The sequence below is a fragment of the Sus scrofa genome, chromosome 14 (assembly GCF_054392235.1).
Source record: "Sus scrofa isolate SSC_HxYL_T2T_F1_AM1 chromosome 14, Sscrofa_HxYL_maternal_Yorkshire_Landrace_v2.0, whole genome shotgun sequence".
In the NCBI taxonomy this organism is placed as follows: domain Eukaryota; kingdom Metazoa; phylum Chordata; class Mammalia; order Artiodactyla; family Suidae; genus Sus; species Sus scrofa.
In genome coordinates this window covers 164038210-164109173 of record NC_139396.1, presented here as the reverse complement: position 1 = coordinate 164109173, position 70964 = coordinate 164038210, and the positions used below count along the sequence as shown (strand labels likewise).

Below are 70964 nucleotides of genomic sequence, written 5' to 3'. Positions count from 1 at the left end.
TCATTCATTCTGGTTTTTACTGCCCTTAGCTCCATTTGTATCTCTGCAAATGAATTTTCTAGTTTTTCTTGGCTCCTCCTTCTATTTTCTAGTTCCTTTCTGAGGGGGTCTGTGTTACTGTTCATGTCTTCTCTTAATTCCTTCAGTATCATCACTATCTCCCTTTTGAACTCCAAGTCTGTCACACTGCAGAAGTCTGTTTCATTGTTGACAGCTTTAGGTGTGCGCTCCTGTTGCTTTAACTGGGGGTGGTCCCTGAGCTTCTTCATCCTGCTAGTGTTTTTCTTTTTTGTGTTGGAGGCACATTCCCTGTGGTCAGGCAGGGTTTGCCCTGGCACTGCTATGTGGGCGAATGAAGAACTCCTAATTCCTAAATAAATAAAAAAACAAACAAAAACAAAATACATAGAAAAAGAGATCAGGTTTGAAGTCACCAGAGGCAGGAATTGGGTTGAAAGAAGGGAATGAAGGAGACAAAGAGTTGCAAATTCCAGTCATAAGGTGAACAAGTAGTGGGGACGTAACATACAACATGGTGACTGTACTTAACAGTGTGTGTTTAAAGTTTGAGGAGAAAAGCACTTAAAAGCTCTTTTTTTAAAGACCACACCCATAGAATATGGAAGTTCCTGGGCCAGGGATTGAACCTGAATGTCCACAGTGACCTGAGCGACTGCAATCTGACTTTTAACCCACTGCACCAGAGATGGAACTCCAGATCTTAAAACTTCTGATCACAAGGACAAAAAACATTTTTTTTCTTTTTTTATTCATTTTTTCCTGTATCTTTATGAAATGCTAGATATTAACTAAACTCACTGTGGCAATTATTTCACAATAGGCGTAAGTCAACCCATGATGCTGCACACACACTTACAGAGACCTATGTGTCAATTATAACGCAATAAAGCTGAAAGAATGAATAAATACACTCTTAAACACAGCTGTGGCTCTTCCGCCTGGATGCGGTTGAGGGATGAATATGTGGCATATGCCTGTGGAGTGAGGTCCCAATGGGCCTCCAGGTGTGTGAGGGATGTCACTGTCGGCTAAGGGTCAGCTAAGCAGTTACGGCAATGCTCTGGGTTTCAGAGGTGAGGCTCTGACTGTAGCTCTATATTTGGAGACCACTGGCAAATACTAAGAAGAAATGCAGCTTTTATTATGGGCTTAAAGGAAAGGAGGGGCTTGCATGAAGCCATGAAGCACACCAAATCTCAGGGGCCAGCACAGAGGGTGGGACAAATAACAACGAGGAGACTGAGGAGGAAAGGGGCCCCTAACATAATAAGCCGCAGTGCTCTGTGCGAAGAAGCAAAAACAACCCTTTCCTGCCCTGGCACTGTCTCCTGGTAAAAGGATGAATGTGCCCTTTTCTGAAAGGAGAAAAGTAAGTAGAAGCGCCCATCTTGCTGCAGGTCCTTAGGTGGAAGGCTGGATGCCACCACGTGTCACAGTCTCTGTGGTGCCAGAACCAGGACCCCCCACCAACAGGAGTCTAGTGGGAGAATCAGGCTCTGGGTGATGTGGCCCAGAGCAGGATACAGGGACCTGCCCACGCCAGAATGTGCCAGGCAGTGTGCACACTGGGCCAGCCAGACTCTGGGCACTCCCTCACCGCTGGAGCCCAGCTCTGGAATGGGAAGGGGCCAGCAGCACCCCTCAGGCAAGGTTCCAGGTGCCAGGTGCTGAGAAAACCAGGCTGCAAGGTGCTGGAGGGGGTCCACCCGGCCCAGCGTCCTGCTCTTCCTCCTGCCCCTGCTGGGTCTCCCCTGCCTCCTTCCTCCTGCAGCCCTGACAGCATCCACATTTAGGGCCTTGGAACGCTTAGTTCAGAGCCACGTGGAAAACGGGCAATTCCTGCCGGACAGCGCATATCACCTAAGTGTATCACATTAACTTCCTTCTTGCTCTTTGATTCTCATTTCAGACTCTCCGCGTCTTACTATCAAATCAGCCCGTGAGCCTGCAAGGTCCATGCCGGCCACGGATGCAGGAAAACACCTTCCCGAGGGCCACTTTGACATCCTTGTTCCGCAGCGAGTAGATGAGGGGGTTCAGGGTGGGGCTGACTGCCGTGTACAGCACGGCAACCACTTTGCCGTTTTCCAGGGAGGAGCCAGAGCCCGGGAGGATGTAGGTGTAGATGACCGTGGAGTAGTACAAGGTGACCACCAAGAGGTGGGAGGAGCAAGTAGAGAAGGCCCGCTGCCTGCCCGTGGCGGAGCGCATGCGCACGATGCTGGCGATGATGTAGGCGTAGGACGCCAGGGTGAGCAGAAAGTTGACCACTCCAAAGTACACGTCCGCCAGGACGATCATGACGTTGTTCAGGGTGGTCGGGCTGCAGGAGAGCAGCAGCAGCGTGGGGATTTCACAGAGAAAATGCTGTATCTGATTGTGGCTGCAGAACGTCAGCCTTGTCATTAGCCCTGTGTGCACAGAAGTGTTGAGCACAGTGATTGCCCACACGCTGCCTGCCAGCAGAGCACAGACCGGCCGGCCCATCAGCCTGCTGTAGTGCAGCGGGCGGCAGATGGCCACGTAGCGGTCATAGGCCATGACCGTCAGCAGCAGGAGCTCAGCCGCTAAACACCAGGTCAGGAAGAAGAGTTGGGTCATGCAGCCCTGGTAGGTGATGGTGCCACCCTTGAGTGCCAGGTTCTCCAGCAATTTGGGGACAACCGTAGAGGTGCAGACGATGTCTAAAATGGCCAGGTTAGTGAGAAAGAAGTACATTGGGGTATGGAGGCCTGGGTGCAAGCTGATGGCGGTGACAATGAGGGCGTTCCCTGCAAGAGCCCCCAGGTAAAGGAGGAGGAACACGGCCAGGAAGAGAATGCGTGGCCCAGGCTCCTCCGAGAAGCTCTGCAGGACAAACTCCTCCACGGTGGTGCCGTTGTTTGCAGTCCTCTGGGGGTTGAGCCCCTGCAGCCTCTGGGAAACAGCCAGCCCGGCCCAGGGAGGCATGGGGCGGTGGGGCGGCGCTGAGAGAGTGTGTGGTGTTGGCAGCTCTGTTGCAGAAAGCACATAATTAAGACATCAGGCAAGGTCCCTGTGCCCAGGGAGACATGCAGAGAACTAACTCCACTCTGGAGCCCCTGGTGGCCCCTACCACCCCACAAACCCCCCAGCTCCACGAGAGCCTGCATCGCTCCCTGAGCCACACAGGAGGGGCACCGTGAGCCTTCCTACCTTGATGTGGGGCATGTCCAACAGGATCCACACACCTGGAAGCTCTCCGTTACAAGTGAGCTGAGCCTGCCACCATTTGGGCTTGTCCCTGTCCACAAGCCAGCACAGGACTCCTGATTCCCAAAGGAAAACCCATCAGCCGGAGTCAGGCCTCCAGGCCAGGAGGGAATTCTCACTCTTGGTGGCAGCAAAATGGGTGCTCAGGTGGGGAGTACAGAGTCGGGGTGAGGTGCGAGTGTTTGGGGGCTCAGCCTGGGTTTGGCCCAGGTACCAAGTGAAGGTCTCCATCAGTTGTCAGAGTCGGCTGTGGATTGACCTGGCCACAGCCCTTTCTTTGAAACCACAGCTGCCCAGCTCTGCCTGGACCACTCCAAGCTGCTTCCCCAGGGAGGGAGGCCCTGTGAGCCAGAGGAGTGTGGGTCAGCTGGGTCCTGGTTATAATTCCATCCCTTGCTCCTGAGCTGGCCAAGAAACTCCCCACACTGAGTGTTGGGCCAGGCCAGGAGCTGAGATACAGCAAAGGCAGGCACACACTCTGCTCAGCATATCCCGGGACCCCAGCGTATATGTTATAAGGGCTTCGGCTACCAAGCCCCCTCACCCACCCCTGCACACCTGTTTCCCAACCCTTCTGGGACACCTGGGCCTCCCTGGGCGGGACAGGCTGCACCTACTAGAGGAGACCGTCTTCCTTGTGCCCCTGGAGCAACTAGATCAATGCACCGGAGTTGGGCGGGAGGCTGGTCCCAACTCCCTCTGTATTGCTGGCTCCAGGGAGCCCAGGGGGATGTCAGGTCAGAAGGATCACACCCTGCCCTGGGGGTTCATGAAGGCTGTGGGCTACCTGGAAACAAGTGTCAACAACTCCGGAAGGCTTGTCCTTTCCTGGTAGAATGTGAGCAAAGACATGTGTTTACAGAACTCTGTCCTCAGACATATCTGCGGGGGAGCTCCTGGTCGGAAGGCTCTGGGCTCCTGACAGCCCCAACTGCCACCTGTCTAATCCTCTCACCTGCTTTGCTCCACCTCCACAGCATCGAAATATCCATGGGTCAGCAGGGTGGGCTTCCTGCCTGCTGGTCACTGCTGGCCCTGGTAATTGCCACACAGCACACACCCCTTGTCAGCACTTGCCCAAGACCTGTTCCATGTGGGCAGGAATTGCCACAACCCCCTCCTGCTGCACATCTGAGCCCCCTGAGTCCCCTCCAGTAGCCTGGGCACCTGACCCCCTGTGTTGGCTGGCTGCTCTCCAAGCCTCACACCTGATCCACAGGAACCCGGCTACTACCAGATCCCTGCTGAGTCAGGGCCTCGGGCTCTGGTTTCTCTTAAAGATTCTGATCAGTTTAGAAAGCGAACCACTTCTGAGTTCCTTCCTCCTACTGATCTGGGGCACAGGCAGGTCACGGACTTGCTGGACGTTCCTGGGGACTTCACAGTTTCAGACTGAGGTGGCAGAAGACACAAGCAAAGCAATTTGGGTATCTTGTTCTCCACGATAAAATAGGTCAGGGCAGAACAAATCTGGCTTTTGCAGAAACATCAAAAGGAAAAGTAGGGAAGACAGTCGCAGGGCAAGGAGAGCTCAGGACGGAAGGCAACTCACTGTGTGCAGAAGGGACATGCCCCTGCTTGTCTCCTGTCTGAGTAGATGAGATTTACATCCTCCTGGAAAGACTTGGGAAATTCTCGCTCTGCTGGAACGTGAGATGTAGCGTGAGGCTAAAGCGTTGGCTCCAGGTCAGTGTCTCCTTTGTCTGCTGTTGACCTTTAAGAGGAGTCTGTCTCCTCAGGTGACACTGAGGCTCTGGGGAGCTCAGAGCACCACCAGGCCTGGCTCTCAGGAGGCAGTCGTGCCCTCCTGGAACTAAACAAGGTCCCTGTGGGCACAAGCCCCAGAGCAAGCAGGAAAAGAACCCCGACAGGTACCGAGAAGGGCCAGGGTGCCAGGTGCCACATGGGCTGGGGCTCCAGGTGGGAGGGGTCAGTGTGAACACAGCACGAGGGGGCAGCTCTCTGCTGAGGTTCCACAATCTTTGCAACCCAACATCAGCTGCAAATTACCTGGAAAACCCCTGGGACCTCCTTCTGCCACCTGGGGCCCAGGACAACCCTGGTCCTCTCAGGGGCTGGGGCACCGTCCCCCCTTCCTGGTGTGGGCCCAGGCTCCAGGCCGTGTTGGCTCTCACCAGGCCCCTGCCAGTAAAAGGAGGAAGGCAGTCTCCGTGAACATTAGGAACTGGGAACACCAACAATAAATAACTCGGCTCCTGATAGGAGGAGATTCCCAGTGGTGGCACCAAGGCCCTGCCTTTGGCATTATTGTCTCCACTGAATATAACCTGTGCTTAAAACGGGCATTCATTTCTTTGTTGCCACTGATGGCAAAGGGGGCCGATTTCAGAGGGGGAGAAAAGAATGTTTACAGCTGCTCTAAGTTTGCCTGTACCTTTGGTGAATCTGCCTCTGGGATATTAAAAGATAGTTAAATATGATTCAGCATCACCTGCTGTGTGAATCACTTAGGTCAGTGGCTCTTGCAAAGATGACAAGCAAACGGCATTTCAAGGAGCCGCTCGACAAAGGCTGGGACCCTCACCTGGAGCAGCAGCATGTGTAGGAAGCAGGTGTTTCCTGGGCCTGGTAACAAATGGGGTCAAGGGGGAAGCAGAGGAAGAAAGTGTGACTTCCACCCCCACCTTCCCGCTCACCACCCAGGTCCTCCCTCAGCTGCTGGCAGATTCTGGCCGGGGGGGTGGGGGCTTCCCTCCTCCCTGGGCCAAAGCCCCTCATTACCCCTTCATCAGTGCCCCCTTCCCACCTCCCCACAGAGAACAGTTAGACCTGAAATTCTCCTATCCGCCCCCGGGAGCCCTGACCCCAACATTACCCCGACGGCCAACCCTCGCTGGCCTGGAGCTCTGACGACCACCAACCACAAAGGTCGTGACTAGAGGGGGTTTCCTTTGCGACCTTACTGAGGTTTCCCTGTGGCCCCACCGCTTGCGGGGTCTGTTCTCAGCCAGATGCTGCTCCACACACTTTGCAAGTATCTTCTCACAATCACTTTTGGTTAAACATCATTAGTTTGGGCATGGTCAGGTTTTTTCAAATATGCTATGGAAATTTAAAAAGAACATTAACTCCCAGGTACATAAAGATGTGAGGGACTATTACGTATGTTTTATCAAACTCCCACGTGCCCCATTTCCTTACATGGAAACTGGAGGCAATAATAAACTCCTTATAGTTTGGGGGAGAATTACATCTTATAAAATATCTAAGGTTCTTAGATCAGTTCCTGACCCAGTATCACACTCAAACTTTATGGGGTTTTTGTTTTATTTATTTAATTATTTATTTTTTCAACTGTACAGCATGGGGACCAAGTTACACATACATGTATACATGCTTTTTCCTCCCATTGTTGTGTTGCGATGTATGTATCTAGAACTACTCCATGCTTCACAGCAGGATCTCATTGCAAATCCATTCCAAGAGCAAGAGTTTCCATCCAATAACCCCACCATCCCGATGTTCCAATCCCTCCCACTCCCTCTGTCTCCCCCCACACCCCGGGCAGCCACAGGTCTATTCTCCAAGTCCATTATTTTCTTTTCTTTGGAAAGATTCATTTATGCTGTATATTAGATTCCAGGTATAAGTGATGTCATATGGTATTTGTCTTTGTCTTTCTGATTTATTTTACTCAGTATGAGAGTCTCTAGTTCCATCCATGTTGCTGCAAATGGCATTATGTCGTTCTTTTTTATGGCTGAGTAGTACTCCATTGTGTGTATATTACCACATCTTCCTAATCCAATCGTCTGTCGATGGACATTTGGGTTGTTTCCATGTCTTGGCTATTGTGAATACTGCTGCAGTGAACATGCGGGTGCATGTGTCTTTTTTAAGGAAATTTTTGTCCGGATATATGCCCAAGAGTGGGATTGTGGGGTTATATGGTAGTTCTATGTATAGATTTCTAAGGTACCTCCATGCTGTTCTCCACAGTGGCTGCACCAGCTTATATTCCCACCAAGAGTGGAGGCGGGTTCCCTTTTCTCCACACCCCATCCAGCACTTATTATTTGTGGACTTATTAATGATGGCCATTCTTACTGGTGTGAGGCAGTATCTCATGGTAGTTTTGATTTGCATTTCTCTAATGATCAGGGATGTTGAGCATTTTTTTTTTAAGTTCTTGTTGGCCATCTGTACATCTTCCTTGGAGAGCAGTCTATTCAGGTCTTTTGCCCATTTTTCCATTGGGTTGTTGGTTCTTTTGCTGTTGAGTTGTATAAGTTTCTTGCATATTCTAGAGATTAAGCCCTTGTCCATTGCATCATTTGAAACTATTTTCTCCCATTTTTTTAGTTGTCTTTTTGTTTTCTTTTTGGTTTCCTTTGCTGGGCAAAAGCTTGTCAATTTGATTAGGTCCCATTGGTTTATTTTTGCTCTTATTTCTGTTGCCTTGGGAGAATGACCTGAGAAAATATTCCTGAGGTTGATGTCAACTATATGCCAACAAATTTGACAATCTGGAAGAAATGGACAACTTTCCAGAATCTTACAGACCAACAAAACTGAATCAAGAAGAAATAGACTGTCCTGAGACATGTTTTTATAATATTTTCTTAGCCTCTTTGCTGAAAACTCCATCTTGTCCTTCCTTACTTTGTCCCATCTTCCTGCTTGAGAAACATTCACGGTGATGGTAAATAACTTAAGCTTAAGAACAAAGACCTAAAGGCATGAGTTATTCGTGGGCTCAGCTGAATGAGGAGATAATACGTTGGTCTAGGCACGCTGGACCTGTGCAGATTGGCATGCCATTTGCACAAGCATGATATGTCCTCTAAAGAATAAGAGAAAGAGGAACCTCATGGCCAATGGTTTATGAGTGGTTGTTAGCAGAATATGCATTAGCAAAGAGAACCAAGGTGCAAACCTAGGCACAAAGGGTTGCCTGCAAACAGGCATGCCATTTGCAGAAGCACAGTGAGGATTCTCTGAAATGCAATGCATAGATAACTAACTCAAATGCTAATGATTCTTAAATGCCTAAAGTTTAGGGTAAAAGTTTAACCATCTACCAGCTAAGAGACTTTAAAATAACAAAAGAACTTATAAAATAATTTAAAAAACCTATATCCTGCACCTACAACCCCCTGTTAACTTGAGTAATCCTCAAGAGCACAATAAAAGCAGTGTGGTTTCTTGAGGCAGGGCTCTTGGCCCCTGAGACCTTGAGTCCCTTGGTTCCCACCTTTGCTTAAGACAAACGTCTCAGTATCTTGTTTTATGTTAACTTTTTTTCCTTAAGTTCCACAGCACCCATTCTTCAGCCCATCCTGCTGAGCTGGTCTCGGCAATAGACCAACTGAACAGACCAAACACTAGACATGAAATTGAATATGTCATAAAAACACTCCCTACAAATAAAGGCCCAGGACCAGATGGCTTCACAGGAAAATTCTACAAAACATACAAAGAGGATATGGTGCCCATCCTCCTTAAATTTTTTCAAAAGGTTGAAGGGGAAGGAATATTCCCAAAGACATTCTATGATGCTAACATCACCCTCATTCCAAAACCAGACAGAGATACCACCAAAAAAAAAAAAACAAAAAAAAAAAAAACAAAGCAACTATAGGCCAGTAACTTTGAGGACTAAACACTCAAAAATTCTCAACAAAATTTTAGCCAACCACATTCAACAACATATCAAAAGGATCATACACCATGACCAGGTGGAATTCATCCCAGATTCACAAGGATGGTTCAACATATGCAAATCAATCACCACCAGACACCACATTAACAAAAGAAAAGTCAAAAACCATATGATCACCTCAATAGACGCAGAGAAAGCATTTGAAAAAGTACAGCATCCATTCATGATCAAAACTCTCCCCAAAGTGGGTATAGAGGGAACATTCCTTAACAGAATCAACGCCACTTATGACAAACCCACAGCAAATGTAATACTCAAGGGAGAAAAACTGAAAGCCTTCTCACTCAAATCTGGAACAAGACAGGGATGCCCACTCTCACCACTGCTCTTCAACATAGTACTGGAAGTCCCAGCCACAGCAATCAGACAAACAAAAGAAATAAAAAGCATTCAAATAGGAAGAGAAGAGATAAAGCTGTCACCATATGCAGGCGACATGATACTATACATAGAAAATCCTGAGGGAGGACAAGATGGCGGAGGAGTAGGGGGACACGCTCACCCTCTCCCATAGTCACAACAAAAAAAGCACATCTGCAGGATAAATGACTCACACAGAACAGCAACCAATCGCTGGCAGAAGAACCTAAACTCCAGTAACGGCAAGAAGTTCATGACATTACTGGGCAGAACGGGAGAAAAGAGGAGAGTGAGAGAAGGTGAATCCGAGCTGGACGGGTGCTCCCAAAAGGGAACGGAGGAGGAGAAAGGGATCCCGCACCCTGGAAAGTCACCTACTCGGGGGAAAGCTCAAACAAACCGGAGGAATCTCCAGATGCAGAGAAGAGTGTAGCAGTAAGGTGGAGTACTGAAAAGCCAATCAAGAACCAAACGGACCATCTGAACTACGGGCAGAGTCACCAAAAATTGAGACGCCTGGGTGGGGGCTGGGCACGGAGTCCTCGGCTCCAGAGATTAGTCCCTGGGAAAGGGCCGGGGGACGCCTGGGTGGGGGCTGGGCACCGAGACCTAGGCTCCAGAGGTTAGTCCCCGAGAATGGGCTGGGGGGGTGGGGCGGAGTGGAGACTGCTTGGGAGGTCTAGAAACCGGTCTGTCAAGTTTGACGGGACAGAGACTGCCTGGGACACTAGAAAACAAAGGTGTCGCAGAGGAAGGGAGCAATACTCCAGGGGCGGGGAAGTGGAAAGCCGCATCAGAGGGAACCTGGGAGAAGAGCCTGGTCTGCGCCTGTGCTGGGGAGGGGAGAGAAGAAGGGGGGGTCCCCATAGAATACTCCCTGCAGCACAGCAAGCTTACAGGCCCACTAGCTAGCAGAAAGCTGTGCTTCCCAGTGCATCCCCTCCCCCCACCCCCACCACTTCCTACGCTCTCGCCAGACCTGGGGCTGCCTGCCATCCAGGAGGGCTGGCCTCAACAATTGCCTGAAGCCTACCATCACAGGGGCTGTCTCTGCACAGGCCTGCTTGCCCTTTGGAGGGGCTACACCCCCGCAGAGCAGCACCAAACACCACCAGCCCCCGAGAAAAGGCCTGCAGCCCAGAAAAGCTAGAACAAGCCTAGCCAGGCCGTGAAAAGATCTGCCTAATTCTCAGACGGTCTTTCTGAGTCAGGCTGCCCTGGGGAGGAGCCTCTTGGGTTTCCAGCAGCCCTGCTACCCGCCCAAGCCCCCAGGGGGTGCCAAGACCTAGCAGATCAGCTGCATAGGACTGCCAGCTCCAGGCAGGAGCCCCTGCAGCCCAGAAAAACTGCAACAAGCCTGGCCGGGCTGTGAAAAGTTCTCAGACGGTCTTTCTGAATCGGGCTGCCCTGGGGAGGAGCCTCTTGGGATGGCAGCGGCCCAGCTAGCCACCAAAGCCCTCAGGGGGTGCCACACTCTTGCAGAACAGCTGCAAAGGACTGCCAGCTCTCTGCAGGACCCCCTGCAGCCCAAAAAAGCTGCAACAAGCTTGGCCAAACTGTGAAAAGATCTGCCTACATTCTCAGGCCGTCCTTCTGAGTTGGGCTGCCCTAGGGAAGAGCCTCTTAGGCTCTCAGTGACCCAGGTAGCTGCTCCAGCACCCAGGGGATGCTGCTCTCCTGAGGAACAGCTGCCCAACACCGCCAACCTGCTGCAAGAACCCCACAGCCTAAAAACACCAGAGCAAGCTCTGCATGACCGAGTGAAATCTGCTACCATCGTGGTGTGGACCTCCCAGTCCTGTCTGCCCTCAGGAAGTCCTCCTTTGCTTCAAAGAAACCCTGTTAGCCCCATCAACACTCCAGAAAAGCCACACTGCCTCAAAAAAGACTGACCAACAACGCCAGCCCTCAGGAAATATTCCACAGCAGTGACAAGGCAAACACTGCCCGGTCATGGAGAGTACAACTCCCTCAGGAAAAAGAAAACAACAAGCAAGATGAAGAAGCTGAGAAACCACCCCCAGTCAAACCAACAGGAGAACTCACCCCAAACAGTCAACAATGAAACAGATCTCTGCAGTCCAACAGACCTGGAGTTCAAAAGAGAAATAGTGAAAATACTGAAGGAATTAAGAGAAGATATGAACAGTAATGCAAATACCCTCAGAAAGGAACTAGAAAATATAAGGAGGAGCCAAGAAAAACTAGAACATTCATTTGCAGAGATGCAAACTGAACTAAGGGCAGTAAAAACCAGAATGAATCATGCAGAAGAACGAATCACTGATATGGAAGATAGAGTAATGGAAATCACCCAATCCGGTCAGCAGACAGAAAACCAAATAAAAAAACTGGAAAGCAATATAAGAGACCTATGGGATAATATAAAGCGGGCCAATCTATGCATAATAGGAATTCCAGAAGGAGTAGAAAAAGATAAGGGAATGGAAAATATATTTGAAGAAATTATTGCTGGAAACTTCCCAAATCTAAAGGATACTGGGTTCAAGATACAGGAAGCACAGAGGGCCCCAAACAAACTGAACCCAAATAGACCCACACCAAGACACAGCATAATAAAAATGGCAAAAGTTAGTGACAAAGAGAGGCCTCTAATGGCAGCAAGAGAAAAGCAGAATGTTACCTACAAGGGAACCCCCATAAGATTATCAGCTGATTTCTCTACAGAAACACTACAGGCCATGAGGGAATGGCAAGAGATATTTAAAGTGCTAAAATGAAGAAATATTCAACCTAGAATACTCTATCCAGCAAGAATATCATTTAAAATAGAAGGGGAAATAACAAATTTCTTCCAACAAACAAAAGCTTAAAGAATACAGCAACACAAAACCCAGGTTAAAGGAAATACTGAAAGGGCTTCTCTAAACCAAAAAGAAAGGAAGGAAAGGGAAGGAAAAAAAAGAAGAAGAAGAGGAAGAACTAGGACTGAGGAAACCGCAATCAGAGAGGAGTCACTCAAATAAGCCAGCATACAGATTTAATCATGAACATGCGTCAAACAAAATAAAATTAAAAAGAAAAAAATAAAAAAGAGTCATCAAAACCATAAAATGTGGGCAAGGGATGTTAGGAAATAAATAACCCTTTTTGTTTGTTTGTTTGTATGTTTCTCTTCTTAATTTTAATATAGTAATGAAGTGTTTGAACCTACAGGACAATCAGGCTAAAACACACAATCATAGGAAGGGGTTAGCATACTTAAAAAACAGGGCAACCACAAGCCAAAACCAAATATTGCATTCCCAAAAAAATGAAAAAAAAAAAAAAACAAAACACTCAAGCAGATAATAACAGGAGACCATCCAACCAAAAAAATAAAAAAAGAAAATAAAAAAAGAAAGGAAGAATGGAGAACCATAGAATCAACTGGAACACGAGGTTCAAAATGGCAATAAATAATCATCTATCAATTATCACCTTAAATGTCAATGGATCGAATGCCCCAATCAAAAGACACAGAGTGGCTGAGTGGATAAAAAGGCAAAAACCTTCAATATGCTGCCTACAAGAAATTCACCTTAGGACAAAGGATACATATAGATTGAAAGTGAAAGGGTGGGGAAAAATATTTCACGCCAATAGACATGACAGAAAAGCAGGAGTCGCAACACTCATATCAGACAAAATAGACTTTAAAACAAAAGACATAAAGAAAGACAAAGAAGGACGCTACTTAATGATTAAGGGATCCATCCAAGGAGAGGATGTTACTATCGTCAACATATATGCCCCAAACATAGGAGCACCCAGATACACACAACAAATATTAACAGACATAAAGGGAGATATTGATGAGACTACAATCATAGTAGGAGACCTTAATACCCCCCTCACATCAATGGGCAGATCCTCTAGACAGAAAACCAACAAAGCAACAGAGATCCTAAAGGAATCGATAGAAAAGTTAGACTTAATTGATATCTTCAGGACACTACATCCAAAAAAAATCAGAATACACATTCTTCTCAAATGCTCATGGAACATTCTCAAGAATCAACCACATATTGGGACACAAAGCTAACCTCAATAAATTTAGGAGCATAGAAATTATCTCAAGTATCTTCTCTGACCACAATGCCATGAAATTAGAAATCAACCATGGGAAAAGGAAAGAGAAAAAACCTACTACATGGAGACTAAACAACATGCTACTAACAGACCAATGGGTCAATGAGGAAATCAAGAAGGAAATTAAAAACTACCTTGAAACAAATGATATTGAAGACACAACCTCTCAAAATCTATGGGATGCTGCGAAAGCAGTGCTCAGAGGGAAAATTTATAGCAATACAGGCCTTTCTCAAAAAAGAAGAAAGATCCCAAATTGACAACTTAACCCTCCACCTAAACGAATTAGAAAAAGAACAAGAAAGTCCTAAAGTCAGCAGAAGGAAGGAAATTATAAAGATCAAAGAAGAAATCAATAAAATAGAGACTCAAAAAACAATAGAGAAAATTAATAAAACCAAGAGCTGGTTCTTTGAAAAGGTGAACAAAATTGACAAACCCCTGGCCAGACTCACTAAAAAGAGGAGAGAAACAACCCAAATAACCAAAATTAGAAATGAAAAAGGAGAAATCACAACGGATACAGCAGAAATACAAAAAACCATAAGAGAATACTATGAACAACTACACGGCAACAAGTTTGACAATCTGGAAGAAATGGACAATTTTCTAGAATCTTACAGCCTGCCAAAACTGAATCAAGTAGAAACAGACCAACTGAACAGACCGATCACTAGAAATGAAATTGAAGAGGCCATAAAATCACTCCCTACAAATAAAAGTCCAGGACCAGATGGCTTCACAGGTGAATTCTATCAAACATATAAAGAGGAATTGGTGCCCATCCTCCTTAAACTCTTTCAAAAGGTTGAAGAAGAAGGAATACTCCCAAAGACATTCTATGATGCCACCATCACCCTCATTCCAAAACCAGACAGAGATACCACCAAAAAAGAAAACTATCGCCCAATATCATTGATGAATATAGGTGCAAAAATTCTCAACAAAATCTTAGCCAACCGAATCCAACAACATATCAAAGAAATTATACACCATGACCAGGTTGGGTTCATCCCAGGTTCACAAGGAGGGTTCAACATACGCAAATCAATCAGCATCAGACACCACATTAACAAAAGAAAAGCCAAAAACCACATGATCATCTCAATAGATGCAGAGAAAGCATTTGACAAAGTCCAACATCCATTCATGGTCAAAACTCTCACCAAAGTGGGTATAGAGGGAACATTCCTGAATATAATCAAAGCCATTTATGATAAACCCACAGCAAATATAATACTCAATGGGGAAAAACTGAGAGCCTTCTCACTCAAATCTGGAACAAGACAGGGATGCCCACTCTCACCACTGCTCTTCAACATAGTACTGGAAGTCCCAGCCACAGCAATCAGACAAACAAAAGAAATAAAAGGCATCCATATAGGAAGAGAAGAGATAAAACTGTCACTGTATGCAGATGACATGATACTATACATAGAAATCCCTAAGGACTCAACCCCAAAACTACTTGAACTGATTCATAAATTCAGCAAAGTAGCAGGATATAAGATTAACATTCAGACGTCAGTTGCATTTCCGTATACCAGCAACGAAATATTAGAAAAGGAATACAAAAACACGATACCTTTTAAAATTGCACCTCACAAAATCAAATACCTCGGAATACACCTGACCAAGGAGGTAAAGGACCTATATGCCGAGAACTATAATACTCTAATCAAAGAAATCAAAGAAGATGAAAAGAAATGGAAAGATATTCCATGCTCCTGGGTTGGAAAAATTCATATTTTTGTAAAAATGGCCATACTACCCAAAGCAATCTACAGATTCAATGCGATCCCTCTCAAATTACCCATGACAGTTTTCATAGAACTAGAACAAACAATCCAAACATTTATATGGAACCACAAAAGACCCAGAATCGCCAAAGCAATCCTGAGAAACAAAAACCAAGGAGGAGGCATAACTCTCCCAGGCTTCAAGAAATACTACAAAGCCACAGTCATCAAAACAGTGTGGTACTGGTATCAAAACAGACAGACAGACAGACCAATGGAGCAGAATAGAGAGCCCAGAAATAAACCCTGACACCTAGGGTCAATTAATCTTTGACAAGGGAGGCAAGAACATAAAATGGGAAAAAGACAGTCTTTTCAGCAAGCATTGCTGGGAAACCTGGACAGCTGCATGCAAAGCAAAGAAACTAGAACACACCCTCACACCATGCACAAAAACAAACTCAAAATGGCTGAAAGACTTAAATATACGACAGGACACCATCAAACTCCTAGAAGAAAACATAGGCAAAACACTCTCTGACATCAACATCATGAATATTTTCTCAGGTCAGTCTCCTAAAGCAATAGAAATTAGAGCAAAAATAAACCCATGGGACCTCATCAAACTGAAAACCTTTTGCACAGCAAAGGAAACCAAAAAGAAAACAAAAAGACAACTTACAGAATGGGAGAACATAGTTTCAAATGATGCAACCGATAAGGGCTTAATCTCTAGAATATATAAACAACTTATACAACTCAACAGCAAAAAAACCAATCAATCAATGGAAAAAATGGTCAAAAGACCTGAATAGACATTTCTCCAAAGAAGATGTACAGATGGCCAGCAAACACATGAAAAAATGCTCAACATCGCTGATTATAAGAGAAATGCAAATCAAAACTACCATGAGATACCACCTCACTCCAGTCAGAATGGCCATCATTACTAAATCCACAAATAACAAGTGCTGGAGGGGCTGTGGAGAAAAGGGAACCCTCCTGCACTGCTGGTGGGAATGTAAACTGGTACAGCCACTATGGAGAACAGTTTGGAGATACCTTAGAAATCGATACATAGAACTTCCATATGACCCCGCAATCCCACTCTTGGGCATCTATCCGGACAAAACTCTACTTAAAAGAGACACGTGCACCTGCATGTTCATTGCAGCACTATTCACAATAGCCAGGACATGGAAACAACCCAAATGTCCATCGACAGATGATGGGATTCGGAAGATGTGGTATATATACACAATGGAATACTACTCAGCCATAAAAAAGAATGACATAATGCCATTTGCAGCAACATGGATGGAACTAGAGAATCTCATCCTGAGTGAAATGAGCCAGAAAGACAAAGACAAATACCATATGATATCACTTATAGCTGGAATCTAATATCCAGCACAAATGAACATCTCCTCAGAAAAGAAAATCATGGACTTTGAGAAGAGACTTGTGGCTGTCTGATGGGAGGGGGAGGGAGTGGGAGGGATCGGGAGCTTGGGCTTATCAGACACAGCTTAGAATAGATTTACAAGGAGATCCTGCTGAATAGCATTGAGAACTATGTCTAGATACTCATGTTGCAACAGAAGAAAGGGTGGGGGAAAAAACTGTAATTGCAATGTATACATCTAAGGATAACCTGACCCCCTTGGTGTACAGTGGGAAAAAAAAAAAAACAAAAAACAAAAACAAGACCCATGTATATGCTGTCTTCAAGAGACCCACTTCACTTCTAGGGACACATACAAATGGAGAGTGAGAGGATGGAAGAAAATATTTCACACAAACAGGGATCAAAAGAAAGCTGGAGTAGCAATACTCATATCAGACAAAGCAGACTCTAAAATGAAGACTATTTTAAGGGACAATGAAGGACATTAAATAATGATCAAACGATCAATCCAAGAAGATGATATAACAATTTTAAATATCTACGCACCCAACACAGGGTCACCACAATATATAAGGCAACTGCCAACAACCTTAAAAGGAGGAATCAACAATAACACAATCATAGTGGGGAATTTTAACACCCCACTTACAGCAATGGACAGATCAACCAGACAGAAAATCAATAAGGAAACACAGGCCCTGAATGATGCATTAAACCAGATGGACTTAATAGATATTTATAGGACATTCCATCCAAAAGCAACAGAATACACATTCTTCTCAAGTGCACATGGAACATTCTCTACGACGGATCATATCCTGGGCTGCAAATCCAACATCACTCACTTTAAGAAAATTGAAATCATTTCAAGTATCTTTTCCGACCACAATGCTATACGACCAGAAATCAACAACAAGAAAAAAACTGCAAAAAACACAAACAGGTGGAGACTAAACAACATGCTACGAAACAACCAATGGCTCACTGACGAAATCAAAGAGGAAATTAAAAAATATGCGGCAGCAAATGACAGCGAAGATACGACACCCCAACACCTATGGGATGCAGCAAAAGCCGTTCTAAGAGGAAAGTTTATAGCGATACAAGCCCACCTCCGGAAACAAGAAAATGCTCAAATAAACAAGCTAACTTTACATCTAAAGCAGCTCGAGAGAGAAGAACAGACAAGACCTAAAGTTAGTAGAAGGAAAGAAATCAGAAAGATCAGAGCAGAAATCCATGAAATAGAAACAAAGAAAACCATAGAAAAGATCAGTGAAATGAAAAGCTGGTTCTTCGAAAAGATCAACAAAATCGATAAGCCCCTAGACAGACTTATCAAGCAAAAAAGAGAGAGGACTCAAATCAATAAAGTTAGAAATGAAAAAGGAGAGGTAACAACGGACATCACAGAAATACAAAGGATCATAAGAGACTACTGTATGCAACTATACACCAATAAAACAGAAAACCTAGAAGAAATGGACAAATTCTTAGAAAAGTACAATCTTCCAAGACTAAACCAAGATGAAATAGAAAAGATGAATGGACCCATCACAAGAACTGAAATTGAAACTGTGATTAAAAAACTTCCAACAAACAAAAGTCCAGGACCAGATGGCTTCACAGGCGAATTCTATCAAACATTTAGAGAAGAGCTAACACCTCTCCTTCTGAAACGATTTCAAAAAATTGCAGAGGAAGGGACACTCCCAAACTCATTCTATGAGGCCACCATCACCCTGATACCAAAACCAGACAAAGATACCACAAACAAAGAAAACCACAGGCCGATTTCACTGATGAACATTGATGCAAAAATCCTCAACAAAATACTAGCAAACCGCATCCAACAATACACTAAGAGGATTGTACATCATGATCAAGTGGGATTTATCCCAGGGATGCAAGGGTTCTTCAATATCCGCAAATCCATCAGTGTGATACACCATATTAACAAACTGAAGAATAGAAACCATATGATCCTCTCAATAGATGTGGAAAAAGCCTTTGACAAAATCCAACACCCATTTCTGATAAAAACCCTTCAGAAAGTGGGCATAACGGGAACCTACCTCAGCATGATAAAGGCCATATATGACAAACCCACAGCAAACATCATTCTCAATGGTGAAAAGCTGAAAGAATTCCTGCTGAGAGCACAAACAAGACAAGGATGTCCGCTCTCGACACTACTCTTCAACACAGTGTTGGAAGTCCTAGCCACAGCAATCAGAGAAGTAAAAGAAATAAAAGGAATCCAAATTGGAAAGGAAGAAGTAAATCTATCCCTATTTGCAGATGACATGATACCATACCTAGAGAATCCTAAAGACACTACCAGAAAACTGTTAGATCTCACCCACAAATTTGGCAAAGTCACAGGATACAAAATTAACACACAGAAATTGACGGCATTTCTATACACTAACAATGAAAGAGCAGAAAAGGAAATTAGGGAAGCAATCCCATTTACCATCACATCCAAAAGATTAAAATACCTAGGAGTAAACCTACCTGAAGAGACAAAAGACCTGTACTCTGAAAACTACAAGATGCTGATGAAAGAAATCAAAGATGACACAAACAGATGGAAAGATATACCATGCTGGTGGATTGGAAGAATTAATATTATCAAAATGACTATACTACCCAAGGCAATCTACAGATTCAATGCAATCCCTAGCAAATTACCAAGGACATTTTTCACAGAACTCAAACCAAATATTTTAAAGTTTGTTTGGAAGCACAAAAGACCCAGAATATCCAAAGACATCCTGAAAACGAAAAATGGAGCTGGAGGAATCAGGCTCCCTGACTGCCGACCATACTACAAAGCAACAGTCATCAAAACCGCATGGTACTGGCCCAGAGACAGAAATATAGATCAGTGGAACAGGATAGAAAGCCCAGAATTAAACCCATGCACCTACAGCCAACTAATCTATGACAAAGGAGGCAAGACTATACAATGGAGGAAGGACAGCTTATTCAATAAGTGGTGCTGGGAAAACTGGACAGCCACATGGAAAAGAATGAAATTAGAACACTCCCTAACACCATACACAAAAATAAACTCCAAATGGATTAAAGACCTAGATATAAGACCAGACACTATCAAACTCCTAGCGGAAAACATAGGCCAAACACTCTCTGACATAAACGACAGCAACATCTTCTCAGATCCACCTATCAGAGTACTGACAACAAAAACAAAAAATAAACAAATGGGACCTACTCAAACGTCAAAGTTTCTGCACAGCAAAGGAAACCCCAAACAACACAAAAAGACAACCCACAGAATGGGAGAAAATCTTTGCAAGTGAATCGATTGACAAAAGATTAATCTCCAAAATTTATAAACACCTTCTGCAGCTCCATACCAAAAAAAACCAAACAAGCCTATCAAAAAATGAGCAGAAGATCTAAACAGGCAGTTCTCCAAAGAAGACATACAGATGGCCAGGAAACACATGAAAAGATGTTCCACATCCCTCATTATTAGAGAGATGCAAATCAAAACCACTCTGAGGTACCACCTTAAATCAGCCAGAACGGCCATCATCCAAAAGTCTACAAACAATAAGTGCTGGAGAGGGTGTGGAGAAAAAGGAACACTAGTACACTGTTGGTGGGATTGTAAATTGGTGCAACCACTGTGGAAAGCAGTGTGGAGATTCCTCAGAAAACTAAACTACCATTTGATCCAGCAATCCCACTCCTGGGCATCCACCCAGAGAAAACCATGACTCGCAAAGACACGTGTACTCCGATGTTCATTGCAGCACTATTTACAATAGCCAAGACATGGAAACAACCAAATGTCCATCAACAGAGGAGTGGATCAAGAAGATATGGTACATAGACACAATGGAATATTACTCAGCCATTAAAAAGAATGAACCACCAGCATTTTTTGCAACATGGATGGACCCAGAAACTCTCATGCTAAGTGAAGTCAGCCGTACAATGAGACACCAACGTCCAGTGCTTTCACTGACATGTGGAATCTGAAAAAAGGACAGACTGAACTTCTTTGCAGATCAGATGCTGACTCACAGAAATTGAAAAACTTATGGTCTCTGGAGGAGAGAGTTTGGGGGTGGGGGGATGCGCCTGGGCTGTGGGATGGAAATCCTGTGAAATCAGATTGTTATGATCATTATACAACTACATATGTGATAAATTCATTTGAGTAATAACAAATTTTAAAAAATAAAAATAAATACCTTATAAAAAAAAAACCCACATGAAAAAGAATAAAACACCATCTTACACCACACACACAAAGTTGACTCAAAATGGATTAAAGACCTGGACATAAGATCTAAAGCCACTAAACTCCTGGAAGGAAACCCAGGCTGACAGCTCCTTGACATTAGCCTCGACAACAGTTTTTTGGATTTGACACCAAAAAGGCAACAAAAGCAAAAATATCAACTGGGACTACATTCAACTAAAAGGTTTCAGCACTGCAAGGAAACAATCAATAAAAGGAAAAGACAACCTACCAAATGGGAGAAAACATTTGCAAATAATATATCTGATACGGAGTGAATATCCAAAATATATATATATATATATATATATATATATATATATATAAACTCCTACAACTCAATAGCAAACAAACTATCCAATTTAAAAATAGGCAGAGGACCTAAACAGACATTTTTTCCAAAGAAGACATACAGTGGCCAACAGGCCCATGAGTCATTAATCATCAGGGAAAACGTGAATCAAAACAGCAAAGTTATCACCTCACACCTGTTAGAATTGCTGTCATCAAAAAGATAAGAAATATGGGTCTGGAGGAAAGGGAATCTGGGCCCCCTGGTGGTGGGAATGTAAATTGGTGCAGCCACTGTGGAAACCGGTATGGAGGCTCCTCAGAAAATTAAAAATAGAACTAGCATATGATCTAGCCATTCCACTTCCAGGTATTTCTCCAAAAAAAATTGAAAATAGTAATTCGAAAAGATGCGTTCATTCCCATGTTCATAGCTGCATTATTTACCAAAGCCAAGATATGGAAACAACCTACGTGTCCACCAATCTGTGGACGGTAAAGGCAACGCGGTCCATACATAACAGGGGGATATTCTTCTGCAATAAAAAAAAAGAAAGTCTCGCCATTTGAGACAGTATGGATGGAACTGGGACCATCATGCTGAGTGAAATAAGTCAGCCCAAGAAAAACCCATACGTTATGGTCTCAGTTATAGGGGAAATGTTTTTTAAAAATTAAAAATTTTTAAAAATGAGTTCTTGGATAGGGAACAGAATGGTGGTTTTCAGAGGTGGAGCAGAGGCAGGGTGAGCCAAATGGATGAAGGGATCAATGGGGACAAATTCTCGTTATTAAGTAAAAAAGTTGTAGATGTAACGCACAGCATGGCAACTATGGTTAATAATCCAGAAGGGCATCTTTGAAAGTCACTAAGAGAATAATCTTAAAAGTTCTCATCACTAGAAACATCTGAAGCAAGATGTGGTGATGAATGTGAACTAGACTTGCCGTGGTGATCATTTTGAAGTGTGTGCAAATATCGAATCCCATTGCACACTGAAAATAACATCCTGTTACATGCCAGTTACACAGACTCCACCTTAAAAGTTCACAGAGGAAAAAGAGAAACACTATAGATACGAATGTAGTCTGTGGACCTCGGGTGACGATGCGTCTGTGTGTGAAGGCACCACCCTAGAGGGCCGCCAGTAGTGGGGAGTGGCTGTGAAGGGGGCAGGGGGTATACGGGAAATCTCTATGCTTCCTGATCAGTTCTGTTGTGAACCTGAAATTTCTGTAAAAAATAAAGCCTGTTTTTAAATGACAGGTAGATAGATATGCAAACAAAAATGCACCGTGAGACGTCTATATATATGTCAAAAAAGGAAACGGGAGAAAGGATTCGATGGAGGTAAAAAAGCAAAGCGATGATAACAGTCACTACGAGGCTGGCCTTTCGCCATTGCCTCCATAAGGACCCACCCTATTGCTCACATCACTCCCGGAAAACACAAATAAAACCACAATGAGATCCGGTCTCTGTATATCCCAGAACTGCTGACATTGAGAAAACTGACAACCCCAAGTGCTGGAAGGATGTGAACAACTGGAACGCTCATTCGCTGCCAGTGGGGACGAAATCTGGCGGAACCAGTTTGGAATAAGGTCTGGGAGTTTCTTGTAAAACTAAATATATACCAACCCTATGACCCAGCATGTCCACACCTAAGACAAATGAAGACACAGGCCCACAAAAAGTCTTGTACAAGAATTCTGGAGCCACTTTATTCATTCAGCCAAAATATAAAATTAGCCCAGTTTTTCAGGGGTAAGAAAATGGAAAAAACAAATTGTGGTAGAGTCACATAACAGCAGATTGCTCAGCACTCTAAAGAAACAGACTTTAGATACGCAAAACAGCATGGGTGGACCTCAGAAACATTGTGCCAAGTGAAAGAAGCCTTACACAAAAGAGTGTGCATTGTATGATTCTGTTCTATGTGAATGGGTCTAGAATGTGCAAGACTATTTTATGGCAGAAAAAATCAGAACTGTGGTCCTGTCAGGGGAAGAAGCATGATGGGAACTTCCAGAGGTGAGGACGCTGTTCTACAGCCTGATAGCGCTTTACGCATCATCAAGACCCAGGGGCTGTGCAGTTACGACTTGTACACTCCACAAGATGAAAATTCTGAAACAAAGGAAAAAGAAACACGTTTTGAACCCAGTTAACACATTCTGAGGTACTTAGGAGGAAGTGTACTGAAATCTGCAATGTATTTTGAAACGCATCTAAAAAATATAGATCCATGGGTGAAGAGATGGGTGGATGTGGAGGACAGACATGCTAACAGGTAAGGAAACGTTAAAGGCAAAACCTAAGCAGGCAAATGGGTGTTCTCTGCAAATTCTTTCAACTCCGCTAGATGTTTGAAATTTTCCACAATGAAACTTTGAGAGAAGACAAGTCAAAATTCTGATATATTTGGATATTTTAAAATACACATCTAAATAACCCATATGTCAGGGAAGAACTAATGGGATCTTTAAAATATTTAGAACCGAACGACAATAAAATGCTGCGTGTCAAAACATGAGATTTCATGACAATAGTACTTAAAGTGAAACGTACTGCTCAACTGTTGATATAAAAGATGCTAAAAAATAAATGAGCTGCAATTTTAAGTGAGAAAAAGAACTATAATAAAACCAAGAAAAATGAACATTGTGAGAGATAAAAGCAGAATTTAATAAGACAGATAAAAAGCCAGAATTTGGTTTTTGAAGAGACACAAAATAAATCTCTGGCAAGTCTGATAACAAGAAGATTCAAACCAATAACGTGGAGAATTTAAAAGGACGCATGAGTACAGATCCAACAAGAAGAAAATACTACAACTTTAAGCTGATAAATTTGGAAACAGATCAAATGAATAAACGTCTAAATAAATACAGCTTATAAATGAACGAAACTGATTTGAGAAAAATAGTAAGCCTGAGTTAATTACTGAACTGCTGAAATTCCATAAGTTCTTTAAAATTTTTCCTTCAGGATAACTAATACTCCCAGATGGTTGTACAGGTGAGATCATTCCAGCCATACATCATTCCTCCCTTGGAGAAAGAGGGAAAAATCCCCCCTGTCTCCTTCTATGAGGCCGTTATTATTTTGAAACCAAAGTAAGACAAAGAAGGAAAAACATGGCAGGACAATTCCAAGCATGAACATACATGCAAAAATCCTTCATCACACAGTAGGATCCCAAATTAAGTGATGTATTAAAAGGATAATAGTAGCCAGGAACGTACCAAAAAAAAACCAGGAAGGAGGGCAGTTTGTCATAACTTAACCTCATGCCAAGTGTTTGGGTCCATCAGAGGAGCCGGGGCTCTTAAGAGCTGCCATCAGAGGCCTCGGGGTGTGGGATGAAGCCAGGAGAAGCATCACCAATGCTGAGAAGGAAGGATTCTTCCAAGAAACCAGGGAAGACCCCAGAGGGATGTCTGAGGAAACTCACTGCCGTGTTCAGAGGAAACCACAGCAAATTAGGACAAGCTGTGCCTGTGAAAAACATACCCAAACAAACTGTTAGTCTAGAGGGCACTGGGAAGGGGAAAAAATGGGTACAATGAAGCCTGGCTCGGTCCGCGGCCCACACGGGGTCCCAAAGGGCTAGTGCCAGGGAAGTGCTGGGGAACCAAGGTCCCCACCGTGTGCCAGGCAGACAGGAAGGCGGCGGGCAATCAGAGCTGTGCAGGTGGGTGTGCAGCAGCACGTGGCCCAGGCCCAGGGGTCGGACGTCCCCACAGCTCAGGAGCTGCTTGGGAGCAGGCAGAGGCACGGCCGAGACCCTGCATGGTCCTGGCTTCCTGTGGTTTACTGATCTTGTCTCCTCTAACACGAGGTGGGACTGACGCTCTAACTTCATTAAATGGGTGGACTTTATTAATAACACAGGCGCGGGGCGTGATAAGGAAGCTTCTGAAGGCAATCTGTCCAAAATAAGAAAACCAAGGTTCACCTGGAAGCACCCCAAGGAGAAGCACCAACACAGAAGGCGCAGTGGGCTCACAGCCTGGTGCTCGCCATGGCACCCACTTCATCGTAGCTGGAGCCTGAGGACCAGGACACTGGCAAGGGGGGCTCCCCTCCCACTGCTGAAGGGCCAGTTCCCTGCAGCAGGATGGGCAGGTCACCTGAGGCTGGGAAGGAGACTTTGTGAGCAGGCCACCAGGTCCTAGGGGCGACTCAACCATCCGTGAGAGAGAGATCACCCTAGATACCCGCTCTAGGGAGGCTGTTGGGTTTGTCAGAAAGACACAACCGGCAGGAGTTCATTGGTGTCCCTGGAAGGAGAGACGGACGGAGAAGCGGGGGCGGGAGGGACACCCCCACCCAGAGGGCTGCCTGGCTTGCATGGCTGCCCGCCTGTCCTCCTGGCTCCCAACCCCAAGGCATCACGTGGCAGAGTGGGCAGTGCAGAGGTGGACGAGACCAGCTTTGAGCTTTGGCCCCTCTGGCCCTTCCCAGGGAGCTTTGGCTCAGGTGCTTAACTCCCCTGGGTGGGCTCAGGTATGCTCTGCCCCCCCACCCAACCACTGGAGCAGAGTGTGGGGTCCCAGGGATGGGGTCGAGGCTTGTTGGTATGTAGGTACTTCCTTTAACCCCTCACATGCTCTGGGTGGCGTGGCTGAGTCTCCTCAGGGCAAGGGGCCTCGGGGAGCCCAGGGCCGCTGAGAGAGCCAGGAGCTAGCCAGGTTGTAGAGGCCCTGGGAGGCGTGCAGATATTTGTGTGCCCTCCCAACCATGCCCCTCAGGCGTCTGGTCCTCCTGGGAGCACCAGGCTCCTCTTCCTGGCTCCTCACTCCACACACCTGGTCCCCACCCACCAGTGAGGACCTGTGCCAAGTGTCACATCTCCGTGCTAACTCTGCCCAGCATGCGTCCTTATCTGACCCTTTTCTGGTTTGTCCAGTGATTGTCCGGAGACCCCCGAGACCCTGCCCTCCCTGCACCCTTTCCAGATGACCAGGCTGCCAGTACCTGCCTGGCGCTCGCGCACCATCCGTTAATGACAAGCTCCGCCTATGTGCTCCATCGGGGACGGACGCCACTCTCCTCAGAAACTGCGGGGAGCCGAGGACATGCAGGAGGCCGAGGAAGGGAACTAGCCTGACAGCACGGTTCCAAAGGCAGGGTTCCTCACCGAGGAACAAAGCCTACCCGCTGGCACAGTTCCGAGGGCAGGTTTAGAAATAGGGGAAAGGGCTTACCTGGCAGCACAGTTCCGAGGGCAAGTTCTAAAAATAATGAGGTTCACCTGCTAACCCGACAACAGCATCAACAATAACAAGATGAAGGCTTTGCACAACAGTACAAGAATAAAACCACTTCTGGGAAAAATCAGTCTTTCTTGTTATTTACTTATTATTCAATCTTTCCTGTTATTTGTTTGTTATTTTTTGTTATTCTCCTATATTGTTTTGTGACTCAATAAAATTGGAACAACAAAAAATTGGAACAGTAATAAAATAATAAGAGCTTCACTTTGGTTGAATTCCCCCTATTCAGATCCAATGTAGGGAAAAACAAAGTATTCGTTAGTTTGTTACAAGTAAGAATGGGTTGTAGAGTTAGGCAATTGTGCTATGTACCATAGCTTACGAATAGGTTAGACATACATGGAAAAACATAATAATCTTGCTTTTAATGAATTTTGTAATAAGCTTTTAAGTTTTATGAAACTAAGTTGCTTTGATATAAAAAAATATTTTCTCATACTGTCCCCTGACCATAACGCTTTGAAGTTAGCACCCCAAGCTTTAATCCAAAACATGAGTTTTTGTAAATGTCAAATTCTTATGCTTGTGACCTTTCTAGTTGTTAAAGATTAGCTTAAAACAATAACAGGTGGTGCTTGCTAAAAGTAACCACAAAACGTTTTTTACCGAATCGCCTTATTTTCATATAACGTTTTTTCCACATGATGTTTTGTACCCATTGTAGTGTTACATGATGTATTGTATCCGTTGGTTTTCATTAAAATCCTTAGAATACAATGTATATCTACTGTACCATGTAATCTAAAAGTTTAACCTTTAAGAATATGACCTAAGCACTGTAATGTAAGTTACAATTAAGCTATCCATATAAACTGCTACCTATGCTAATGAAATTTGAGCAGTCCAGCGCCCTGAGAGAAGGGACAAAGAGGCGGTCTCCGTGTGCATCCCCGACACTGTCCATCCCCGCAGGGACACCCTGGCTGCTGGAGCTGGACTCCGGCAGGAAACATTCCCACAGGGGCTCCGGGAAGGCCGTGGTGGCTCTGCCGCCCTGTCCTGGTGTCAGAGTGAGGGCAGGGGTGTAAGAGCCCTCACACTCCCTGGGCAGAGAGTCTCCAGGCTGCAGGTTTGCACCGCTCGAGTCCCCTGGGTCTTCGAGGATCTGCTCCTAGACAACTTCAGAGGAGACATCCCTGTGTCCCTGGGATCCTGCAAAGGGGCCCATGGAGAGAGACCCTCCCCAGAGACCCTCTCCCTAGAGAAAACCAGCCTCAGTACAGGTGGGGGGCCGTCTGCTCTGCCAGGGCTGCCTGTGACCACAGCGGGAGTTTGCAGCTGACAGTGTCCTCGAATCCCCAGTTCTAGGCCCGATGACCCAGGCCCTCGGCAGCCCAGGAGCTGGGAACCCCCGGCCCCGGGCACCCAGGGCTCACAGGGTCTATCTTCTCCAGCGTCCTGCTGACTTTCCCCACCCCCACAGCTCCGCCCCTGCTTCCAAGTGACCAAAAGTGGGAGCTGGAGTCCAGCCGTGCCCAGGGGCAGCAGCTCTGCACCTTTGCGTTTGCAGGGGCAGCTGGGAGCCCACGGGGGTCGGACAGGTCGGGAAGCTGGGTTCAGGGAAGTGATGGAATCCAGGTCAGGTCTCGGGAGGGATGGCGTGACCGATGTGCAGTCTGCTACTTGCCTGTGCGAGCATCAGCCTAAACCCAGACAGTAGGACTAAAACCCCTTCCTCCTTCAGAGGGTCCAAAGATTTGGGCTTCCCGGAGCATGGACACGGCCACGCCGCACTGCAGCTCCCGGCGCACCGTGTGGGCCGTGGCAAGGTCCAGGTCGGCGTCACAGACGGTGCCCAGGTCAGGCCATGTCTCACCTCCAGGCGCCCAGCGCAGGGGTGCCCACCCCCCGCCAGCCAGGCCTGTGTGTGTCCTGGGGGCAGACAGACAGGGCAGCCTGAGCACACAGTCCTCCTTCTTCCCTCCCTCGGAAGCTTCATGGGTAACTCTACTTCCCGTCAGGGACCCCCCGCCACGCACCACAGTCTCTTCCTGCACCCGACCCTCCCACAACTTCCTGCGAGTGCTGGGAACCCCACACGCCAGAGCAGTGGGTCCATGAGTGTTCACAGAGCTGGTCAGGTGGTGCCCATCCCTCCTTGAAAGGCCATGGTCCTGTCCCACCCACCACACCAGCCTGCCCAGATGCACTGCATGGCAGCAGGTTCCATGATCCCAAGGTGGGAAGGTAGAGAGGAGAAAACCACAGGGCCCCCCAGGACATGGTGCCTGAGCTGCCAGCTTCCTCCCCAGTCCAGACTCAGAGAGCCCCAAGCTCTTCTGTAGGCTCAGGCAGTTGACTGAAGGCTCAGACTGTCCCACGTGTTTCCAGTAAGTCCCAACTATGGCTGAAGTTAGCTTAGAGATGCTCAAAGCTGGCTGCATGTCTCTCATGTAGGGAAGCCCTGAAAAATCCCCTAAAGCTTCTGAGGGACTCCCCCCCACCAGGGGGAGCCCAGTGGAGACCCCAGGAAACAGCCCTGAGGGCCACTGAGCCATCCACTGTTTGCACCTCCCGCAGAGAAGGGTGGAAAAAAGGGCCCACTGTCTGTCCTGCGCCCGCTGCTCCTGCTGCTCCTTCAGCACCCACGGCGAGGAGCTAGAGGCACAGACCCAGTCACATGGAGACAGGCTCACCCACGGCACCCCCACACTCCCACACCCAGTAGGTGAGCCAAGATGTTTCTGGTCCCTCCTGCCCCTTTATTTATTGAGGTCCTTAGGGCTGAGTATCAATCACTTACAAGCAGGCCCCGGGCAGTGGCTCTGAGGTCGGGCACAGGTCAGCCTCCTTCCACCTCCCAGGGCCACCTCCCAAGCTACAACTGCAACCATCCAGCTTTTCCTTTGAACACTGTAAAACCAACCCTGTTCCACAAACTCCATCCGCATGGACTCCTTGATGGCGGTGCCTTGAAGTCTGCCAGTGTAACACGCACGAGACCACTTGCAGGAGCCCTTGGAGGAATGCGCTCCTCTGTCGGAAAAATTCTCAAAAAGCCTGCTTCTGAAGCTGAGATGCTGAAAACAAGAGGAATGTGGCGTTTCTGGAGAAATCGCTCTCTCCCTCCCTTAAACCCCAGGAAATATTCCTAACATCTTGAAATGTTGGCACCAATCTAGAGGTCACTGAGCTGACCCCCAAGGGGACACACAGGCCTAGAACCAAAGAAGTTATGAGCTTCTCCAGGCCACCCGGCGTTAGTCCCAGGACACCAGATCCAAAGCGATAGTGCTGAGAAATAAAAATGGTGCCTGTCCTATCAGCAAACAAAAGATGTCACAGGCATCAGCTACTGCAGCCACCCCCAAGGGTGAGCAGGGAGCCCTGAGGGCACACGGGAAGGAAATGAAGACCACCTGCCATCTAGCAGCCACAAGACTGCAGCCTCTCCCCAGGGTGAGCCGGGTGAGCCCCGAGGGAGCTCAGGCTGTGAAACCACAAGATGCTGGCCCCGAGAGCTGAGGTGTGCACCACAGGAGTGATTGCTGTGAGCCCAGACCTTACGTCTCCCGGGCTCAGAAAAGCACCAGGCCCTTGAGATGCCTCGTTTTCTGTTATTAGCAACACTCTTTGCTCCCCCCACCTGCCCTTTGTTGCAAAACTCCTGCAGATCCCGGCGCCTCCCTCGCCAACTCAGAGCACTTTTCTCGGGGTCACTTGAGAGGCTGCCTCCTGGGCTTAAGTCCTCAGTTTTGTCCACCAAATAAAATCTAATTCTCAACTTTCAGGGTGTGCATATTTTTTTAGTCGACAGGGTTCTGGAATGATCAGGGAGTAGGCTTCCAAGGGACTGGGCCAGGAGAGCAACCTTCTTACCCGAGCAGACGACCTCACCAGCCAGGACACAGGCTTAAAGATCGCCCGGCTGGCCTTGCAGTTCAGCACAGCTGGCTCAGAGCCCTCACACACAACACACTGCTGCCCCTTTCCAGAACCTCTGTCTCTGGTACGGGGCTGAGCCACACCCCAGCTCCCTGCAGAGGACAGTGAAGGTGGGGTCGGCTGATGGCTGCTCACAGTATGTCAATGTCTGGCTGGAACATGCTCGGCCCCGGGACCCCGCACAGGGGCTCCGTCCCCTCACCGGTTTTATCACTACGTCCAGACCCCCTGCAAAAAAGAACCCATCCATTTCACTGGCCTTGCAGATAAACCTCTCCAGTTCCCCTCCTGGGGGCTGCTGGCTGCGTGGCCCCCTCCGTGTCCTCACAGATTCTTCCCAGCCGTGTTCCCCGTCCACCTGCCTGGCTTTTCCCCCTGCAGCCAGGACCTCCCGGGGAGTCCTGCCCCTGCCTCCCAAATCCTGCACTAGCCTTTCAACCCTGTCTCCTCCCCACATACCCTGAACATCCCACCTGAATGTGGGACAGGACCTCTCCAAGGAGAGGCAACTCAAGAAGCCTCTGGCCAAGGTAAGAATTGCCCTTATTGTAATGGTCTCATTGTAACGGCTGCCCAGGTCTCAAGTTCTCACACAACCTGGCTGCTCCTTCCCGCCCCCACTAGGAAAGGTATGCAGCCCCCTCCTCACCCTGCCCTATGGGGACACATATGCCCCCAACCAACCAGCAGGTGTATCCTAAGACCTCTCCTCGCTCCTTTGTCCCTGGGCTAGGAAAACAGACGCCCCACGCACCTGCTCTCCCTGATGACCAGAGGTGGTCCCACTGGCTAGCAGTGCTGCTCAGCTCAATCAGCTTATCTTTCTTCTCACGTCGCTCTGAGAATGGAAGTTTTTTCCAACGTGCACATGGACCGCAACACCGAACATCCCTCCGGAAGGAGAAAGGACAGTGACCTCCCCAACACAACAACCCTCCCACCGAGTCCCGCCTCTTCCAGGCCTTTGGTCCCACCTCAGCCTGGACGCAGTCAAAGGGCCACCATCCAAGCCAAGGCACCTCTTTCACCAGGGGCCTCCTCCAGCTCCCGACCCGTTTCCTCTTTGTGATCGTGCTCTTCTGAGAGTCTCCGCTCCCTCGGTGTCCGGCCCCACAGCCAGGTTAGGCCCCTTGCTCGCATTGTCACCTGCGGTGCCCCTGAGATTCCCGGGCTGCCTGCCTCCCTGGCCACCCTCAGTCCCCCAGCGAGCAACAGTTCACACACATGCTGAGCCTGCAGCTGGATGAGTGTAGACAAATGCGTTTCCACGCAACCACCACCCGACCAAGACCCAGGCTGTGCACCCCAGAGAGTTCCCAAGCTTGGCACGAACGGCTGACAAGCCCATGAGGCGCCGTGACTCCGCTTTTTTCTCTGGGTTTCCTGCTGAACCTTTGGGCGCCTCTAAGCCCTGCTGCCCCAGGTGGGCAGGACTCCCCTGCACCCAGCCTGGGCTCTTTTGCACCCCTTTCCCCAGACACAGCACCCCCAGAGCAGCAATTTCATCGCCCTTCATGGTGTCATCAGCCCACGGGTCACACAGCTGCTCTTCGGCCCAGATCAGCCCAGCTTGAAAACCCTCCTGGGGAGGGTCTGAGACCCGGGCCACAGGCCACAGCCCCTGTGTGCGCTTCCACGACCACTGCTCACACTTCTGCCCCAGCGCTGGGGTCTCATCTTTGCCCACAGCCCCCCACAACCCCAGGGATTGCGGGTTCTCCTCATGTGCCAGGCGCAGCGTGGGCCCCAGCAGGGTCAGAGGGGACCAGCCCTCGCCTGAGCACATCACCGCCGGCACCCAGTCGTGCTGCCAGGGCTGTGGGCCCCAGGCCCCCAGGGCGCACTCATGGATGGACAGCTCGTTGCCCTGGCAGGTCAGGCTGTGCAGCCAGTGCTGAGTCCTGATTTCAGGGCTCAGGACCTTCCCGGGAGCGCCAAAGGCGGACCCGCAGCCTAGCTCCCTGTAGACTGCCTCAGCCGCTGCAAAGCCCCAGGTGTCAGGCGCAGGGTGCCCCGCGGGCCCCAAGGCTGAAGCAGTAGGATCCCATTACAGCGGGTGAGGCGGAGGGAGAGGCCCAGCTGCTCCTCGGAGGCCCCTCCTGAAAGGGACACAGGCCCGGGTCAAGGACACCCTGGCCGACTCTGCCCTCAGTACCAGAGAGGCCCTTCCAGGAACCCAGGAATAGGCGTGGCAGAGGCCTGAAGTCCTTTTGTGGGACCAGTGCAGACCTCCTGAGTGAGGTCCGAGAGGCGCACTGACCTCCTCCGACCCCTTCAAAACTGTGCTGGCAGACCCCGAGGCAGGCCCCTTCCAGCCAGGGCACCGGGCATCTGAACTGCCCTGAATCAGCACCTCCAAGCACGCGGGTGACACCCAGCCACCTCTGGGCCCCGAGAGCAAAGATCTGCTCCTTCTCCTTCTTCCAGGTCCTCAGAGATGCCAGCTGTACCCCCATACACTCACTCGCTCACGTGAAAGATCACTTGAAGACTGACACGGGTTTGGAGAGCCCGCTCGCTTCGCTGTTCTGACTCCCAGGACGGACCGCTCGCCGGTTTCCATTTCTCTGGGGACTGGCAGCCTCACTGGGAGCTGTGTCTCTGGAAGCTGTCTGCAGCAAGGCCCCATGTGGCCCAACCCTGCAGCCCCTCTATAAACCAGCACATCCAGGGGCAGCCTCAAGGAAGCTGGAGGAGGGAACGGTGGCGTCGCGGGAGGGCCCTGTGGGGCATCCCCGCCTCGTCCTCCTGGCCGGTGTGGCTTTTACAGGGAAGGTGGGGTGACAGGGGGATTCAGTGTGGAGGGTCAGTGTGGGGGAGCCCAGCAGTGAGAGAAGCAGGGGGGCTGGGGGGGGGCTTCTGTGATATGGTGACAAACCTGAGGGAGCTGCCCCAGGAAGAAGGTGGCCAGGGAAACGGTGACAGGGCCAGGAATGCCCGCCCTCCAGAGCGGCGCACTGGGACCCTGTGTGTCATCTAATAAGGCAGCAGCCTCGAAGAGTGGGCTGGGACACACCACTCATGCTGGACCCTGCTGTGAGCAGGAGCGTCCCACAGCAGTCCTGGCACAGAGAAGGGGGAAGGAGAAAGCAGCCAGGCCAGGACGTGGGGCCTGGGCGACGCCAGCGAGGGTAACTGCTTGGCGCCATGGAGGCCTTGCAAGGAGTTCCCTGAGCTGAGAAGAGTTGCTGTCAGGCTGAGACTCAGAGAAGCAAGACTGGAGGGCTCCTAGGAGACCAGAGGCCAAGAGCGGAAGGTCAGGGAGAGGGAGAAGCAAAGTCAAGCCAGGGCCCCCAACCCCAGAGAGCCCCCCCACAGCTCCAGGAGCCCAGGCAGAGAGCAAGGAGGGGGTGCACCCCAGCCCCTCAGCCCTAATGCTGGGAGGTCTCACAGGCAGAGGGGGCAGGTATGCATACGAGCCTATGGTGCCAAGATGCCTGGGGGCGTGGGAGACCGAGGGCCAGGTTGCCGGTGATGGAGGAAACCCACAGTGGTATCAAACTATTCTACACTATAAAGCATCTTAAGTATCATGATTAGTGATACTCTCAGAACTGAGTCCAGAGCCCTGGCACAGGGACCTGGGAGCCCACTCCAGACACACTCGGGGATGAACAGGGCCCACCCTTTCCGAGCCAGCCCAGTCTCAGCTGCTGCTGAAGCAGAAGCAGGAGACACTCACCTGTAGGAACAGCCTGGAGGACGAGGAAAAGTGACCCAAGGCCCAGGAGGCAGAGAGGGGACCTCATGATACCACCTGCTTAGCTGTGAAAGCAGATGCCCCAGGGCTGGGCCATCATAGTGCAGGCAGAAGCCAAGGCAAGAGGGCCAGTCAGGATGCGGAACTTCTCAGTGGGTGCACCTGTGATGCTCCACTCACAAGCACCCAGTGGGCCACGCTGTCCCGTGCACTGCCCTGTCCGTGTAAGGAGGACCAGCTCTGGGCGTTGCCTCCATCCTAGCAGAAGGCACAGCTGCAGGGACCTCAGGGGGCCGCTTGCCCTGCCTGTAGCCCTGAGCCCTGGTTGCTGAAGGACTCTGGGTGCCCAGCACCGCTGGGGTGCAGGCTGATGAGGTCCCTGTGCCCAGGACAACACTGAGACACAACCTGCGAAGGCAGTTCCATGTCCAGGTGGACGGGGACGTGAAGTGTGCACCCCGCATGCCAGGGCAGTGCAGACAGCTCAGTGCCCAGCAGGGGAGAGCAGGACAGCACTTCTGTGCCAGGAGCAAAGGAACTGAGCTATAGAGCCTGTGGTTACGACAGAGCGGAGAAGCCATCGCAGGCTGAGAAGACAGACCCTGAAGAGGGTGGTGTGAACAGAACCTGTGAGACCCCAGCTGACAGCCATGGTGGGAGGAGCAATCTAAGAGCAGAGGGCGGGTGTGAGCTGCTAGGGACAGAAGCAGGACAGTGCCCAGAGGGGGGCCTGGGAGCCGGGCAGGCTGCAACTCTAGGTCAGATGGTCAGGGAGGGACCTGAAGAAACAGCCACAGGATCCTGCAGAGAAGAGCTTCTGAGGCAGAGGGCCCCATACAAAGGCCCTGGGGTCAAAGAGCCCTGCCTACTCCTGTACCCGCAGGGGAGCTGAGGGCTGGGGCAGAGGGAGCAGAGAGGAGGCCAGGGAGGACCTCACACATGGGAAGGACCCTGGCCTCCACTCCGCAGGCAGGGAGCCTTGGAAGGTCTGAGCAGTGACCTTGAACAAACCAACACTGAGGACTCTCTTGGGCTGGCAGGGAAGGAAAAGCCTGGGCGGGCAGGGCAGCGGAGGGTGCGAAGAGCCCTTCTGCGGGCCAAACTGACCGTGAGGAGGGAGGAGGAGGAAGCCAGAGTTTAACCTGAGGGCCTGGAGGAGCCGCCTCAACAGAGGTGGGCGGTGCCAGGGACAGGCTGCCTCCAAGGCTGAGGCTGTTTCCCTCAAAGATAACGGTATTTTTACTGAGATATAAGATCCTAGAAAAAGAAAAGCAAACTAAACTCAGAGTAAGCTGAAGTAAGGAAATAAAGAAATCAGCGAGGCAGTAAATAAAAGGGAAGAGAAAGCCAAGAACTGGGTGGTTGAAGAGGCTGCTAAAATGAGTAAACCTCTAGTCAGGCTGATTGGGAGAAAGGGACCGAAGACACAAATCACCCGTATCAAGGACAGAAGACGTGACATCGCAGCACAACCCCATACGTTATACAGCTATCAAAGGGCAGTAGGGGATACCATGAACTGTTTCATACCAACACATTCAAAACATACACAAAATGGACGAATTCCTGGAAAGACGCAAAGTATCAAATTCATGCAAAAAGAAATCATAAATAGTCTACTGAAAACAATTGAATCTGTCGCTAAAAATCTTCCCACCAGGAGTTCTTGTCGTGGCGCAGTGGTTAACGAATCCGACTAGGAACCATGAGGTTGCAGGTTCGATCCCTGCCCTGGCTCAGTGGCTTAACGATCCGGCGTTGCCGTGAGCTGTGGTGTAGGTCGCAGACGCGGCTCGGATCCCGCGTTGCTGTGGCTCTGGCGTAGGCCGGCGGCTACAGCTCCGATTCGACCCCTAGCCTGGGAACCTCCATGTGCTGCGGGAGGGGCCCAAGAAATGGCAAAAAGACAAAAAAAAAAAAAAAAAAAATCTTCCCACCAAAGAAAACCCAAGCCTAGATGACATCACTGGTGTATTCTACCAAAAATTTTAAAAAGAAATATTCAATTCAAAATGCCAAGAAAGAAAGAAAATCATTTCTATACAAACTCATCCATAAAATTAAACAAGAAAGAACACTTCCAATTCATTCCGTGAGGTCGCTCTCCCTAGTTTCAAAACCAGAAGAAGGTGTAACAAGAAGACTGGGTACCAACATCACTCACACCTTTAAATACAAACTTTCTAAACCAAATCTTCTAAAGAAACTTTCTAGACAAAATAATTTGCAAAGTGAAAAAGCCCCACCTTAAAAGAGTACATGTGTATAATTCCATTTAAATAAAGTTCACAAAGTGTTACACACATAGAGAACAGACTCGCGGTCGGCAAGCGGGGAGGGGGAAGTGGGACGGAAGGGGACTTGGGGTTGGTAGATGCCAACAGTCACATTTACATGGATTGGCAGCAAGGTCCTACGTAGAGCACAGGGAACTCTAGCCAGGGCGTTGGACAGAGCACGAGGAGCGACGATACCAGAAAAAAGGATGTGTTTTATATACGCATATAGAGAGAGATGTGACTGGGTCAATTTGCCGGACAGCAGCAATGGACACAAGATTGTGCGAGCTATACTTTAATAGAAAAAATAAAATAAAATAAAATTCAGAAAGTGCAAACTAATTCAGTGTCGAAAGCTGAACCACGATTCCCTGTGGGGGCGGGTGCAGGAGCGACGAGAGACAGACAGGGCGTGAGGGCTGGACAGTCTCACGGTGACACGAAGGTCGCGACTTGCGGCCGTGCACACTGCGACACACGAGGTAGGTGCTGCGCTAGTTCTACCTCGATAAGAGAATTAAAAGGAAAACAAAGACACAGCATATCAAAACTTTGGGGGTGCAGCTAAAACCACACTAAGAGGAAACATCACAACCTGAAATAATTACACTAAAAAGAAGAAAAGCTGACAATTAGTGCTCAAAACATTCACATAAAAAAGCCAGAAGAAGTAGGAGGAAAGAAATTACAAAGCTGAGAGCAGAACCAAGTGAAATCGAAAGCAGACGTTCAACGAAAACTGGGAAGAAGGACAAAGGTTCGTGTTCCACGCGCCCTGGGAGGTGCTGGTGATGAGAACGCCCCTCTGACAACATTGATCACGACCCCGAGTGAGGAGACAGCGGTGAGCAGCGTCCTGAGCAGAGTGCCCACGGCTGCAGAGCTCAGGGCCATTAAAATAACAGCCGGCGTGAACCACTGCATGCCTGGTACACTTAGAAATTTTAGATAATATTGCCAATTCGTCGAAGAACTTGACAAACCAAATATGAGATTAAAAAAAAAAACCTGGATGCTCCAACTATCTGTATTTTTAAAAATTGAATCTGAGCAAAAAAAAAAAAAAAAAAATTCCCGAAAAGAAAACTCCAGTCCCAGATGGCATCACTGTTGAATCCTTCCAAACACTTAAGGACGAAATGAAACCAACGCTACACGAAGTCTTGCAAATATTTTTTTAAAACATAAGGAATTTGTCCTATGGCTGAATAATCATTATACCAAAAAATGAAACAGAAACACTCACAACAAGGAAAATTATACATCAAATTCTCCTCTATTTACTTCTGAGAACTGCAAAAGAACGTCACACCATGACAAAGCTGAGTTCGTTTAACCCAAGGCTGGTTTAACATTTGAAAATCAGTCAATACTGCTCTCACCTTGCTAACCAAAAAGTGGAGGAAAGTCATGTGTTACCTTAACGGACACAGAAAACCATTTTCTAGGCCAATGTTCTCATGAAAAAAGGCAAAACACCTAAAAAATTCAGAATAGATTGGATTGTCTTTGGTCTGATAAATGACATCTACCAAAGAAAAGAACCTCAGATGTCCCATTCATGGGTGACGTGAAGTATGAAACCCCGTCACTCTTTGTTGCAAATCAGAGAAGGGAAGGTGCCCGCCCGCCGCCCGCTCTTCAGCACGGGGTGGGTCCTGGCCTGTGAAATATGCACAAGAAGAGGAGACTCAAGGTGCGAGAACTGGAAAGGCGAGGGTAAGTTCGACGTTGTTCGCAGGTGGCATGATCACTCACCGAGAGTCTGCGAGACCCTCTGGGTGCCGTTAGGAAGGATCAAAAACGGGGAAGGGAAGTGAGTGCCTGCTTCCACCACGGAGGCTCCGGTACTTATTCTGCAACGTGAGGATGATACCATTGTGCTTAAAAAAAAAAAAAATGAAGCACAGCTATGGATTTCTACACGCATTTGTATTTGTCATAACCAGGAGCCTCCAGGCGACGCAGCACATCTGTCCACAGCGAGGACCTCCCAGCAGGAACAAGGACGGGGGGACACGCGGGTGGAGGAGGGCCGGGATTCTATGCGAGCCTTGAGGACGCTGCACTCATTCTCAAATTGAACACAACTGCAAAGGAAAGTGAAGACCTGTGACTTTGCAACCGGAGGCCCACGTGCATTTTCTCCAGGTGTTTTACAGCCGCGTCTCCTGCAGCGGAAGTGCAGCCTCATCGCGTAACCCTGAGGGCGCGGTCTTCTCCCTTCTCCAGCGCAGACTGTGCATCTGCGAGGCTCGTGCCCTCCGAAACAGGTCACCAGACACGGTGTCACCGTGTTGGCAGGGAGTGCAGATAGCCCCAGAAGCCACGATGACTCGCCACAGTAGTCCGGTCTGTTCAGACGTCCCTCTTGTTGGGGATGCACAGAAATGTCACCAAAAGAGCACGTGTCAGAGTGCTGAGCTCCGACACCAGCACTCAGTCCCCCTCCACAGCCCCTGCTCACCCACATGAGGACACTGAGGCGGGTTGCGGCCGTCAGACGCGCACCCCACCCCACCCCGTGGAGGTCCTCACCAGAGACCCTTCCCACCTGGGCGGCCCCTGGAGCTGCTCTCCCTGGAGTGGGACAGGCCCACTGGGGGCGGGGCTTTCCGACTGAGCCCCGGAGACCCACTCCATCCCCACTGGTTTGGTCCTGCATGGCCCCTGCCCGAGGGAGCCCCTTGCACCTAGACAGCCTGTGGTCAGCACCCCCTCCTGGTGAGTCCTCCAAAGTCCCACCTCCAGGTCCACCCCATGGAGCTGGGAGCACAGACACACCTGCCACGGGCATCCAACCGCACCGTGGTCCTCCTCACCCGGGGGCTTAGCTCAGGCTCCGCAATTTCCTCATCTGGCACAGCTGGAGGCAGCTCCCCGAGGAGGTCACAAGGGGGTTCTCCAGGAGGTGCCTTGGAGCTCCCCAGACCTAAGGCAGGGAGGAGCATGGCCACACACAGGCCCTCGGTGTGGATGCGGCCATGGAGGTGGGGTGGCGACCTCAGGACACCACTCAGCAGAAAGGCTGAATGCTCCGGGCTGGGACCTGGAGGCTGCAGGGATGTGACCATCCCCCTCCATGGGTGCCCATGGCTGGCCACCAGCCCCTCATCATGGAAGCCAGATGCAACTCCCCCTTGAGCCCCAGCGTGACTTCCTGATGGGGCCCTCTAAGATTCAACCCAGAGTCCCAGGAGTCAGGGGCCAATTACTTTCCAAGTCCCTCTCTTTGGCCAGTAGGAAGACACTCTGTGAATGCCACCCCCCAGCCCCTGCCCCATAGGGACCACAACACCAGGCTGGAGTGCTGCTCTCGTTTTCACCACACTGACCAGGGGGCTGGGGCAGGTGTGCACACCTCCCTGCTTCATCCGTGTGATTCGGAGCAGGGTCAGGAGGCCCAGGAGGCCCAGAAGAAGACCAAGAAAGGATCCCAGGACTTTGCTGATGGCCCTGAGCACCAGGCAGGATTCGGGGGGCAGCGAAGGGGCTGGGCCAGGCTCTGTGGAAAGAGAAGTCGGGAGCGGGGTCAGTGGTGGGTGAATGAACCTTCAGTGGTGGGGCGCAGTGCCCACACCCGCACCCTCACGGATCAGCATGTGGCTTCAGAAATATTGCAGGAAGCATCTTCAGGTCCCTGCAGGGCTGAGCACCCCAGAATCAGCTAGTGTGTGCCAGTGGGGTGCCATGTTTCTGCTCTCAGAGGGCATTGCCCCCCGCCCATGACACAGTGAACTTCATGGTCCCAGAGCAACTACATGAGGCAAACTATTTTACTATACTCAGTAAAAGCTACCCACAGCTAGTATGCTGCTACAATCGCTGCCATGGTCTTTGTCCTCTGCCAATAACACAGTGCAGCACTTGGAAGTAAAGGCAGTGTCCAAACTAACAGAGGCTCCGCAGCCCCACACTTGCCCCTAGGTGACCCCACTCCACAGCTGTGAGCATGAATCAGGGGCAAGTACAAGTCGTGTCCCCAAAATATTGGAGGAAACCACAACAGACCAGCTCATCTCAAGAGAAGTCAAGGAGGAAACCCATCACCACATGGGGCCCATCCTCAAGCCCAGCAGGGACAGAGGGAGCCAGAGGCCCTGCCCACTCACCTGAGCAGCTCACTCATCTCCCAGCAGAGCCCCGTCCGCCCTCGGCCTCCCACTTGATCCAGTGCTCTCACTGACCCACCTGAGCAGACCGTGGTGGCCGTGTTGCCACGGGCACAGGCTGGGGCCACCAGGGTGCTCACTGGGCAATGCTACAGGTAGGGCTCAGTCCCCACGCAGTGAAACATGTTGGGCCAGATGCCTGCATCCCCGTCCCCAAAATGGCCTCCTGCTGTTGTGGCCACCATGTTGCCACAGTTGAGCTGCTGGCAGAGGACCGTGGCATCTGTTAGGTCCCAGTGGGCAGCACAGAGGGGCACCCAGCACCCCTGAACCTGGAGCTCTATGCACCCCTCACAGGCACTGCTGCCACTGACCAGCCAGAACTCTGGGGGAAGATGGGGTGTCAGCACTGTCCCAGATCTGCTGCATCTCTCCTTACAGTGAGCTTGGCTAAAAACAGTCTGTTCCCAGACTTGGGAGGGACAGACTGAGAACTACAGCTCTGAGGAGTGACGTCACTGAAAATGGTAGCTAAGGGACACCAAAATCTATCTCTTCACTAAAGCAGTGGTTAAGCTGGAGAAAAGAGTCAAAGCCAACTCTTTCAGCAGTCTGCAATGTAAGAAATAGCAAGAAAGCATTAATGAAAAATGAAGTCGTCAAATGTTGTCTCCATGCAAACAGGAAGAGAATAGGAAGATAGAGAAAGTGGCAGAAGATTGAAACTCCAAACTCCATCCTTCTTCTAAAGCAATGATTAAGCTGATAAAATTGTAGTAACCAACATTTTTGGAACTCTGGTATCTAATCAAAAACTTGTTGGGAGTTCCCTTGCGGTGTGGTGGATTAAGGATCCAGCGTTGTCACTGCAGCAGCTCAGGTTGCTGCTATAGAGCAGGTTTGATCAGCCTGGAATTTCCACATGCTCTAGGTACAGCCAATAAATAAATGAGTAAATAAATACTTTTAAAGAAAACTCGTGACACTAAGAAACACTTAATAAAGTAATAAGTTTGCCAATATGGCTCTAAACAGGTAAGAAGTGAATGCTAAGGAAGAGTTGGAAAATGGCCTGCCTTAGCATTAAAGATGTGGTCCAATGAAGACCTAATACACAAAACCAGAAGAGTTTTGAGTTTCGTTTATTTATTTTTAGCTAAAAGAACTTAAGAAAATTTTCTATCAAATCACTATCTCACCACTCGGCTAATGAAAAAGAGACCTCAGTGCCACTCTTTATAAAACTTGTTTAGAAATATCACTAAACATGTAAAAAACTGAGAGTTCCCGTTGTGGCTCAGTGGTTAATAAACCCAACTAGTATCTATGATGTTGCAGGTTCAATCCCTGGCCTCACTCAGTGGGTTAAGGACCCGACGTTGTCATGAGCTGTGGTGTAGGTCACAGAGGTGGCTTGGATCCCACATTGCTATGGCTGTGGTTTTGGCCAGCAGCTACAGCTCCAATTTGACCCCTAGCCTGGGAACCTCCATATGCCATGGGTGAGGCCCTAAAAAGACAAAAAAAATGTAAAAAACTATAACCCATAACAATATCTACAACAAACTCTGAGGTGAGGTAGGGTGGAGAATATGGTTTTTGGAGCTGCCACATTATAATAATTCAAAATTTCCCGCTTTCAACAACAACAAAAAATAAGACACATACAAAGGATCAAGAAAGTATGACACAGGGAGTTCCCATCGTGGCGCAGTGGTTAACGAATCCAACTAGGAACCATGAGGTTGTGGGTTTGATCCCTGCCCTTGCTCAGTTGTTGACAATCCGGCATTGCCGTGAGCTGTGGTGTAGGTCGCAGATGTGGCTCAGATCCCGCATTGCCATGGCTTTGGTGTAGGCCGGTGGCTACAGCTCCAATTGGATCCCTAGCCTGGGAACATCCCATATGCTGCGGGAGCGGCCCAAGAAATGGCAAAAAGACAAAATATATATATATATATGGCACGGTCACATGAGAAAAGAAAAAAATGGAAACTGCCCCTGAGAAAGCTAAATCATTAGACTTACTAGACAGAGACTTTAAATGTAGAGTCTTAAATATGCTCAAAGAGCTGAAAGAAACCAGGATAATGATACCTCATAAATGGGGAATTTCAATAAAGAGACATAAGTAACTTTTTAAAAACCAGATTGAGTTTCTGGAATTTAAAATAATTGAACTGGAAATTTCACTATAGGGGTCAGCAGAAGATTTGAGCAAACAAAAGAATCAATGAGCCAGAGATTATCAATAGATATTATCCAGTCTGAGGAGTAGAAAGGAAAAAAACGAAGGAAAATGTGTAGATCTAGAAAGTCAGCAGGACACGATCAAGTGTACCAACATATACATAATGGGTGTGCTAGAAAGAAAGGAGAGAGAAAATGGTAGAAAAAATATTTGGAGAAATAATGGGGAAAACATTTCAGGTTTGATGAAAGACATGAACCTACATGTCCAAGAAGCTCAACAAATTCCAAGTCAACTGTGGTCAAAAATCTCTACACTTAGACACATTATAATCAAACTGTCAAACACCAAATTGAAAGAGAGCACTGAAGGAACAAAAGAGAAATGACTCATCAAGTACAAAGATCCTCAACAATATTAACATTTGACTTCTTATCAGAAACCATGGAAACCAGAGGACAGTGTGATAATGCATTTAAAATGCTGACAGAGGAGTTCCCATTGTTGCGCATGGTTAACGAATCCAACTAGGAACCATGAGGTTGTGGGTTCAGTCCCTGCCCTTGCTCAGTGGGTTAACGATCCGGCGTTGCTGTGAGCTGTGGTGTAGGTTGCAGACGCTGCTCAGATCCCATGTTCCTGTGGCTCTAGTGTAGGCCGGTGGCTATAGCTCCGATTGGACCCCTAGCCTGGGAATCTCCATATGCCACGGAAGCAGCCCAAGAAATGGCAAAAAGACAAATAAATAAATAAATAAAATGCTGACAGAAAGACAAGGAAACAACTTAAATGTCCATCAACAGATGATTGGATTAAGCAGATGTGGTATATATACACAATGGAATATTACTCAGTCATAAAAAAGAACAAAATAACGTCATTTGCAGCAACATAGATGCAACTATGATCATACTAAGTGAAATTAGAAAGAAGACAAATACCATATATCACTTATATGTGGAATCTAAAATATGGCACAAATGAACCTATCTACAGAAGAGAAACGACTCACAGACATGGAGAACAGACTTGTGGTTTCCAAGGGAAGGTGGAGGGAACAGAATGGACTGGGAGTTTGGGGTTAATAGATGTTAGATGCAAACTGTTGCATTTTAAATGGATAAGCAATGAGGTCCGACTGTACAGCACCAGAAAATATATCCAATCTCTTATGATAGAACATGATGGAAGATTATATGAGAACAAGAATGTAAACAAATGGATAACTGGGTCATTTTGCTGTACAGCAGAAATTGACACAACATTGTAAACCAACCATACTTTAATAAAATAAAGTGCCGGCAGAAAAAAATACCTGTTACCCCCAAAATCCTGTATCCACCAAGGCTATCCTTTAAAAATGAAGGAGAAATTAAAACAAACACTAAAGGAATTCATTGCTAGTAGACCTTTCCTAAAAGAAATGCTTCTGTCTGAAATAGAAGGACACTAGATGGTATATAAAAGCCATATTACTAAATAAAGAGCCCTGATGAAGATACCACATAGAAAAAAATGCAAAAGCCAACAGTACTGTATTTGGAGCTTATTACTCCTCTATTTTTTCCTATATTCCTTAAAAGACAAATGCATAAAACAATGATTCTAAATCTATGTTAATTGGCACATAATACATAGAATGTCATTTATGACTAACTGTATAGAAGTAGAGACTTTAAATACTATTAAGGATAAGTTAATTTTAATTCAAACTGGAGTTTTAGAAATTTAAAATGTTACTTATAATTTCCAGATTAACAATTAGGGAAAAAACTTAAAAATACACCCCAAAAAAGAGAAAAATGATACAGGAATCAAAATGGTACTCTACAAAAGTCAATTAAACACAAAAAGCAGTAGCAGAAGAAGTGCATAACAAAAAAAGATGAAAGACATGGAGAAAACAAATACCAAATTGGCAGAAGTAAATATTTCCTTATCCATATTATTTGAAATGTAAAGAGATTAAATTCTCTAATTAAAAGGCAGAGAATGGCAGAATGGAATTTTTGAAACATAGTCAATAACATGCCATTTTCAGTGTACTCACTTTGGATCAATGGACAATAGGTTGATGGAATTCCCTTGTGGCTCAGTGAGATAAGGATCCGGTGTTACCACTGCTGTGGCTTGGTCACTGCTGTGGAGCAGGTTCGATCCTTGGCCCAGGAACTTCTCCATGCCACAGGCATGGCCAAAAAAAAAGGTTGAAATAGGTTGAAAGTGAAAGGTTGGAAAAAGCTACCCATGCAAATAGGAACCAAAAGAAAGCTGCTGTGGCTATACTGATATTAGACAAAACAGACTTTAAGTAAAAGGTTGCTGCAGGAGACAAAGTAGAAGACTGTGTGTTGATTAAAAGATCAAGAAGATAAACTGATTATAAACACATATGGATCTAATAACAGAGCCACAAAAAATGGACAGAAGTGAAGGCAGAAGTGAAAGATTTTTAAATAATAGTTAAATGCATAACTGATTATTAGAGAAATGCAAATCAAAACTACTATGAGGTACCACCTCACACCAGTCAGAATGGCCATCATTAATAAGACCATAAATAACAAATGCTGTAGAGGGTGTGGAGAAAAGGGAACCCTCCTGCACTGTTGGTGAGATGGTAAATTGGTACAACCACTATGGAGAACAGTATGGAAGTACCTTTGAAAACTATACATAGAACTACCATATGACCCAGCAATCCCACTCTTGGGCATATATCCAGACAAAAGTTTCCTTGAAAAAGACACATGCACCCACATGTTCATTGCAGCACTATTCACAATAGCCAAGATGTGGAAACAACCCAAATGTCCATTGATAGATGATTAGATTAAGAAGATGTAACCTATGAACCATGGTTTCACACTCATAGAGAAAGCAAAAGGGCAGAGAGTGGCATAGCGGAGAAAGCATATCCCGAGGACATTCAGACTCGGGGTTTACTTGTTCCTAGGTCAGTTCTTTGACCACCCAGAGTGGTCATTAGTCCTTTGCCTCTACTGTTTCAGTGCTGGTCTGGCAGCAGCACTAAAGTTGGAAAAGAGATGAGCTCTCTCCCATTCTAAGAGTTGGTCATGGCCCCACCTCCAGATGCAGGGGTGGGTATGTAACATAAGTAAACCAAATGGGGAATTACTTTCCTCTCATCAGAGAGATTGATTCAGAAAGGACACATGACCTGGTTTAGTTACAGAAATCCTAGTCCAGCAGATTTCAGAACTTTTATAGGAACCAATGGGAAAACAAAACAAAACAAAGCATCAATAAGGTTGCTCTGAAAACTGAACTCAGAGGTGGGAGGGAAGGAGCTCTGTTGCTCCTTTCTCACCAGCCAGTGAGGCCTGAGACTAAAGTTTCCATGTGGAGGAGAATAGTGAAAAAATGGAGACGATGAGAGAGCAGAGCTTAGATTACCATTTGAACTTTTTAGATAAACTTCATCCAAACCAAACCTACCACAGAAGATTTTAACTAAAGATTTTAAAGTAAGTTGAGTTGAATTTCCTGAAGCTTGTTATTGAGAGAGTTCTAACTAATATACACATCCCTTACCTTAATTTTCTTATGAAAGAAATAGCCATCACCCCCACCCCTGCTTTTTCTTTTTTTTCTTTTTTTTTTTTTTTTTGCCAAGCTAGTTCAAGGTCAGTTTTTGTCACTTGTAACTGAAATAATACTAATAAAATATTCTTAAAAAAAAAAAAGAAGAAGATGTGGTATATATACACAATGGAATACTACTCAGCCATAAAAGAGAACAAAATAATGCCATTCACAGCAACATGAATGGAACTAGAGACTCTCATACTAAGTGACGTAAGTCAGAAAGAGAAAGACAAATACCATACCACACACTCATAAACAGCCAAGGGATCAAAGAAGAAATCAAGAAAAAAATTAGAACATGAAAACAGCATGCCAAAACTTATGGACCGAGGCAAAAGCAGTGTCCAGAGGGAAATGTAGAGTGACAAAAGCCTACATTAAGAAAGAAGTTTACACCTTAAGATCTGAAGCTAGTGGAAGGAAATAATAAAAATAAGAATGGGGAATTCCTGTCATGGCTCAGCGGTTAATGAACCCAACTAGTATCCATGAGGACACAGGTTCAATCCCCGGCTGTGCTCAGTAGGCTAAGGACCTGGCATTGCCATGAGCTGTGGTGTCGGTCGCAGACATGGCTCGGATCCCACAATGCTGTGGCTCTGGCATAAGCCGGAGTCTCCAGCTCTGATTGGACCCCTAGCCTGGGAACCTCCGTATGCCACAGGTGTGGCCCTAAAAAAAACAGAAAGAAAAAAAAGTAAGAATGGAAGTAAATGAAATATAAAATAAAAAACATTAGAGAGAATAATGAAAAAAACTTTACTTTTTGAAAAGGTCAACAAAACTTAAAATAGCTAGATTGACCATGAAAAGAAAGAAGATTCAAATTACCAAAATCAAGTTACTAAAAGAAGTCAAAGGGGAGGCATTACTACTGAGTTGACAGAAATAAGAAGAAATGTAAGCAAAAACTACAAACAAGCACTCCACCATACTAGATGATTTTGATGAAATGAACAGATTTCTAAAAACATGAAAACTACCAAAACTGAATCAATAAGAAATGGGAATTTGAACAGACAAAAAAAGTAAAGAGAATGAGTCAACAAAGAAAAGAAATGTAAACAAAAGAAATGTAAAAAAAGTAAAGAGAATGAGTCAACAAAGAAAAGAAATGTAAACAAAGAAGACAGCCCTGGCTGTCTTCCCTCTACTGATAGAATGAAGGGAAAAAGCAAAACATGATCATCTCAAGCGATGCCGAAAAAGCATCTAAACTCAACAGACGGAGGACGAAAACGCTCTACAAACCGAAAGAGCAGACTCCCTCACCGCAATGAAAACCCATGGCTCACACACCCAATGGTGAAAAGCTGGCAGCTTCCCCTTAGAACCAGGAGCAAGACGAGGATGTGCTTTTCCACGTCTGCCCTTCACACAGTAATGGGAGCTGCAGCCGGAACCATCAGACGGGAAGAAAAGCAGTAACAGGCTTCCAGGTTGGAGAGGAAGAAGTAAAACAAGCTCTGATCACAGAGGCATCATCTTATGTACAGAAAAACCTACAGAATCCACGCACCCCCACACTATTAAAGCCAATAAAAAAATTGAGGCAAGATGAGGGTACAAGACCAGTAGTAACGAAAAATCCTAAAGGAAATTAAGAGAACCATTCCCTTTACAAACCCATAAAACTTACTTTCCCCTGAGCACCTGAGCCCAGTGTCCTGGCCATGCCCACACTGGTGCCCGTGGCCCCCGAGGGCATTGGAACAGCAGGGACTCTTTGCCAGTGCAACGGAAGGCCTCTGTCCACATGGCCCGGAGCCCCGGCCAAAATGGGCATCCCCAGGGCATGGACACAGCCATGCCACACTGCAGCTCCTGGCACACCACGTGGGCCGTGGCCAGGTCCTGATGGGCATCACAGATGGTGCCCCAGGTCAGGCTGCGTCTCACCTCCAGGCGCCCAGCGCAGGGGTGCTCACCACCCGCCAGCCAGGCCTCTGTGTGTCCTGGGGACAGACACTGGGCTGAAGCGACCCCTGAGGGCAAGTGACCTGACCACCTGCTCTCCAGATTCACAGGGAAGAAGGATGAAGGAGGACCTAGACCACCGGGCCAACACAGCCTGGAAGAACCCAGTCCTGGGGGCCTGGCCCCACTCAGATTCTGACGGCAAGCCCTCACGCAAGGGCCAGAGGGAGATGAACACAGCCCCCACAGTCTTGCACCCCGGGGCCTGAGCCCCCACCCCAGCTTGGACCACGTGCCCTGCTGGCACTGTAAGAGCCGGCTCAGTAAAACCCTGGCACCTATCTCACCCCAGCTGGTGCGGTCAGAGCCCTGTGGGAGGCGCTGGCACAGGAGGCAGTCATCTCCCCAGACACTTGGGGGCCACCCAGGAGAAGAGCAGAGTCCTAGGGAGGCGCCCAGTCACTGTCCCTCCTTGGGCAAGCTGGCTGCGCAGCAGCTGTGCAAACTGCCCCGCCCCTCCTCAGGCAGCGACACCACTTCAACACAGGGGGCACGGCTGAGTGGCTGCCTCCCTCTTGGAGAGCTGGGTCTCCCTACCCGAACACACTACCGGGGTGTCTGTTGGGAGGTCACACAGGTCCAGGAAGTTCAGGTTGAACCTGCAGTTGAAGATGCTGGACTCTGTTCCCTGGCAGGTCACCACCTCAGACACTCGGCCCTCAGAAGCTCGGCTGAGGTGGGTCTGGGCGCCTGCAGCGCGGACCCCCAGCCCAGCCTCCTGCCGAAGAGGCTCACCTCCTTTGCGTGGAAGCTACACCTCAGGACAGATCTTTCCAGCAGTCGGATCTCAGGGGTCCCAGCTTAGGGGCTGCGTCCTCGGCTCAGCCCCGTGGTCGCCAGCTTCCCACCTGCACACAGCACAGGCGCCCGCTGGGGTGTGGGCCCCACTCCGCACAGGGGATGGAGCTGGCAGGAACCAGAGGGGCCCCTCCCTCCTGCCCTGGCCCTGGGGGAGGGAGGCTGAGAGCGGCTGCATCACCGCCCCCAGGCCGCTCTCCTCCCCGAGCCCTGTGCGCAGAGGCTTCTGGGTGTGGACGCTTCTGGGGCTTCGGCGCTCGGAGGCTCCCCGCCAGAGCCCAAAGGGCCAGGGAGGCTTAGCAGTGGCCCGCTAAGTGATCCTGTTTTTCGCCCGCATCACCCTGCCTTCGGAGGGGACAGTGCGGCTCAAGAAGGTGCCATGTGTGGGGTCATTGTAATGGGATCTGGGTCTGAGGGTCGCAGCCCCAGGGTCCTGGGCTGCCACCTGGGGGCTGGCTCAGGCAGGGGAGGGGCGCGGCGCGGTGCGAGGCCCACCGAGCAGAGCACGGCGCTGATGCATCCGCACGCGCAGCCCGGCAGTGACCCCCACGGCCCCAGCGCGCACTCCCGGAGCGAGGCCTCCGCACCCAGGCACCGCACACCCTGGAGCAGGGACCGCGGCATCGCTTGGGGCCACACCATGTAGGTGGGGGCCGCGCAGACGAGGCCACAGCCGAGCTGCCTGCAGATCACCGCCGCTTCACCCAGGGCCCCGCAGTCCCCGCACACAGGGCCCTGCTGCCCTCTGGCCTGGACCTGCACCAAGCCCTGGCAGTGGTCTGCGCCCCTTGGCAGAGCCAGGGAGTCCTCAGCAAAGCCTTGGAGACAAGAACACAGGAAGGCTGTTGATGGCAAAGCGGTGCTCAAGAACATGTTGTCCAGAATTTTCAAACAAACAGCAGAAATCAGGGTTCCCGCCGTGGCAGCGGAACAAATCCAGCTGGGAACCATGAGGTTGCGGGTGGATCCCTGGCCTCACTCGGTGGGTTAGGGATCCAGCATTGCTCTGAGCTGTGGTGTAGGTCACAGTCACGGCTCGGATCCTGCATTGCTGTGGCTGTGGTGTCGGCCAGTGGCTACAGCTTCGATTAGACCCCTACCTAACCCAGGAACCTCCATGTGCTGCGGATGCAGCCCTAAAAAGAAAAAATTAGAAATCAAATTTTCCCTTTCTATCCCCATTTGTGCCCTGAATTTTGACTTTCCCAAGCTTTGTCACACTTTATTTCGATGGTGTCAATGACATGAACGCCTTGGGATCACTTTCCGTGGAATCTGGGGGCACAGATGGTTTGCGGTCACTTCCCCTCAAATGACCCTGCAAGGCTGAGCCAGCCTATCCCCCTGGGGCCCTCACGCCCCCATGTGGGCCCTCCCAGCCGCAGCCCTGGACAGCAGCGGACGCTCACCTGGTGGGAGGGTACAGCAGGCCAGGAGGCAGGGCCACTCCCTCAAAGGGAACACCATGCTGGTCACCTCTGCTGCTGCGGCCATCCAGGCGGAGGTGAGTGTGCTCCCCCTGTGTGCAGGACGTGGCCCCCAACTGGATGGGGAGCCGTTCAGAGGAGTCAGACCCCACCCACCTCCCCAGCTCATCTGCTGTCATGTGGGCAGGAGCAGCTCGTGGGGGGGCCCAGGCTGGGTGTCCAGAGGAGCCGGGGTGCAGTGCACACCAGATGCGAGGCTCCCGGAGGCGCGACGGCCCCGGGGCCACGTGGGAGGCGCACCTTTCTCTGCGCTCACTCAGAATGTGCTGAAGAACAAGCCTCTCCGAGCTCTGGGGTGTTGTGAACAGACAGCAGTTTGATTGAAACCCTTAAAAACCTCCCGACGGATGACGGACGGCGTCCTTGAGAAGCAGCCCAGTGTGCGACGGGAAGGAGCGAATGAACCCTGGAGGGCGCGCCTGAGAGACCACCAGGCAGCGGCCGCAAATGACCGTGAGCAGCGGTCAGCACCTTCGCTGCGCGTCTGAGGTGGGACACGTGGAAACAGACCGCACGCCGATGTTTGCCGCCGTGCGTCATGGGCACGTCTCTGCATCTGCGCAGAAAGAAGCTCTCAGAGGATGTAACTCAAGATGCTGAGGCGGCTTCTCTGAGTGATGGGTTCTTCGTTTTCTTTGTTGGTTCTACAGGTTTTCAAATTTGCAATAATAAATGTGTGTTATGTTGGAAGCACTTAAGATCCAAAAGGTTACTTTCCAAATAATTTGCCAGACAACCAGTTTTCCAAAAGGCAGCTTCTATTTTCAGACAAGCATGAAGGAGACGGGCTTCCAGAGAAGGCAGGGCCTCAACCACACAGCTCTCTGGGCAACAGCTCCAGCACCTCCAAACCACGGCCGGCGCTGGGCACCAAGCCGCAGTCCCAGCTCGGGCCTCAGGGGCACCTGGGACCTGCAGCTGCCTCAGTGGCATCCCCAGTGCCCCTCATTCCCAAGATGCCTAGACAACACCCTCCAAATGGACTGAGAGGGCTGGAGCCTTTGGGAAAGAGCTCGGGACTCAGCTCTGAAGGGGGTTGCAGCCGGGGATGCCCAGGGCAGGCAAAGGGAGAAGCATGCAGAGAAAGGGCAGGCGCAGCCTCCCTAACCCACCCTCTCCGCTGCTGGCCTCACATCCTTGGTCTCATCCACAGGTGTCTTCTGGCTCCCCTGCCCCATGCTCAGACCCTCACCCCATGTCCTGCCGGCTCCCTCTTTCCTCCAACCGCAGGGACACCCTCCCCTGCACACCTTCCCTCACTTCCAGGCCCCCAGGGACCTCCAGCATGCACCAACAAGCCAGGATGGCTGACTCCAGCAGGCAGGCCCTGCTCAGACGCCCAGGAAGCCCATTTGTCCCCCAAGGCTCTTCAGGAGCTGCTCCAGCACCTGACAGCTGGTGCTCACTCCTCCTCACCCCAGAGGCCCCCTCCAGCCTCTCTGCCCCCTCCTCATCTCCTGCATCAGGGCTTCCTGTCCAAGGGAGACCTTCACGTCCACCTTCTCCAGCATCGCAGTGCCGGAGACCACAAGCAGGTCTCTCTAACAGGCTAGGGGAGTGAGGCACAGGGGAAGGGAGGCTGTGTTCAGAGAGACGCCAAAGGCCCAGCACCAGTGATGGCCACAGCAGGCTGGCCAGACTCTGAGGGGAAGCACTGAGGGGTAGGTGGGAAGGGATGGCATCGCTGGACAGACCCTACAGAGGAGGGAATCAGAGCATCATTAAAGCCTTCCCAGGATGCTGAAATGGCGGGGTGGGGGGTCCAGAAAGATCTGGATATGGTAGGTCTGGCCATTTGCAAACCAATGCCTGATCCACACAGGGGAGAGGATGCAGGGAAACTTATTTCCCAGAGAGATGTGGGTATGGACGGCGTCGTCAGGGAGGGCTTGGTCAGGGAGGTGTGGTCATGGGGGGCGTGGTCAGGGAGGTGTGGTCGGGGGCGTGGTCAGGGAGGTGTGGTCGGGGCGTGGTCAGGGAGGTGTGGTCAAGGGGCGTGGTCAGGGTGTGGTCGAGGAGGTCGTGGTCAGGGAAGCGTGGTCATAAAGGGCTCTGTCGGGGCATCAGAGCAGGACAGCCGTGAGTGTTGGGGCTCCTGGCACAACACCTGAGCTGGTCCAGCACTTTCTGCAGATGAAAGGAGAGGTGGCCAGGAGCTGGTTCATCAGGGACCACCCCCCACCCCACAAACCCCAGGAGGACCACGCAGGCAAGAGGCTGAGGGTGAGGACAGTTGAAAACACTCAGAGCTAGGGAGGGGCAAAGAGGCGGAGAGGGGCCAAAACCAGAACCTGGGCCACGGTGGGCACCTGAGGAATGTTTCTGAGATGAATCATGATGAGTGATTTACTAAATCTCTTGAAGAATAGAGGAAAATGAAAGCCCCGGTCCGCTGGGCTCTCCCCCGCCCTCTGGTCTGGTGGAGGTCCCCGGGGTTGGCTCGTGGTCAGCACGTCCTGGGGCAGAGGCTGCCGTGATCTTCCTTCCCAGCCTGAGCTGTGAGGAGCCCCACCTGTGTTTAGGGAGAGAGACACGCATTGGGGACCCTCAGCAATTCTTCAGGGTCCCCAGGAATTCTGGGCCCTGGCTTCTTGCTGCAGCTTGAGGCCAGCGTCGAGGACTGGACGGAGTGTCAGTGCGCCGCTGCCCACAAGTCTCTGCCCCCCTGTCCGCTCAGGCCCCTTCAGCCACTGGACATGGCCCTGGACGGACAGGGCGCAACCCCAGAAAGAAACCCACATAAAACTCTAGGACCTCCCTAAACCCTGAACACCAAGCCTGTGACGGAAGTGAGGGTCACGGCGGACACGCAGAGAGGCACTTTCAGGATCTTCAGGTGTAGGCGCAGCCAGAGGAAAGCCCTGGGTGTAGGAGCGGCACAGCAGGAGAAGCACCATGGATGCCAAGGCGCAGCGGTGCCCACCTGCAGAGGGCAGGGGGCCCCTCCTCCGCTTCCCCCTCCTCGGGGTCGAGCCCGGGCTCCTCCGCGTCATCATACTCCTCCTCCAGCACCGGGGCCCCAGACGCTCTGAGCCCCTCGTCCTTGTCCCCCAGGGGGACAACTCCAATGTCCTCATAAACACCTTCCGAGGGCAGATTCCCCAAGGTTCCAGAACCTGCAAAGGCCACACCAGAACCTTTTAGCAGAGACACTCCCCACAGTTGAAGCCCCTCTGCAGGGTGCCTCATGCACAACCAGCACCCTCTGGCCCCCCCAGGAGCACGGCCCTCCCGCCGGGGGCCACACGCTCCCCCAGGCAACCAGGTCCTGGGTGGGGGAGCTCCCCCGATGCACATTCAACACAGGGGTCAGGACCCCCTTGGAGCCCTGTTTTCCCCCAGGCAGCCCCAGGACTGCAGCTCTTCTTACCCAGCCCCTCCCGGAACGGAACCGGCTGCCCTGTTACCAACAACGGGAAGTCACCAAGGGTCGGGGGGTGGGATTCTGAGCTGGACCCCGCTCACAGAACAGTGCCCAGGACGGAGGACCTGAGGTAGGCTGGGGTCTCAGAGCCCCTGCCCTCCCCGCAGCCTCCCCACGCCCAGGGCCTGGTGTTAACCTCGACCACCACGCCCACCTACCCCTGCAGGCGCCTCTGCCCCGGAGCCACCGTGCCCCCAGGGCCAGTGAGATGACAGTCAGGAGGGTGCCGAGGACCAGGCAGAGAGTCACGGGCAGAGTCCCCGCCTGGTGGGCAGGTTGAAGGGCCAGAGGAGAGCCTGTAAGGACAGCGAGAGGTGGGGTCCTCCCTAAATGCCGCACTGCCTGCGTCTTGTGACCTTGGACCTGAGCCACCTGAGCCTCTAAGGAGGGGGAGCGGCACCCAGAGGAGAGATGGGCCTTGTGCTGCTCTGAGGTCACAGGGCTGCCGTCAGGAGAGTGTGCGGGGAGGAGGGGCCAGGAGGGCAGCTCTTGGGGTCCTGCCTGCTTCAGGCTCAGAGTCTGTATCTAAGAGGCCACAGTGGACCAGAGCCAAGCTCCCCAGTCAGCGAGGGACAGGTCCAGAGAAGTGGCCGGCAGGGCCTGGGCTTGCTGTCCCTCCTGAGGCTCTCCGCTCAGTCTGGCACAGGGGTCCCTCAGGGAAGGGCGTCTCTGGCCCTTTGGGACCACGGTCCCCGTCTCCCTGGCCTCCGCCCACCAGCCTGGGCGAGGGCCGACTGGGGCATGGCACCCATGAGACTCTGGGGCACCTCTGGGAGGGGTGGGCAGGAAGCTATGAGCTGAGATCTGATATATCACATGCCTACCTGATAGCGAAGGCAGGACTGTGGTCCCCCAGTCACCTGCAGGAGAAATGGGTGGAATGTGTGGGCCAGACGGGGCTGAAGGCAGCCTTCACCCAGACTCTCAGCTTGACCTAGAGGTCATGGAGGCAGCCTGTGCCCCGGTGCCCAGAGGGATGGCACAAGGCAGCCTCGGGGCTGGGATCTGGGGCATCCAGGATGGAGGGGTACGCCCTCCTGGCACCCCTTCCCCAGCCCCCAGCAACCTCCCACCAACCCAGCCACCCTGGCAGTGGGGCCAGAGGGAGCCGGAGACCCCGCCCACTCACCTGAGCAGCGCACTCCCGCATCTTCCTTGTGCCCGCAGTCTCCAAGTCCCCACGGCTCTGCAGGGCAGCCCCACAGGGACGCCTCGCTACCCCGGCACCCCACCTCATCCAGCCACACCGGCCCAGAGCCCGGCCCGAAGGCGGCCCCCACCAGGGCGCCCACAGCCCGGCCACAGCCCAGCTGGCGGCACACAACCTCGGCGTCTGCCAGGTCCCAGGAGTCGTCACACACGGTGCCCCAGGAGCCAGCGTGCCAGAGCTCCACGCGGCCAGAGCAGCGGTCCTCGCCGCCATGCACACGCAGCGCGCCCTCCTCTGCAAAGGAGACTGGTCACCGCATGGCAGGACCGGGATGGGGCATGGATGGGGAGGTGGTGGCAGGGGTACCTGGGCAACTGTCAGTGGATGAGCAGTTGAAGGTCTGCCTGGGATCCTGTGTGGTTTTCTCTGACACTCCTGTTGGATTAAACAGTGACCCACCTGGCGTAAATACCCTGAAAAACTTCAGAATGAAGCGTGTGGAGCCCAAGCGACCCCGCAGCTCCAAGCCATGGGTCAGGGGAAGCCCCTACGAGTGACGTGTCAGGGCATTTAAGCTGCCTCCAGGGCCCCCAGAGACCTCCAGGGCTCACCTGCACAGGTGAGCCAGACCTCCTCTCCACGGGCACAGGAGCGTGGGTGCCACGGGGCTGAGGGGCACTGCCACAGCGTGGTGTTTCGAAGCCTGCGGCACTGGATGTTGTCCACCCAGGAGGTACCCAAGCTCGTGTGGACAGGCCTGTTCTCCAGCCAGCCCTGCCCCCCACAGCCCAGCTGCTCGCAGATGATGGACAAGGAAGTGTCCCTCAGGGCATTACTGCACACGGCGCCCCAGGTCCCGTTGTAGAACACGTCCAGCCACCCAGCACAGCGGCCACTGCCACCTCGAAGCCTCAGAGCCACTGACCCTGGAAGACAAGCACCCTCAGGCCAAGGAGATCTCTGACAGAGGAGCTCCCGGCACCAAGACTGACGCCACCCAAAGGCATCTAACCCAGCGAGTCCTGGCATCCACCTCACAGGATCCCACAGCCCCATCAGTTTCAAAGATGGATGAGCCATAACTTAAAAAAGAAACCCCATGACTGAAACAGTTGAAGAAAACTTTCCTAAAGCAAAAATAGGAACCAAAATCCCTGAGGAGAGGCCCCGCTGGGCTGCACCGCCTACCCTGGAGGGCTGCCTGGAGGAGGCTGGAGGAGGCAGGACCAACCAGATGCCCCCAGGAGATGACAAAAATCTGTCATTAAAAATAATCATACCCAGGAGTTCCCGTCGTGGCACAGTGGTTAACGAACCTGACTAGGAACCATGAGGCTGCGGGTTCTATCCCTGGCCTTGCTCAGTGGGTTAAGGATCTGGCGTGGCCGTGAGTTGTGGTGTAGGCCGCAGATGTGGCTCAGATCCCACGTTGCTGTGGCTCTGGCGTAGGCCGGTGGCTACAGCTCTGATTAGACCCCTAGCCTGGGAACTTCCATATGCCGCGGGAGCAACCCCAGAAAAGGCAAAAAGACAAAAAAAAAAAAAAAAAATCACACCCAGACAAGATCCACAGAAAGAGCCTCAGATTGGCGTGAGCTTAAAAAAACAGCTACCTCCATACACCACCTCAAAAACACTCTGAGAAAAGTGGTCCAGCACACGGATCAAAACACAAACCCAAGTCAGGGAAAGCCTAGCATGAATGTGAGGGGGCTTGTGAGCAGGGGAGAAAGACACCAGGCAGTGGATGCCCAGGAGCGCAGGCCTCCTCCCCCCCACAGAGCAAAGGAGCTTAGTCCCAGCTACAGGGCACTGAAGCTGGGAGGTGCCGGCTCTCCAAAGCAGGCAGCCAGCAGCACTGGAGTCCGAGGAGAGCACGTGGGTAGAAGAAGCACAGCACAACCATTTGAAACCCTGCAGCCCGGTGGGGAGGGGGGGAATCGATTCACGGCCCCCACCTGAGCAGAAGACGCCGGCGTCCTCCTTGTGCCCGCAGTCATGCAGACCCCAGCCCCCAGACGGGCACCGCCACAGCGCAGACTCATGGCCCTCGCAGCCCAGTTCATCCATCCAGATGCGCCCGGCCCCCGCCCCAAAGTGCGCGGCCCCGGGGGCGCTCAGCGCATGGCCACAGCCCAGCTGCTCGCAGACCACGTGGGCGTCCCGCAGGTCCCAGCCGTCGTCACACACGGTGCCCCACACCCCCTGGTGCAGCACCTCCACGCGCCCGGCACAGCGGCCCGGCCCAGAGGCCAGCCTCACCCGGAGGCTCCCTGCGGAGAGACCGAGTCAGGGCTGCCGTGCCCCCCAAACCCCACCAGGATGGGGCGCGGAAGGGGGGAGGGCGGGGCTGGGGGGGGCGGCAGGAGGCGGCCGGGTCCTCACTCACCAGCGCACACGACACCCGCGTCCCGAGACTCCTCCTCGGGCACCAGCGGGGACAAGGACACGTTGCACTGGGTCAGGCGGGTCTCGGTGCCCAGACAGCGCGCGCGGCTCAGCCCCAGCGGGACCGCCCCGCGCCCGGGCGCCGGCGCCTCATAGGCTCGCTCGGCCACTCCGCAACCCAGCTGCCGGCACACGACGCCCGCGCCTCGCAGGTCCCACGCGTCGTCCAGCACGCGGCCCCACACGCCGTCCAGGGACACCTCCACGCGGCCGTCGCAGCGGCTCTGTCCGTCCCTCAGCCGCAGGGCGTGCGGGAGACCTGGGCAGCGAGGCGGGACGCTGCAGGGTGCCCGCGGGACGGCCCTCGGCCTGGACCAGGAAGGGGACCGACCCCCACCGCCCAGCAGAGCCCCGGCCACCCTCGGCCTCCCGTTCGATCAGCGCTCTCGCGGACCCACCTGAGCAGACCGCAGTGGCCGCGTTGCCACGGGCGCAGGCGGGGGCCCCCAGCGTGCTCACTGGGCAGTTCCACAGGTAGGGCTCGGTCCCCACGCAGTGAAACGCATCGGGCCAGATGCCTGCGTCCCCGTCCCCAAAATGGCCTCCTGGGCGTGTGGCCACCGCATTGCCACAGTTGAGCTGCTGGCAGAGGACCGTGGCGTCTGTTAGGTCCCAGTGGGCAGCACAGACGGGCGCCCAGCGCCCCTGAACCTGGAGCTCGACGCGCCCCTCGCAGGCGCTGCTGCCGTTGACCAGCCGGAACTCTGGGGGAAGATGGGGTGTCAGCCTCCCGCCACCCGCAGCCCCAGCTCAGGGGCAGTTTCTTCCTTTCCACCCTGGGTCAGGGCACCACAGCCCTTGTTCCCACCAGCTCCCCGCCCACCACCTCTCCACCCAACTCAGCATCCCTGCAGAGGAGCCCAGGCTCCTGGTGCGACCTTCAGGGTCCCATCCTTCTAAGACCCGAAGTCCTGCCTCCCCCGCCTCCCTTCCCTCAACCCTCAGAAGCAACATGTGTCAACAAGAGTGCGCACACCCTCCTGGCTGAGGCTCCTTAGGAGCAGGGCTAGAGCCCCAGCCGGGTGTCAGAGGAAGGCTGGCAGGAAGGAGTCGGGGCCAAGCCTCAGAGCGCACCCTCCTGGCCTCACCTGAGCACCTGAGCCCAGCGTCCTGGCTGTGCCCACACTGGTGCCCGGGCCTCCGAGGGCAGTGGAACAGCAGGGACTCATTGCCGGTGCAACGGAAGGCCTCTGTCCACACGGGCCCGGAGCCCTGGCCAAAGTGGGCATCCTGGGGTGTGGACACAGCCATGCCACACTGCAGCTCCCAGCACACCACGTGGGCCGTGGCCAGGTCCAGGTCGGCGTCACAGATGGTGCCCCAGGTTAGTCCACGTCTCACCTCCAGGCGCCCAGCGCAGGGGTGCTCCCCACCTGCCAGCCGGGCCTCCATATGTCCTGGAAGAGGAGACAGATGCTCAGTAGGGTCCGGTGTTGTCAGATAACACCTCAGCCTGGAGCCACCACTCATGGACCCTGGGAGGCTCCAGCCAGAGTAGATCATCTGTGTCCAGCAGTGCATCTGCCAAGCACTGGGCAGGAACAGACGGCCGGAAGCCCATCCAGTCTGCACCCAGAACAGAGCAGGAGTCCTTGGTCAGAGGGCAGGTCACCTGCAGCAGGTGCTCCCCTGTGTCTCGCAACCTCTGCCTGCCCAGTGTGTGGCATCAAGAACCTCCAAGTCTCAGAGGCCAGGTCAAGGCACACTTCCAGCCACAGAGCACTGCCCCCTGGAGGGCACCAAGGAGAGTGGACAGTTTACCTGCTCTAAATCCCGGAACACAGCCAGGATCTAAGAGGCCCACTTCACTCCCACAGACTAGAGACTGGGCTGGGAGGGAGACACTCACCACCCAACCCTGATTTGTGTTAGAGATGCAACAAGGGCAGCTAGAACACAGAGATGCCTCAGACGCAGATGGCCTGGGGCTCAGAGCGGTCACCTCTGCTGGAGGCAGAAACCCAGCTCCGTTCTACTGGGTCCAGCCCACCTGGAGCTGCTCTTGAGGCACCTGCTGTGAGCCCCGGCCCCACCCTGCCCTGTGCTCTCACCTCTAAGTCTTGGTTCAGAAATATTGTGAGCTGGAAAACGCCAGGTCTCCAGGGGGGAGTCTCCCCCTCCCCCCTCGCTTCCCTTCCCTTCCCCAGCCCGCTCTGCACTCCTCTGCCGCAGGGAGCTGTGCAGGGGTCCAGGGGAGAACCCCTCCTCCCAAGGCGTCACGCAGGACTGGGCCCGTGGGGGACCTCAGGTGGGGCTGCCCCTGCTGCAGCCACTCTCTGGCTCCCTGCTGTGCCCTGGGGTCCCCCGGACGGCGGAGGGACAGCCTCACCTGAGCAGACCACCTGGGCGTCTTGCTGGAAGTCGCAACCTTTGCGAAGGTTGTTGTTGAGTCTGCAGTTGCGAATGGTCTGCTCGGTGCCCCTGCAGGTCATGTACTTCCCGGCGACGCCCTCACCCTGACGGGAGGCCTGGAGGGCAGGGCCACACCCCAGCTCCCGGCAAAACACTGTGGCCTCCTCCTGGTGCAGGCCGCAGAGGCGATCCACCCCGTTCACGTTCCTGATCTCGGGGAGTCCCGCACAGGGGCTTCGGCCCTTCACCAGCCGGACCTCCCGGAAAGTGCCGTCTGCAAAGCACCCAGGGCGTTGCACAAAGTGCAGGCTCTGCTGCCACGTGGCCGCTTGGAGCCCGATGTCCCCACCACACTGGGGACGCCTGGCTTCTCAAGGGGACCAGCACTGGCCCTGCCCGAAGGGATGGCTCGGAGGCCCCGCCCGGTTCCATGATCTCCGGAACACCCTTGGTGATCTTTCCAACAGGCACCTGCGTTCCCCTTGTGCTCTGGGCCCCACAAACCATGCCGTGGGTCGACTCAGAGACAGGACGTCCCAGGGGGCCCCACAGATGCTGGGGCTTATAAAGCGCCAGACACAGCTGAAGGCTGTCCAGACTCCAGGGAAAGGATTTGCCTTGGCAATGGTGATTAGATGTCTGGGCGACCATGGGGGACAAGGGGGCCCCCATCCCTCTGCCTGCTTTTCCGCCTCTGGCACCGCTCTTCTACCTGCTGATTTGTTCACGCTCGCTCTCTCCCTGGACAGTGTAGACCCCATGCAGCAGTGTAGACCCCATGCAGCAGTGTAGACCCCCAGCAGCAGTGTAGACCACATGCAGCAGTGTAGACCCCATGCAGCAGTGTAGACCCCCAGCTGCAGTGTAGACCCCCAGCAGCATTGTAGACCCCAGCAGCATTGTAGACCCCATGCAGCAGTGTAGACCCCCAGCAGCAGTGTAGACCCCCAGCAGCAGGGTTTTGTACCGTTTATTCACAGTGGCATCCCCAGAGCCTTGGAAATAAACATTTGTAAATAAACAGGAGAAATGAAGAGAGATGAGAATTGGCCCTGCCTATGGGGTCAGACGGTTCAGGGGGGCCTCTCCAGAGACTCCCTGGACCCTCCCTCCTTCTCCCCACACCCCCGGCCCCACAACTTACTGGAACACAGAGCAACCACCACCCACTCATGGGGGCACTGGCTCTGTGTCCACGCCCCCAGGCTGCACCCCCAGAGGGAGGCCTCGTCGCCCCTGCAGGACACGTTGTGGAGCCAGGGCCGCACCACCTCTCCGGACAGCGGGACATACTTGGGGGCACCCACGGCCTGGCCACAGCCCAGCTGCCTGCAGACCACCGATGCCTCCTTCAGCGTCCACTCCTGGTTGCACACGTGTCCCCACTCCCCTTCATGCCGGACCAGCACCACTCCGTCGCACGGACTGTGCCTGTAGGCCAGCCGCAGGTCACTGGGTCCACCTGAAGACAGACAGGCGGGTGGGGTTGGCGCACATGGAGTGCCTGGCGAGGATGCCTGTGTTTCCCTGCGGCCACCTCTAGGGCCATGCTCCGAGGCCTCACCCCAAAGCCATGTGCCCCCACCCTAGCAGAATGGTCTAGAAAGGTGGTGGGCAGGGGTCCAGGTGGGCCCTGTGCGGCCCCACGTCCTCATCCCCTAAGCCCGGTGTATCCTCCCCTGCCCTCCTTGGCCACTGGAGCCCCCACGTTGTGGGCAAGCTCACCCCCAGGCAGGAGATTCCCTGGTCCTCCTCTCCCACCACCCCACCCTGGCCTCCAAACAAAGGCCCTTTCCCAGCATCCACCAGAGACCCTGTGCCCCACCATCCACCTAAGGCCCCCTCACTTTCCTCACTTATCCCTCCCGCCCCCCCGACTGGCACTCACCACCTATCCAGCTTCCTCTCCTGGGTCCCCAGTTGTCTCAGATGCCCCCAACTTCCCATCCCACCAGGACCAAGGATGCCTCCCCCTAACCACAGCCCCTAGGCCTCTGCACCCCGGTCTTTCCCACACATCCCTGGGTGGGGCCACCTCAGCGCAGCCCCTAGACCCTCCATCCTCACCCCCCTGCCCTGGGCCTGTGCAGGGGAAATAAAACAGCCTCCATGGGGACATGTATGTGGGCAGGCTGAGTTGTCCTAGCCAGGCGCCACCCCAGACGACCTTCAGGGCCTGTCCTGTCCTCGTGGGGAGGAGAGAAAAGACCCCTCCCCAATACCGAGGAAGGCACATTCCTCTCACCTCCTGCCCAGAGCCTTCATCCATCACTGCCACCCCTACTCAAAGCCCCCTCATCCCCCACCCCTTTCCTCTGGACATAAACAAGCACAGCATCTGCCATTTTAACTCAAAACAGGCCCCCATCTAGCCCACCTCACCGTCCCCTTCAGAGCCCGTCCCTCTGCCCTTCACACTCTCTAGCATCACTGCCCAGATTCCCACCCCCACCCAACGCACCCCTTCTGTCCAGCTAATGGCCACCTCCTTGCTGGACCCTGGACCAGCCTGCCCAGTGATCGTCTCTCCCATCAGTTTCTAGGCCTGCTCGTGCCTGCCCCCCCAGCCTAGACACATGCTCACATGCACACACACTCGCCTGCACACACACGCACGTGCCCACACTCACATGCACACACTCGTGTGCATGCACACCCAGGTGCTTACACTTTCTTTCACACACTTATCTGCCCACACTCAACACTGACACACTCCGCTCTCATAGCAGCTCCCACACCGCCACATGCACTCCACCAAGGCTCACTCACCTCCAGTCTCCATGCTGTTCCCTCTGGCAGGACGCCCACTCTACACCCTCTGGCCCATGACAATGCCTCTCGGCTTCTGGACCCAGCAGCCGCCTACCCTCAACCCTCGGTGGCATCTCTGGGACTGTGGCTCTTCTCCATGGCCCAGCACCAAGCTCCACGCTCACCCGGTGGCCAGGTGCTGCCAGCTTTCCCACTCCCCACCCACCCCTGTTCTGCCCTGGGGAAGGGGATGGGGCAGCACCCTTGTAGGACCCATCAGCATCCCGGTCAATCTGGGTCATGGCGACCAGACGCTAGCTGTAACCCTCAATCCGTCTCTGCTCTGACCCAGCCCTGCACCTTGGAGTCCAAGCAGTGGGGCTGAGGGATCTGGGCTCCCCCCAGAATTAAACCTGTTCACTGAGTGTAAGGACGAGTATCTCCAGGGTTTGGACTTTGGAGCCCACGTGCCCACCAGCCCTAGGCTGTGCCATCCCCCTTTTGCTGAGCAAGACTCAGGCAAACAGCTGGTCTCAACAGGGGATCCTCGCACTCCAGCACCTATGGAGCCACTGCTCCAGAGCTTCCATGGACAAAAGAAGGAGAAACTTACCACCAGGGAGTGCCCTGACAGCGGGGAGAAGGATGCCAAGACCCAGGGTCCAGAGAGCTGCCCTCATTGCCCCGCAGCCCCAAGGCCTCAGCCAGCTCCAACTACTCAGCTGGGGCAAAGGCGGAGATCGTGGTCCACAGCCAAGTACGCAGAAGCAGAGGGACCAATGGGATGGTGAGGGCGTTTCCAGAGCGTATCAGTGGCTTTGTCTGTCTGTCTATGAGCAGAGCAGCCAATGACCTTAGTGGCCCTGAGCATTGCCAGACACGAGCAAGGGGCCCAGGCTGTGGGTTTCCTCCTACACTGGTAACTGCTGATGGGTTAGTGTCACTCGATCCCACAGTCAGGCAGGTGGTCCAATCTGCCCACAGCCACAGCAGCAGCCAAGCCCTGCCCTCCACTCAGGTCAGCAGCTTCAGCTTCCCATCTTAGATGGTGACACAGTGACACCAGACATCCTGGAGAGCAGTAGGGATGGGGTGGGGACCCCACATTATAGAGAACGAGACAGGCCAGGACAGCTTTGCTAGGGCTCTGAGATCTAAGCTATGGTTGGAACTAAAGGCACAAAAGAAAACCAGAGCCTCCACCCTGAACCTAAACGAGCAGTCACCTGCTGAAATGGAAGACTTAAAAAGAATCAAGTGTCTCCTAACATCACAACCAGGATGCGCAACTGAAAATCACTCACCGTGTGGAGAACCTGGGAAACTACACTTTGAGGATAAAGACAATCAGCTGTTCCAATACCAGGAACTAGAGGTTGAAATTATCTGACAAGAATTCTAAAACAGCCATCATAAACACACTTCCACAACAAACTGCAGATTCTCTTTAAACAAATGAAAAGAAAATCTCAGGAAAGAAATAGAAGTTATAAAAGTGAACCAAAGGTGAGGATGTGGAGAAACTGAAACACTCACACTTTGCTGGTAGGACTGAAAAATAATGCAACCAGTTTGGAAAACAGTCTGCCAGTTCTTCCAAAGGTTAAACATAGAGGTGCTCTGTGACCCAGAAATTCTGTATATCAAACAGAAATGAAAAGTTATGTCCAAGATAAGCAACAAGGATATAGTGTACAGCAGAGGGAATTATACTTATTATCTTATAATAATGTTTAATGTGTTATAATCTGCAAAAATACCAAATCACTATGCTATACAACTGAAACTAATATAATATTGTAAATTGACACTTCAAATTTTAAAATGGGGTTTTTCGTCTTTTTTTTTTTTAGGGCAGCCCCCCCAGCATATGGAGTTTCCCAGGATAGGGTCAAATCACTGCTGTAGCCACTGGCCTACACCACAGCCACAGCAATGCCAGATCCAAGCCATATCTGTGACCTATACCACAGATCACAGCAATGCCAGATCCTTAACCCGCTGAGCAAAGCCAGGGATCGAACCTGCACCCTCATGGATACTAGTAAGATTTGTTTCCACTGAGCCACAATGAGAACTCCCAATTTTTAAAATGTTATGTCCACATTAAAACCTATACAAAAAACTTCCTAGTAACATTATTCATAAAAGAAAAGGTAGAAACAAATTAAATGTACAGTAATTTGTTGGTGAATGGATAAACAAAAGTTGGTACATCCATACCATAAAATATTATTCAGCCATTAAAGAGCATGAAGTGCTGACAGATACTACAGTGAGATGAACCTTGAAAACACTATACTGAGTGAAGTAAGTCAGCCACAAAAGACCACACATGCAATTCCATTTACATGAAGTGTCCAGAATAGGCAAATCCATAGAATAGAAAGTGGATTCATGGTTGCGAGGGCCTGGAAGGAGGAGGAAATGGAAAATGATTGCTGGTGGGGACAGGATCTCCTTTGGTGGGTCATGAAAACTTCCTGAAATCAGTTAGTGGTGATTGTTGCACAATTCTGAGTACACTAAAAACCGCTGAATACATACACACACACACACACACACACCCAAAAAAACACACAATTTTAAAGCATTCATTTTGGGCATATGAACTGTATCTCAATAAGGCAGTTATATTTTTAAAGGACCAAATGTAAATTATAGAACTGAAGATACGATAACTGAAATTCGTTTTAGAAACTCATTTAGTGGACTCTATAGTAGAAAGGACGAAACAAATGGTAGCATCAGTGAACCTGAAGACTAATAAATAGAATTTACTCAGTGTGGACAACAGAGAAAAATAAGAAAAATTAATAGAGCCTCAGACAGTTCTTGAACAATGACCTAAAGATTTAATATTTCTCTCATTAGAGATCTGGGAAGGAGCAATAGAGATTGTGAGACTTAAGAAGAATTTGAGGAAATAATGGCTGAAAATTTCTCAAACTTAATGGAAGACATAAACTTACAGATCCGAGAAAATGAGTAAACCCCAAACAGGATAAATTCAAGAAATTCACACCAAAACACAACATAATTAAACTTTTGAAAACTAAGGACAAAGAAAAAAATTCCAAAAGAAGCCGGAGAGAAATGATTCATTTATTTACCAAAAAGCACCAATTTGAACAAAAGCAAATTTCTCATCTGAACAGAGGCTAGTAGGTAGTGGAAGAAAAGACTTTAAGTGCTAAAAGAAAAGATGAGTCAAGCCTGAATCCTGTATCTGTGAGACTATCCTACAGAAATTAAGCAGAAATTAAGGTCAACCTCAAATAAAGAAAAACTAAGGTAATTTGTTTTTGGCAGATCTACCCTTAAGTAATGGCTAAAGAAAACCCTCCAAAGAGAAAATAAATGATAATAGTAAGATGGAGCTTTCTGAAAAGACAGAAGAACAATGAAATGAGTAAAAATAGAGGTGAACATAATAAACCATCTTTCACTTTGTGATTTCTTTAATCATATTTTATGGTTGAAGCAAAAGTTATAACACCTGAAGTGGAGCTCAATGTATATAGAGAAAATACCTAGGAAATTATATTTTTTAACTTGGAAGGTAAAGGAATCTAAATGTAAGTAAGACTTCTGTATTTCACTTTAAGTGGTAAAATGTCAACATCTATAAGTTGTGATAAGTTACTTCAGTGTACAGTAGATAAACAACCAATAAGAAATTATACGAAACTCAGGAGGATCAATCAAGATTGTGGAATAAGAGGACATGGAGCTTGCCTTCCCCCAAGAACATATCAAAAATACATCTATATGTGGAAGAATTCTCAACGGAAACTGGCAGAAGCCTCCTATAAAACCAAGCCTGTAAGAAAGATACTAATGTAATCAAGTATTTTTTCTGACCACAACTGTATGAACCTAGAAATCAGCTACAGAAAGAAAATGGGAAAAGAACAAACAAGTATAAACAACATGCTACTGAAAAAGCAATATGTCAAAAAGAAATCAAAGAGGAAATCAAAAAATCCCTAGAGACAAATGAAATGGAAACACATCACTCCAAAGTCTATAAGATGCAGCAAAAGCAGTTCCAAAAGGGATGTTTATATTAATACAAGCCTTCCTCAAGAAACAAAGAAAACTTCAAATAAGCAACCTAACCTACCAACTAAAAGAGATAGAAAAATAAGAGCAGGAGTTCCCGTCGTGGCGCAATGGTTAACGAATCCAACTAGGAACCATGAGGTTGTGGGTTCGATCCCTGGCCTTGCTCAGTAGGTTAAGGATCCGGCATTGCCGTGAGCTGTGAAGTAAGTTGCAGATGTGGCTCGGATCCTGTGTTGCTGTGGCTGTGATGTAGGTTGGCAGCTACAGCTCCGATTCGACCCCTAGCCTGGGAACCTCCATATGCCACAGGAGCAGCCCAAGAAATGGCAAAAAAAAAGACAAAAAAAGAAAAGAAAAATAAGAACAAATCCCAAGTCAACAGGAGGAAGGAAATAATAAAGATCAAGGAGGAAATAAGTAAAATGGACATCAAAAAATAGAAAAAGATCAGTGAAACCAAGAACTAGTTTTTGAAAAGATAAAAAAAAATTGACAAAAGTAAGGTCAGACTCACCAAGAAGAGAGGAGGAGCCAAATAAACAAGAAAAAATTTTTTAATTTTAAATAAATAAACAAATAAGAAATGAAAGACAAGAAATAAAAACCAGTTTTTTATGAGATACAAAAACTCATAAGAGAATACTACAAACCATTTTATGCCAAAAAATTGGACAACCTAGAAGAAATGAACAAATTTCTAGAGGCATATAATCTGCCAAGACTGAATAAAGAAACAATTTGAATAGACTGCTAACTAGCAATGAAATCAAATTTGTTATTAAAAACAAAACAAAACAAAAATCCGAGAAAATCAATGTCCAGGACCAGACAGCTTCACAGGGGAATTCTACCAAACATATAGATAAGAAATAATACCTACCCTTATCAAACTACTCTGAAAACTGAAGAGATTGGGACATTCCCAAATTGATCCCACAAGGCCACCATTACCTTCATACCAAAACTAGACAAAGACACTACAAAAAAATAAAACTGCAGGTCAATATCTTTGATGACCATAGATGCAAAAACCCTCAACAAAATATTAGCCGACTGAAACCAACAATATATAAAAATGATTATATATCATGATCAGGTTGGATTTATTCCAGGGACACAAGGATGGTTCAACACTCTCAAATCAATCAGTGACATATACTACCTTAACAAAAAAAAGGATAAAGATCACATGATCATCTCAATAGACACCGAAAGAACATTTGATAAAACTCAACAGCCATTCATGATAAAAATTCTCATCAAAGTGGGAATATAGCTCAACATAGTAAAGACTATTAATAACAAACCCACAGCCAACATTATATTCAATGATTAAAAGTTGAAAGCCTTTCCTCTAAATTCACAAACACAAAGATGCCCACTCTTGCCACTTCTATTTGATGTAGCATTAGAGTCTTAAACATAGCAGTAAGACAAGAAAAAGAAATAAAACCATACTCATTGGAAGGGAAGAAATAAAACTGCCACTATTTGCATATGACAAGATACTTTATATAGAAAACTCTAAAGTCTCCACCCCAAAACTATTAGAACTAATAAATGAATTCAACCAAGTTGTAAGAAACAAGATGATCATAAAGAAATATGCTGCATTTCTATACACTAATAAAAAAATAACAGAAAGAGAAAGGTTTTTTAATCCCATTTAAAATCTCATTAAATGAATTCCTGTGGTGGCACAGCAGGTTAAGGAGCTAGTGTTGCCACAGCTGTGGCATGGATTGCAGCTGAGGCTTGGATTTCATCCCTAGCCAGGGAACTTCCATATGCCAGGGGTGCAAACAAAAAAAAAACTGATTAAAAAGGATAAAATATCTAGGAGTAAACTTAGCTAAGGAGGTAAGAGGCCTATACACTGAAAACTACAAAACATTGTTGAAAAAAAACTGAAGATGATGCAAAGAAATGAAATAAATTCCAGGCTCTTGGATTCAAATAATTAATGTTGCTAAAACTGCCATACTACCCAAAGCAATCTACAGAATTAATGCAATTTCAATCAAAACACCCAAGACATTTTTCACAGAACTGGAACAAATTATCCTAAAATTCATATGGAACCACAAAAGACCCTAAATTGCCAAATCTTGAGAAAAAAGAATGAAGCTGGAAGTATCACCCTCCCAGGATTCAGACTATACTACAAAGTTAAAGAAATCAAAACAGCAGGGTACTAGCATAAAAACAGACATGTAGATCAACAGAACAGAATAGAAATCCCCAAAATAAAACTGCATACCTATGGTCAGTTAATCTATTACAAAGGAGGTAAGAATATACAATGGAAAATAGACAGTCTCTTTAACTCCAAGTGGTGCTGGGGAAACTGGTCGGCTACATGTAAAACAATGAGATCAGGATATTTCCTCATACGATTTACAAAATAAACTCAAAATAGATTAAAGACCTACATGTGAGGAGTCCCCATTGTAGCTCAGCAGTGACAAACTCGAATAGTATCCATGAGGATGCAGGTTTTATTCCTGACCTCACTCAGTGGGTTTAGGATCCAGCATTGCCATGAGCTGCAATGTAGGTCACAGACACAGCTCGGATCCCACATTGCTGTGGCTGTGGTGTAGGCTGTGGTGTAGGCCAGCCAGGTCCCATTGACACAAAAACTTCTATATGCCATGGGTGCATCCCTAAAAAGACAATAAATAAATAAATACCTACAGGTGAGATCTGAAACCATAAAACTCCTAGAAGAGAATAAAGGCAGAGCACTCTACGTAAATCATTGCAATGCATTTTTTAGATCTGTCTCCTAAGGCTAAAGAAAAGCAAAAATAAATAAATGGAACCGAGTTAAACTTAAAGGCTTTGGCACAGCAAAGGACACCATAGACGAAAGAAAAGACAATCTATGCAATGGGATAAAATATTTGCAAATGATAGGACCAACAAAATATATATGCAGGTCATATAATTCAATATCAAAAAAAACAAACAACCCAATCAAAAAATGGGCAGAGGACCTGAATAGACATTTTTTTCCAAAGAAGATATACAGGTAGTCAACAGGTGCATGAAAAGATGCTCAGCTAATTATTAGAGAAATGAAATTCAAAACAATGAGGTATCACTCACACATGTTTGAATGGCTATCAAAAAGTCTACCATAGTAGCAAATGTTGGAGAGGATATGGAGAAGGGAACCCTTGCACACTGTTGGTGGGAATGGAGATTGGGGGACCCACCATGGAAAAGAGTATGGAGGTTCCTCAAAAAAGTGAAAATAAAACTACCGTGTGATCCAGAAATTCCACTCCCGGGCATCTACCCAGAAAAAAGTAAAACACTAATTAGAAAAGATACATGCACCCCAATGCTCGTAGCGCTCCTTAGAGAAATGGCTGATTCTAAAACTGGGGTAGAAAAAACTGCAAGATGAGCTGTGAGCATCTTGTAGTGCTAAAAATGAAGAAGTGATCCAAAAAATACCAGCAGCAACAGAAACATCAGAGGCAGTATGCCAGAGGCACGCCCAGGCAAACTCTCAGCTGGCTCCCAAGGGCCAAGGCTGGAACGATATGAGCAGCAAAATAAATAAAGCAATACTGAACTACAGCCCAAAGTGTAAAGTAAACTTTCCTGGGCCAGGAATAATAAAAAGTGAATAAACCAATCAATAATAAATAAATCAAATGGGGAGAAGACACAAATTTCCCGTGCAGACTTCCAAATACGTCACGTAGATACTCTGCTTTCAAGGAAGGAGCGCATAACCCCCCACCCCTTGAGTGTGAGCCACACATAGTGTCCTCCTTCCAAAGAGTGCGATGCAGACCAGGGAGAAAGAGGAACCTGACGATGGAGAAGCCTGAAAACACAGCAGCAGCCAGGTCATCAAAGTCAGCATCAACCACTGTTGATGTCACGCCGAGAGTACGGGCCCTTGACATCCTGTGATGGGAAGAGGGCTCTACCTGTGTCATTTCCTTCCCCAAACCCATAGGCACAATCCAATGAGAAAAAGGTCAGACAAATTCCAGTAAAGAGCATCCTGCAACACTCTTCGCGAGGGTCACAGTCATCAAAACCAAGGTCGTCAGAAACCCTTACAGCCAGGAGGAGCCTAAGGAGACAGGCCAACGACAGGTCTTGTGGTGTCCTTGATGGGATCCTGGGACACAAAAAACAGGACCTTGGGGAGAAACTAAGGAAATCCAAATAAACCATGGACTTCAGTTTCCATGCTATATTAACTAACACCAGTCCATTAATTGTAGCAAATACAGCACACTAATGTAAGATGCTATGGATGAGAAAACTGGCTGCGGGCTGTCTGATGACCCACTGTACTACTTTCTCCATTTGTGTGT

At 49.8% G+C, this 70964-nt stretch overlaps 2 protein-coding genes, 1 long non-coding RNA gene and 1 pseudogene across 5 annotated transcripts; all 4 read right to left on the bottom strand.

The window, feature by feature from the left end:
- Positions 1-1953: 1953 nt before the first annotated feature.
- LOC100627357 (olfactory receptor 13A1-like) lies at positions 1954-2970 on the bottom strand. The gene has a single exon (XM_084997512.1). The coding sequence runs from the start codon at positions 2968-2970 to the stop codon at positions 1954-1956; it is 1017 nt and encodes a 338-aa protein (XP_084853638.1).
- Positions 2971-22802: 19832 nt separating this feature from the next.
- LOC110256849 (uncharacterized) lies at positions 22803-25441 on the bottom strand. The gene is made up of 3 exons (XR_014828365.1): positions 25067-25441; positions 24396-24606; positions 22803-23235 (listed from the first exon to the last, which is right to left on the bottom strand). It is a non-coding gene; the product is annotated as an uncharacterized LOC110256849 (long non-coding RNA).
- A 12966-nt stretch (positions 25442-38407) lies between these two features.
- On the bottom strand, positions 38408-50432 carry LOC146397163 (scavenger receptor cysteine-rich domain-containing protein SCART1-like; annotated as a pseudogene).
- A 733-nt stretch (positions 50433-51165) lies between these two features.
- Positions 51166-63284, bottom strand: SCART1 (scavenger receptor family member expressed on T cells 1). 3 transcript variants are annotated; one of them, XM_084997684.1, is made up of 15 exons: positions 63164-63284; positions 60944-61261; positions 59777-60073; positions 58536-58844; positions 57846-58151; positions 57389-57706; positions 56958-57272; positions 55611-55925; positions 55366-55434; positions 54979-55293; positions 54674-54709; positions 54008-54145; positions 53349-53541; positions 52735-52937; positions 51166-52552 (listed from the first exon to the last, which is right to left on the bottom strand). In XM_084997684.1, exons 1-14 carry the CDS (start codon positions 63228-63230, stop codon positions 52775-52777), a joined length of 3159 nt encoding a protein of 1052 aa, XP_084853810.1. In that variant the 5' UTR covers positions 63231-63284; the 3' UTR covers positions 51166-52552; positions 52735-52774. The 3 variants fall into 3 exon arrangements, with proteins under 3 accessions (XP_084853810.1, XP_020929627.2, XP_084853811.1); XM_021073968.2 differs by having other exon boundaries at positions 52776-52937; XM_084997685.1 differs by having other exon boundaries at positions 61093-61261; positions 63164-63270.
- Positions 63285-70964: the final 7680 nt, after the last annotated feature.

Bases quoted from the DNA above. Each gene is read 5' to 3' on its own strand.
- LOC100627357 (XM_084997512.1), bottom strand. From the start codon at position 2,970: ATGCCTCCCTGGGCCGGGCTGGCTGTTTCCCAGAGGCTGCAGGGGCTC.
- SCART1 (XM_084997684.1), bottom strand. From the start codon at position 63,230: ATGAGGGCAGCTCTCTGGACCCTGGGTCTTGGCATCCTTCTCCCCGCT. The intron at 60,074-60,943 runs GTAAGTTGTGGG...GGTGCTTTGCAG, and splicing joins GGTGGTTGCTCTGTGTTCCA to ACGGCACTTTCCGGGAGGTC. The intron at 58,845-59,776 runs GTGAGGCTGTCC...CTCCTCTTCCAG, and splicing joins CGCCCAGGTGGTCTGCTCAG to GACATATGGAGGCCCGGCTG.